Genomic DNA, 72,089 nt, shown 5'->3' on the forward strand with positions numbered 1-72,089 from the left:
TGTGTCTTACTTTCCAGTATCCTTTTTATCCTATGTTTTTAAATTATTTTCATATTCCTTTTTTAATTGATTTAGGTCTTCTCTTTTATCTTTGAAACCTACTATTCTGTCTTCTGCTTGACTAATTCTAGTTGTACAATTTTTCTATGGAGTTTTCTCTCTTGGATACCAGGTCTTTTAATTTCATCTTCAGTTCACCTTTACTCATCTTTGATATGTCTACTGTCTTATGAATTTTGTTCAGAAGTATTGGATTGTCTCTGTCATTCTCACAAATCTTAATTTGTATTATCTTTTTCATCACTATTTTTCTAGAGATTTTTGTCCTTGATTTCACTGAACTTTATTACTGAACTTCATTTTGTGTGTATGTGTGTGTGAGTGCTCAAGCCTGGAAGAGAACAACTTGAAACCACGAATTCAATATGTCATACCTGGCCTTGCAGGTGTTCTGTCCCAAATAAACACTTAGAGGGTCATATTAATTATAAATTATTTGGCAGATGGCATAGACTTCTTACTGGCTACCTCTCTCTTAATTTTAAACCCATAATTATTAATCTATGTATTCCTATATGGTTTTGTTTTACCAGCATCCTATCTTCTTCATAGCTACATGGTGTCTGCATGGCAGCTCCTGTCTGCCTTCCTCTTCCAGAATTCTTCTTAACTTGGCTATACTTCCTACCTGAGTAATAGGCCAAACAGCATTTTTCATCAATCAATCAGAGAAACATATATTCAGGGCATACAGGGGATCCGCCATCTTGTCACATCAGTAATAATGTTTTTCATATGTATCCATATTACACTTGAAAGTTGATTTTCAACTACAATTTTTTCTTCATAAAGTAAATTTTATAAACTATTTGCTTTAAGAACTTAGCGTTATGTATTCCATTCCCCAGCATAGTTTATTTGCAGATCCTTTGAATTTACACCTTTTAGACATCACATGGGCATGTCATTGATGACTCCCAAGAGCCATACAATAGCAGATGGAACCACTCATGAAACTGCCCTTAACTTTTAATCTTGAAAATTAACTTGAGAACACTATGGAAGATTATTTAATTTTCAATTCGTTTATCTGCCTTTAATTATTATTTTTATGAAAAGTTTTATTAATTTATTAAATACATATTAGTTGATATATAGATATGTTAGTATATTTAGTATCAGGAGGTTAAATTTACTTAATTCTTTCTAAGATGTATTTTCTACTCTTAAATTTATTTTTCTGAAATATTTGTTCAACTTTTGCATAATGTAGATGTATTTTTAGGAAATTTTATAATTTGCTCCTCTTCCCTTCTCATCTCCCCTTCTCTTTCTCTAAAATCATTCTCTCGTTCCCCCATGCTCCCATTTTGCTCATGAGATATTGGCCCTTTCCTGTTCTCTGGGGGTCAATATATTTTACTCTTAGGATCCTCCATGTGTCTTAGCATCTCTGGCAGTGTGAATTCTAGACTTAATCCTTTGTTCTATGTCTAAAATGCAATATGAGTGAGTACATACCATGGTTGTCTTTTTGTGACAGAGTTTCCTCATTCAGGATGGTTTCTTCTAATTCTATCCATTTGCTTGTGAACTTCAAGATTCCATTGCTTTGTTCTGCTGAGTAGTACTCCACTGTGTAAATGTACCATATTTTCTTTATCCATTCTTCAGTTAAGGGGCATCTAGGTTGCTTCCAGTTTCTGGCTATTACAAATAAGGCTGTTATGAACATAATTGAATAGATTTTCTTGCTGTATGAACATTTATCTTTTGGATATATGCCTAAAAGTGGAATTGCTGTATCTTGTGGTAGACTGATTTCAATTAACCTGAGGAAAAATGAGGGAGCACTAAGATTGAATCAGAGGAAGATTAGAGGAGAGAAAACAAAGAGATACCAAAATAGAGGGAACAATTATAGGTTTAAAGAGAAATCCGGCACCAGGGAAATGTTCAGAGATCGAAAGTTGACCTCAAATAACAATCTAAGAAATAGCGGAAAGGCTACCTTAAATGCCCTTCCCTGATAATGAGATTGATGACTACCTGGTATGCCATCCTAGAGCCTTAATCTAGTAGTTGATGGAAGTAGAATCAGACACCCTCCAATAAACACTGAGCTGAACTCCTGGAATCCAGTGGCAGAGAGAGAGGTGATGGGTAAAGGGGTCAAGACCAGGCTTGAGAAACTCAAAAAAGCAGCTGATCTGAACAAGGGAGACATCATGATCCCCAGACTGATATCTCTGGAAGCCAATACAGAACTGACCAGACCCCATGAATGTGGATGTCAGTTAGGAGACCTGGGTAATCTATGGAGCCTCTAGTAGTGGAACAGTTTTTATTCTTAATAAAAATTGTCATTGGGAGCCCATTCCACAAAAGATAATAGTCTCTCAGTAACAATGTAGAATTGCTTAGCTAAAGGTAACAGTAATATTCTTCAGATAATTCATCTGCCAGCATTATTACTAAAACTCAATTGTTCTACATTTGCAATCTCAGATGCTTAAGGTGATATTAAAAAGGTTAATTCCTAATTATTTCTGTCAGCAGCTCTAGGACAGTATCAACATCATTTATTGGTAAACATGGGCATTGCCTATTGTTTAAAATGACACCTGTCAAAAAATAGGAAAAACTCATTTGTCCAATATTTTTATTTAAATTAGAAACATGCTTACTTCACATGTCAATTCCAGCTCCCTCTCCCAGTACACACTCCTTCCTTGATGCTCCACTAACCCCCTAGGTCCCAGCCCAATGCCCACACCATTCCCTAGAGAGGGTGAGGCCCTCCATGGTGGATATTTAGAGTCTGTCATTTCATCCGGGGCAGGAACTAGGCCCTCCACCATGTGTCCATTCTGAGAGATCATACATCCATATTGAATGAGCTCCCAAAGTTCAGTCATATGCCATGTAAAAAATAATCTACTACCCAAGGCGCTAGAGATTGCTGAGGCATCCTCACTGACACTACATTGTGGGCTGGATCAGTGCCCTGTTGACTTCTTAGTCATCAGTCTGGGGTCCAAGATCTTCGCCTTGTCAGGGTAGCTGTCTGTGTGCTTCACCAGCATGGTCTTAACACCTTTGCTTATTACCCCTCCCTCTCTGTCACTGGGTTCCTGAGTTCAGTTAAATGTTTAACTGTGGGTATCTGATTCTGCTTTCATCAGTTGCTGGATGAAGGTTCTAGGATGGCATATAAGGTAGTCCTCAATTGTAATATCATGGAGGGGCAATTTAGGTAGTCTCTCCATTACTGCATAGTTTGACAGTTGGTGTCATTCTTTTAGATCTCTGGAAATCGCACTGGTGTCAACTCTCTCCTCAAACCTATAATGACTACCTATATGATGCTATCTCTCATCCTTTTCTCCTCTATTCTTCCCCAGACTCAAACTTCCTGCTCTTCCAAGTCTTCCTCTCTGCTCCTCCTCTTCTCCCCTCTCTTTTTCCGGTTTTCTCTTCCCTCCCACCATGTTCCCAATATGCTCAGGAGATCTTGCCTCATTCCCCTTCTCTGGGGTATCATGCATACATATCTCTCTTGGGAACCTCCATCTTTCCCAGACTCATTGGCAATTGGAATGTAGGCTGACACTCCCCTGATGCATGTCTAAAATTCATATATGACTGAGAACATACCATGTTTGTCTTTTAGTGACTGGGTTAAGTCATTTAGGATGATTTCTTCTAATGCCATCTATTTGCCTGCAAATTTCAAGTTTCCATTGTGATAGAAAGGGAGAAATGATGAACAAAGTATTTAAGACAGGATTGGTTTAACCCACAGAATCAGTTGACAGGAAGAAGGGGTAGCTCTTGGTCCCCAGATTGAGGGATGTGTGGAAAGCATGGGACTGACCCAGCCTCCCTGATTTGTGTATCAATCAGGAGGCCTAGGTAATCTATGGGGACTACGGTAGTATTCATCCCTGATGTAGAAATAGATTTTGAGTGCCCTTCCCACAATAAGGGATGTTTTCTCTGTCTGTACTGTTGGTTGAAGGCCTAGGACCTGACCTGGATGAAATGACAGACTCTGAAGATCTACCAGGGAGGCCTCACTCTCCCTTGGGATCAGAGTACAAAATGGGTGGGGATCTTGGGGGCCTGGTGGGGAAATAGGGGAGGGTAGATAGAGGGAGTAGGGATTGACATATGAAACAAGCTTATTTCTAACATAAAAAACAATATAAAATTACAAATAAATTCTTGATTAACAAAAAAAGAAATGCATGGTGTTACAGTGTGTATGCAGTTTCATCTATTTGTACAGCCCTAAGAAATGAAATGAGGACATGTCCCTAAGTCTTAGCTGGCTTTTGTGAACCTGATGTGGTGTAGCAGTGTTTCAGGAACCTGTTTCCCATACTGGATTACCGTGCTCTGCCTTGACACAAGGGAAGGATTAGAGCCCTGCCAACTTGATTTGTCATGCTTTGTTCAAATCAATGGGAGTTCTTGCCCTTTCTTAATGAAGACAAGGGAAGAGCAGTAGGAAAATAATTGGGAAGGGAGGGGCTCAGAAGAGAGAGAGGATGGATGGAAACTATGTTGGGTATGCAAAATAAGTGAAAAAATGTTATTAAAAAAGAAATAAGGTTTATTAAGATAAAGTATATCAAAACTGGGATCCATGAATTTGTCTGAGAAAGATTTAAAAATAAATAAATACTGCTTTTAAATTTTGGTAAGAGGAGCTAGAGATTCGGTGTAGTGGTTGAAATTACTTTCTGCTCTTGCAGTGGTTGCAGACAGGTTGTTTGCACCCATATGGCCTCAGAACCAGGTAAGACAAAATCCTCTTCTGTCATCCAAAATATGAAAGACTGAAAACCAAATAGGATATATACATAGGTTTAAGTGCTCATAAAATCAAAATAAACAAATCTTTATAAATATAACACAGTCTTAAAGAGAATAATTTGCCTTCATTAGAAACTTAAGGGGAGGGTATGGTGTCGCAAGCCTTTAATCTCATCATTCAGGAGGCAATACATCAAAGGTTAAGAGGATTGGCTGTTCTTCCAGAGGATCCAGGTTTAATTCCCAGCACCGTCATGGAAGTACACAGATCTCTAACTCCACGTGCAGGGCTACTGACACATCCTCCCACAGACTTGCACGCAGGCAAGATGTATGTCAAAAGTGATAAGTTACATATTTCAAAAGATGGTAATTTGTTGTAAAACAAAAATGAACTGGAGAGGAAATTCTCTAAAGGGATAGCTTAAAAGAAGAGTAAGTATAATAAAGAAAACCTACATGAGAGGGGTGGTATATAAGCTGATGTTCAAAGAAAGGAAACTTCATAGAAAAAGTCCAAACTTGATATCAGGGTTTTATGCACTGTGAGTTGTTGAGAGGAAGTTCTAGGTCATATGATTTAAAATAAGATGGAATTTGTGGTAAAGACCACTGAAAGTCAGGTTTGGTCTTAAATTCACTTGGAATTTTAAAACCACAGTATCACATGTACTGTTAATTCTATTCAAGAGGATGTGAGGTATCTCAGTTTTATTTAAAGATGAGCATCAAGCTTCTTAAGACCTGCTTGAAGCTTAAAGTTATAGGTGAAAATTCTTATCCCACCTGATACTGCAACTCAAAAAAAAACAGATTTGAGAAACACTAACATGAAGAAAATCATGATCATTCTTTTTATATCTGTACTGCTAGGACTAAGACAAAATAAAGACAATTCCAAGTAAATGACCCCTACTAAACTTTCCCATCCATGCTTCCTTGTGAACTTCAAAATCTGTGTGTACCATAAAATTCCATTAGATCATAGACATGCTTCAGAATCCTCTGTAACTGCTCAACTGAGTGATTCATATTAAGAGTTCTAGAACATGACTTGTAGTACTATTGACAATGGTAACTTACAATACCATCAGACAATTAGATGCATATGGTGAGTGAAATTTATTTCAAGTCCACTACTATGGATCATCTGTTTAAATACAAATTGTAATTGTATAATTATGCCTGGTCAATAGAAATTTAGGAGATTTTCTGCATGTTTAACACCCTGATTTGCCCCACAATGATGGTGACTCTGTCATGAGGGATGTAGAGAAGCAGGATGAAACTAGATCATATGGAGAGGGTTAAATAAAGAAGTTAAACTGAAAAACTGTAAAGATGACTATAATTTTGGTTGTTTATTTCTTGTTGCATTCATTAATCATCTTCAGACTAATTCAATACTCGGCAAATATTTCTTTATGATGACATATGATAAATAAAGAAACGAATAGATTGTCATGATGCTTATAACAAGTGACTATAGAGTATTCAACCACAGGCAAAACTGCATGTCACCCACTCAAAAACATGGGAAATCTTAAGAATGTTATTCATAAAAATTTAAGAGCCAGACAATACGAAGATAGGCTTTGAAATGCTTTCTTTTTTGTTTGTTTTGTTTTTAAAAACTGTGTTTCTCTGTTTAACAGCCCTAACTGCCCTGGCACTAGCTTTGTGGACGAGGCTGCCCACCAACTCTCAGGGCTCACCTGCTTCTGCCTCCAGAATGCTGGGATTAATGGTGTGTGTCATCACTGCCAAGCATTTTTAAACATTTTTAAAACAATCTTATTTCAAATAGCAATCCTAGTTCCCCCTTCCTCCAGTCCTCCTGTTTATGCCACCTTCTCACAACCCTACCCCAATCCACTCCTCAGAAATTATAAGCCTTCCAAGGGGGAACTAACAATGTTGTCACATCACATTTGGCAGGACCAAGGCTTTCCCCGTGTATCTAAGCTGACTAAGGTGTCCTTACCTGGGGAATAGTATACAAAAAGCAAGTTCATACACTAGGGATAAATACTAGTTTTACTGCTAGTGGTCCCACAAAATGCCCAAGCCACATAACTGTCACCCACTTACAGAGAGCCTACTTTGGTCTTATGCAGGTTCCCCAGCTTGGAGTCCAGGAACAGTGAGCTACCATTTGCTTGAGCCCGCTGTTTCTGCCAGTTTCCCCAACATGGTCTTGACACCTGTGCTCATATTATCACTCCTCCCTCTCCACAACTGGGCTCCAGGTGTTCCACCCAGTTCTTAGTTCTGTGTCTGCTTCCATCACTTACTAAATGAAGGTTCTATGATGAAAAATATGGTAGTCATCAATCTGATTACAGGGTAAGGACAGTTAAGGTACCATCACCACTATTGCTTAGATTATTAGCTGGGGTCATCCTTGTGGATTCCTAGGAATTTCCCTCGTACCAGGTTTCTCACTAACCCCATAATAGCTCCCTCTATCAATATATCTCTTTTCTTGCTCTCACTCTCTCTCTCTCCTTCAGTAACCTAGACATACTGGATCCCTCACATTTTCCTCTCCCTTCTCCTTCTGACCTCCCCACACCAGTACTACTTACACTACAGCATTTGGGTTTCACAGTTTTTGTTTTTCAAGCACACTAATAATTACACTGTAGGTTCTCATGTGGTCTATTACAAATCTCTCCAGCAGAGGGCAATACTAATATGTGTTTCCTTTTTATAGGTCACAACTGAAAAACAAGGACTATAAACAAGAAGTTCTCAGGAACTTGATCAACTTAAGCATCCACCAATGTCTTCAGACCTTTGGTAACATCTGTAAGCTTGGTCAGAGCACATGGCCTCTGAGAGATGATGATCCTGAAAATTCAATGCATTTAGAGGGGTGAAATCTCCCAAATGCTCACTCAAGTTTACAACAATAGCATTGGCTGAGGAAGATCAAATCCCAATGTCCTATTAAAATCAACATGGCAAAATCACTATTTCTGTGTCCTTAAGTTTCAAAAATGAGGGTTTAGCAGTGTGTCACATTTGAGGAAATATATGCAGAACACAAGTTGTCATAACTCACATGTTTTGATAGGTTTTATGTGCTCAGGGACATATGATTAAACTGGAATGTATGAGGAAAGCCTTAGTTGAACAGCTGCAATTAGTTGAAAAAAGGCAATTTAACATCTGAAGACTGAGGTTTTCTGATGTACATTAATGTCATGGTTAGCTGATCTTTATCACAGAAAAATAAAAACCACACACTATAAATTGGATCCTGTCATCCATGTGTGTCAAATTAAGCCTAGCTATGAAGAAACATGTGCAGAATTATCTGAACAGGGAGTATGAAACATTGTAGAGGAAAAAAGTAAATCAAGAGCTTTGTATCTTTACCAACTTATATACTGCAAATAAGTAAAAGGACACTTGTTTATGAGACAAGACCCTCCTAGCATACATTCTAGTTTTTGCATCTCTAGTCAACAGAAAACACAGATGGCTCATATTTGATTTTGAGAGAATGAACTTTAGAAAGAGAATTTTGTGGTTAGAGACAGAAACTAGACAGCAAAATAGGTTTGAAAGCAAGCTGTCAACTTGTTGTTACTTATTGTCATTGGTGGGAAACAGCCAAGGCTCCAGGCCAAAACACAGCATTCTTTTCCTCATTGATGTTTTAGTTTAAATGAAATGCTTTTCCTTAATTCCTTCTTTATTACTTTTCTCCTTCTTCTCTATTATTTCTTCATTGTCTGCTGTCTTTTTGTTTTCTTTTTGTTAGTTTTATTTATTTATTTATTTTTCAGTTTAAATTTAGATTAGAAACAAGTTTGCTTCACAAGTCGGTTCCAGGTCCATCTCCCTTTCCCTCCCTTCCTCCCGTGCCCTCCCCCAAAACCCCCCATTATCATCTCATTTCCCCAGGGAGGTTGAGGCCCTCCATGGGGGTGTCCATAGTCTGTCATTTCATACAGGGCAGGGCCTAGAACCTCCCCCATGAGTTCAGGGTGAGCGTGCATCTCACATTGTTGGGTGGGAGTCCAAGGTCTGTTAGTACACTAGGGATGAGTACTGATCTACTGCCCAAGGCTCCATAGATTTCCTAGGCCTCCTCATTGACACCCACATTCAGGGGGTCTTGATCAGTGCCATGCTGGATACCCAGGCTAATGCCTGAGATTTAAGAGTTAACCTTTGTCAGGTCAGCTGTTTCTGGGGGTTAAACCAGCCCAGTCTAAATCCCTTTGGTCATCAGTCCTCCCTTTCTGTTACTGGCTTTCTTGAATTCAGCTCAGTACTTCACCATGGGAGTCTGCCTCTTCTTCCATCACCCACTGAATGAAGTTTCTGTTTCCCAGAATCTCTGCCCATGGGATTGTAGGCTGGCACGCCCCAGATCTATGTCTAAAATACATATATGATAGAATACATGCCATGTTTCCCTTTTTGTGACTGCGTTACCTCACTCAGGATGGTTTCTTCTAATGTCATCCATTTGCCTGCAGGATTCCATTGTTTTTTCTGCTGATTAGTACTCCATTGTGTAAATGTACCACATTTTCTCTATCCACCCTTCAGTTGAGGGAAATCTAGGTTGCTTCCAAGTTCTGGCTATTACAAATAATGCTGCTATGAACATAGTGGAACAGACATCCTTGTTGTATGAATGGGCATCTTTTGGACATATCCCTAAGAGTGGAGTTGCTGTGTCTTGTGGTAGGTTTATTGCCATGTTTCTGAGGAATCTCCATACTGATTTCCAAAGTGGCTGAACGGGTTGGCACTCCCACCACCAACAGAGGAGTGTTCCCCTTTCACCACATCCTCTCCAGCATAAATTGTCATTGGTGTTTTTGATTTTAGCCATTCTGACAGGAGTAAGATGGTATCTCAGAGTTGTTTTGATTTGCATTTCCCGGATGGCTAAGGATGTTGAGCACTTTCTCAAGTGCCTCTGAGCCATTTTTGTTTTGACTCCTCTATTGAAAATTCTCTATTTGAGTCTGCAGCCCACTTTTTAATTGGATCCTTTGGTGTTTTGGAGACTTGCTTCTTGAGTTCTTTGTAAATTTTGGAGATCAACTGTCTGTCAGATGTGGGATTAGTGACTATTTTTCCCATTCTGTGTACTGCGTTTTTGTCTTGCTGACTGTGTTCTTGGCCTTATAGAAGCTTCTCAGTTTCAGGAGGTCCCATTTACTAATTGTTGATCTCACTGTCTGTGCTAATGTTGTTATGTTCAGGAAGCTCTCTCCTGTACCAATGCGTTCAAGGGTACCACCCAATTTCTCTTCTAAGGGGTTCAGTATGGCTGGATTTATGTTGAGGTCTTTGATCCATTTGGACTTAAGTTTTGTGCATGGTGATAAACATGGATCGATTCACATTCTTCTACATGCCAGCCTCCAGTTATGCCAGCACCATTTGTTGAAGATGCTTTCTTTATTCCATTGTATATTTTTAGCTTCTTTGTCAAAGATCAGATGGTCATACATGTGTGTGTTAATATCGGGGTTTTCAGTTCGATTCCATTGGTCTACCTGTCTATGTTTGTGCCAATACCAAGCTGTTTTCAGGACTATAGCTCTATAATAAAGCTTGAGGTCAGGAATGGTGATGCCACCGGATGTTGCCTTGTTGAACAGGGTTGTTGTGGCTATCCTGGATCTTTTGTTTTTCCATACAAAATTGATTATTGTTCTTTCAAGGTCTGTGAAGAATTGTGCTGGGATTTATAATGGAGATTGCATTGAATCTGTAGATTGCTTTTGGCAGGATTGCCATTTTTACTACATTGATCTTACCTATCCAAGAGCATGGGAGATCTTTCCATTTTCTGAGGGCTTTTTTAATTTCTTTCTTTAAATATTTAAAGTTCTTGTGATACAGGACTTTCACTTGTTTGATTAGAGTTAGCCCAAGGTATTTTATGTTGTTTGTGTCAATTGTAAAGGGTGATGTTTCTCTGATTTCTTTTTCAGCTCTTTTATCATCTGCATGTTGTACGGCTACTGATTTTCTTGAGTTGATCTTATAGCCTGCCACTCTGCTGAAGGTGTTAATCAGATGTAAGAGTTCCCTGGTAGTGTTATTTGGTTCATTGATGTAGACTATCATATCATCTGCAAACAGTGAAAGTTTGACCTCTTCTTTCCCAATTTGTATCTCCTTGATCCCCCTTTGTTGTCGTATGGCAATGGCTAGAACTTCAAGTAACATGTTGAAAAGATATGGAGAGGGTGCACCACCTTGTTTTGTTCCTGACATTAGAGGAATTATATTGAGTTTCTGTCCATTTAGTTTGATGTTGGCTGTTGGTTTACTGTATGTAAGTTTTATTATGTTTAAGTAAGTCCCTGTTATCCCAGATCTCTCCAAGACCTTTATCATTGAAGGGGTGTTGGATTTTGTCAAAGGCTTTTTCAGCATCTAGTGAGATCATCATGTGATTTTTGTTTTTCAGCTTTTTTACATGGTGGTTTACATTGATGGATTTTCATATGTTGAACCATCCCTGCATCCCTGGGATGCAATGTTGATCGTGGTGATTGATTGTTTTGATGTGTTCTAGGATCCGATTTGCCAGGACTTTATTGAGTATTTTTGCATCAATGTTCTTGAGGGATATTGGTCTGAAGTTCTCTTTCTTAGTTGTGTCTTTGTGTGGCTTGGGGATCAAGGTTATTGAAGCCTCATAGAAAGAGTTTGGCAAAAACTCTTCTGCTTCTATTTTGTGGAATACTTTGAGAAGAATTGGTATAAGCTGTTCTTTGAATTTCTGGTAGAATTCTGCAATGAGGTCATCTGGACCTGGACTTTTTTTATTTGGGAGACTTTTGATGACTGCTTCTATTTCCATAGGGGTTATAGGTCTATTTAAATTGCTTATATGTTCTTCATTTAGTTTTGGCAAGTGATAGCTCTCCAGACAGTCATCCATTTCCTTTAAATTTTCGAATTTTGTGGAGTACAGGTTTTCAAAGTATGACCTAATGATTCTCTGGATTTCCTCAGAGTCTGTTGTTATTTCCCCCTTTTCATTTCTGATTTTGTTAATTTGCATATTCACTCTCTGCTATTTGGTAAGTTTGGACTAAGGTTTGTCTATCTTGTTGATTTTCTCAAAGAACCAACTCTTAATTGCATTGATTCTTTGTTTTGTTTTCCTAGTTTGTACTTTATTGTTTTCAGCTCTCAATTTGATTATTTCCTGGCATCTACTCCTCCTTGGGGGTTTGCTTCTTTGTGTTCTAGAGCTTTCAGGTGTGCTGTTAACTCTCTAGTATAACTATTCTCCAGTTTCTTCATGTGGGCACTTAGTGCTATGAACTTCCCTCATAGCACTGCTTCCAAAGTGTCCCATAGGTTTGGGTATGTTGTGTCTTCATTCTCATTGAATTCAAGCAAGTCTTTAATTTCTTTTTTTTTATTTCTTCTTTGACCCAGGAATGGTGCAATTGAGCATTATTCAATTTCCATGATTTTACAGGTTTTCTGCAATTTGTGTTGTTGTTGAATTCTAATTTTAAAGCATGGTGGATTGGTAAATTGCATGGAGTTATTCCAAATTTTTTGTAGCTCCTGAGGTTTTATATGTTGCCAAGTATGTGGTCGATTTTTGAGAAGGTTCCATGTGGTGATGAGAAGAAGGTATATTCTTTTTTATGTGGATTGTTTTTTAATATGAAGGTTTTTAGGGAATGAATCACATTCACATTAGTTCTGATGGTTGCTTTACTTTGTTCTCTTGCATTGCTCTCTATTCTCTCATGCCTTTCCTCTTTTTTGTTTTTCATAGCGATATATACCCAATAGACTCTTTCATGCTAAATATAGAGCTAAATTTTAAGTCCACATTAAATAAATGTCACGTAACAGAGCCATAGTGACAGTTCATTTGCAAAAAGTCTGAATTTCTAATTGGTGGGCTTTAATCTCAAAGCTGTACCTTCAAAGATAGAACCAGTTATTTTTATTTACCTAGAGAAATAGCCTTATAAAACCTAAACACTAAAGAGTCTGAGAAAAATCTAGAATTTGTGCAGATATATCCTATTTTCCTAAAGAAAGTAAGATTTAAAATTAACTTTTTGTGATTAGTTATAAATGATAGTGTCTCTCATACTGGAAGAGTTTAGAGAGAGCTGCGACATAATTACTTTGTCAGATACCAAAGGAACAGATGAACAGCAGAACAGCAGAATAGCAGAAGTATAAAATACTTGTGGAGTCTGTAATCTCAAAAAACTTGTTTTAATGAGACATTTCTATTAGATAATTGAACTTCTGGTATTCTTATTTTAAAAATCTCTCCAACAGGAGAGCCAATGCTACATATCTGTTCAGTCACAATTCCCAGCTTTTGTACTGACAAACATTATACTACTAAGTTCATGACAGGTTTTCAATTTCTAATTCATTTGTTTTGTAGCATTTTTTCACATAAATCCTGCCAACTTATGTGAGAGTGGTGTGAGCACTTTACTTATCCTCTTTTAGTCAGTGGAGGATAGACATGCTGACAATTCCCTGTTGGGTAAAGCCTTCCCACCATCCTGGTTCCAGAGCCGCATCAGTCCCAAATGAACACACAGGAGGCTATATTAATTATGAAGCTTTTGGCCATTTGCTGGGTTTCTTACTGGCTATCTCTGACTTAAATATTTACCTCATAATTGTTAATCTAAGTATTTCTCTTACCGGTAAAAAAGGTACAGACTTCTTACTTCTATGGCAGCTACATGAGGACTCCCTGTGTTTCTGTTTCCCAGAGTCCTCCTCGACTTCTAGTCCCACCTATCTTGTTTCCATATTGGCCAATAGAGCTTTATTGACATATACATTGGACTTCCCCATCAAACATAGTGGCTTCTCTTGGGTCCTATAAATCCATCACCATTTACTACAAGTCAGAAAGGGTACAATCTTAAGACCTGCCATGATAACCTGATAGTTTCCCTGGATTTGAACATCATATATGTTCAGTAAGTACTCAGACACAAATACACTTTTTGTCATTATATGTGATAGAAAAACTATTTTGTAGCTAGTTACCCACTAAGTAGTCCATTTTGAGCCTTTTCTTTGTTCCAGTTCATATGGAAACTGTTGGATAATAGAACAATTATAAAACATGATATTATTTCTGGGGTCAAAGGTGTCTTCTTATATTGCATTGCCAATTAATATTATTATAAATTCATGGTTTCATTATACACTCCAGGAGAGTGAGTAGTGCTTTCTTTGCTATTGTTGCTATGTATGGTACCTCCTGTTTCTCTGTGGGAATACTATAGGGATTTTTTGTTTGGTGTCCACTACAATTCTGCAAGTTTGCCATAACTACTATTCTTTTGTTCACTTCCTGCCATGATCTGTGTGTTATGATAAATGAAAATTTCTGAGTTGTACTAAATTTAATTACAAGATCTAGAAGATTAATGGACAGTAGTCAGAAAATCAGTTAACACCTCCAGGTGCCTCATACACCTGATGGATGCTATTGAAGTCTAAGCAAAGTCAACTTTGTTGTCTGTCTTCTTATCCCTAGTGCCCTCCTTCCACTCTCTTGTCACAGGTTTTCCACTCCTCTCCCTCACCTTCTCCTTGGAAGGGTGTTAGAATGTAGGTGATTAACAAATCAGAGAAAGTACAAATTGTTACAACAAAATCCATTATTTTGTATACTAATTAAAAAATCAATTTTAACACCATGAATTGGACTTTCATAGTGTTGCTTCTTTAATTCCAGTATTTCATATGAAAGAGGCAGGCAGATTCCAGTAAATGTGTGGCAAGCCTTTTCTACAGAGTAAGTTCCATGGCATTCAGTTCAACACAGCAAAATCCTGTCTCAAAACAAGAAAAAAGCAACCAAAAATTGTGTCCTTACTAATTCATTCTTTTTAAAGAGAGTCCTCCTTTTTCAATGATACCAAAGTTTGAGTAAACTTGGTGCTTATCTACATTTAGTGTAAACTAATTCGGACTCTGCTTGTCCTTTTTTCCAGTGGAAAAGACAAACAAACATCTAAGCAAGATGACTCACTGAAGGCCAAAAATCATAAATGACTGATTACTCCCTATTCATGACATAACATATTTCCTTAGCAGGTTTGTGAGTGATGCTTGCACTGGTTTCCATGAAACCCTTTAGCAAATTTGGAAATATCCCAAATCATGCTTTTCTCTCTGAGTATATCACTCAAATGTTGAACCTACCCTGCATTTTCTGTGTTCCAGAAGATTTTAAGTGATACCTGTTAACAGCTTACATTGTTAGCAGCATTATTCTCTTGAAGCATGTATGCATATTCAATGACTTTGGATACATTTATGAAAACATACCAACACTTATGAAGGTAATTTTCATTGATTTCATTTTCATTTTTAAAACAATGCAAATATCACCCCAGGCATTCGGGACAATCTGATACTCAAGCAAACGTTTTTATTTGCTTCTTTGTTTGTGGTGAGTATATGCCCAAACTTGGATGAGGTTTTTGGTGGGGGAGATGATTCACAGGGTCTTTGCTTTCAGAAAAATCTCAAAAACTTTACTTGAGTAAATTTCCCCTTACATTGTGTTAATGTTTTTCTTCCCTGCAATTTATTAGCTGGTTTTACTTGCAAATACTTTTATATATTTCAGTATTTTTTGCATTTTTTTCCATGTGTTAGTTATAAATATTAATACTTTTAGCCAAGTATAGTTTCCACTTATTTGTTTCTTACTTAGATTTATTTTTCTCATAATATTTTGTAACATTCACTAAAATTCTGGTCCATTTTTTACTTTTTCAATTTTAGCCTTAATTTTAATATTAAAAATTTATCACTGATACATTTTAAATAATTTAATCCAATCATCATTATAATTAAATTCCACTTCTTACTGTTATATTTGTTTTGATTTTTCTTTATAGTTTGTAGTTTTTTTGTGTTAACCATTTAAATAAGCATTTACATTACTACTTATTATTAACTACTTCCCAAATGGACTCTTGACATGTCATTAATCACTGTTTTCCACTTAGTTAATATTTTTGGCTGAATATATTTCATATATGATTCAAATTTATTTCTGTTAACTATATGTGATTAATTTTCATTGCTTCTCAATAAACATGTATATGAAAGATGATCCTGGCAATATTTCATACTTTTCTTTCTGAAAAGTACTTTGGTATAAGACTTGTTTTCTTATAAACTCCAAGTAAGCTACTCTTAAATCATTAATTCCAATTTTTACTAATTCAAACTCTTTTAGCTATCTTAATGAAGATTGTATGTTTATATAATTTTATATGCTCTGTCCCTTTGGCAGATTTAATTATATATATATATATATATATATATATATATATACTTTTAAATTTAAATTAGAAACAAGGTTGCTTCACATGTTAATTTCAGGTCTCTCTATGTTTCCCTCCCCTCCTCCTATGCCCTCCTAAGTACCCCCCCAATTTCCCCTCATTTCCCCAGGGAGGGTGACGCCTACATGTGGGTGTCCATAGTCTGTCATTTCTTCCAGGGCAGGGCCCAAGAGTTCAGGGTGAGAATGCATCTCTCATTGTTGGATGGGAGTCTGAAGTCCATTTGTATAACCTGGATAAATACTGATCTACTACACAAGGCTCAAAAGATTACCTAGGCCGCTTCACTGACACCCTCATTCAGGAGGTCTTGATCAGTCCCATGCTGGATTCCCAGACATCAGTATGGGATTCAAGAGCTAACCCTTGTCAGGTCAGCTGTTTCTGGGTGTAAAACCAGCCCAGTCTTAATTCCTTTGGTCATCTGGCCACCCTCTCTATCACTGGATTTCTTGAGTTCAGCTCAGTGCTTAGCCGTGGGAGACTGCCTCTGCTTCCATCAGCCACTGAGTGAAGGTTCCATTTCCCAGACTCTCTGGCCATGGGATTATAGGCTGGCACTCCCAAGATCTATGTCTAAAATCCATATATGAGTGAGTACATGCCATGTTTCTCTTTTTGTGACTGGGTTACCTCGCTCAGGATAGTTTCTTCTAGTGCCATCCATTTGCCTACAAATTTCAGGATTCCATTGTTTTTTTTCTGCTGAATAGTACTCCATTTTGTAAATGTACCACATTTTCTCAATCCACTCTTCGGTTGAGGGGCATCTAGGTTGCTTCTAAGTTCTGGTTATTACAAATAATGCTGCTATGAACATAGTGGAACAGACATCCTTGTTGTATTATTGGGCATCTTTTGGATATATTCCTAAGAGTGGAGTTGCTGGGTCTTGTGGTAGGTTTATTCCCATTTTTCTGAGAAATCTCTATACTGATTTCCAAAGTGGCTCTACAAGTTGACTCTCCCACCAGCAGTGGAGGAGTGTTCCCCTTTCACTACATCCTCTCCAGCATAAACAGTTTTTGGTGTTTTTAATTTTAGCCATTCTGACAGGAGTAAGATGGTATCTCAGTGTTGTTTTCATTTGCATTTCCCGGGTGGCTAAGGATGTTGAGCACTTTCTCAAGTGCCTCTTAGCCATTTTAGATTCCTCTATTGAGAAGTCTCTATTTAGTTCTGAAACTCACTTTTTAATTGGATAATTTGGTGTTTTTGAGACTTGCTTCTTGGCTTCTTTGTGAATTTTTGGAAATCAGCCCTCTGTCAGATGTGGAGTTAGTGAATACCTTTATTAATTTCTTTCTTTAAAGGCTCAAAGTTCTTGTGACACAGGTCTTTCACTTGTTTAGGTATGTTCCTGTTATCCCAGATCTCTCCAAGACCTTTATCATGAAGGGGTGTTGGATTTTATCAAAGCCTTTTTCCTAGGGAGATGATCTTGGTTTCTTAGCAGCCTTCTTTTTAATAAAGAAGAACAGCATAAAAATGTTACTAGCTTTACCTAAAACCCATCTGAATTCTTACAAACCTGATTCAGACAACAGAGGTAGGCACCAAGGTAGAAATAGAACAAAAAAAGCACAGACACAAGAGACTTTGTGTGATTTAAACTGCATCATCAAGCCAAAGAGAGGGACAGAAACTTAGCAAGCTCCTGGGATTCAGAATTGCAACAAAATTTAAATATACTCACAAGCACATAGAGTATATTACAATTTGAGTGGTAATTATTAGAAATCATCTTGTCTGAGCAAACTCTAGTGCAGCACACTGATAATCAAGCCATTCCAGTGGTGGGAAATTGTCTACCCAAATTCAACAGGGTATCCCTTATTTATATCTGTAGAAATAATATTATTTACATTTTATCATGGGAATGTGCATATTAGCAGCCAATTGATAGAAAAGGAAGGTCAGATAACATATGAATAAATGTCAATGAGCTCATACTAAATATTAATAGATCAGCCAATTTCCAGAACTTACTGATGATAAATATCTGAAACATACTATAGACTCTATCTGTGGGAAGCAAAGCAGAAGGTCATATGTTGACTCAAGGAAAACTGTGACAGATTCTTTGTTCTGTGATTTCAGAAACTCCATCTACAAATTTCAGAATATCTTTCACCAGACATGATTATTTTGCTATGTCTCAACAAATAGAAATATGATGAAAATTAATATGAGATGGAGATAGTAGCAAATTTTGAACCAGATAGAAAAATGATGCTGGGCCTGGGGAACACAGTACACTGGCATTCCTTCTTGATGATTAAGGAGAAAGAACAACAGGAGATGGAAGAAAGCTGTCAATCATAGGGACTGATGACAAGGAAGGGGTCCAATTCACAAGATGAAGGCAAAGCATGAGAGATATGTTGTAAGAAACCTCAGGTCATTTTCCATTGATGGAGAAATATTCTCCCCAGGTTGTGACATTTTGTTGTTGACCTTCTATTCCCTAACAAATATTAAATTAAATGGGGCAAAGACGACCGTAAGTCAACATTTAAAAAAAATCCTTGGGAATGTCCTTGGTCTTCTGAGATAGTTATGTGTTGGATGTCCCTATCCTAATGAAACAGTAGCAAATAAAGCATGAAATGAGCCTGGAGTTATTCAAAACTCCATGCTCCGCTTAAGATCCGTGATTAACATTTTGCTTTTTCAGAAAAACATGGGCATTGCATATTTAGTCTGGGTCACCTGCAGACACTAGAATGGAATTATTATTAAGGTGATTGAGTTCTGCAACTGTACTGAGCCCTGACAATCTGCTGATGATTTGCATGATCCATAGAACATCCCTTAGTCATGAGGACATCTTCAAAGTCTGGGCATACATTGAGAGCTGTCAGTTGCAGTGGGAAAATGGACATGAGACCTTTACTCAGTTACATGGTTTCCTGCTGCTCTGCCTAGGTTAAACAAAAGAATAATATAAAATTACTTCTCATTACTGTAGATAATGTGTGGTAGTTCGATTAATTTCTTATTTAACATGTTTTATCCTGTGGGTATTTGATTTGTATCTTTAGAGTCTGTTTTCGTATGTAACATCCACATATCCCTGACTCCACTCTTCTTTTCTGCAAATCTGGAGGAAAAAGCAACCATTGCTTGCTGGTCTATTGCATTCTCAGAGAACCAACTGCAAGGCAGCACACAGGGTTTGCAAAACATCCATGGTGTTGGGAGAAACTTGACTTCTATCTGAGTGGTTAGCAAAAGGAACACTTGTATTCTAATGGTCATTTTCTTTTCTCCTGTGGAATTCAAGTCTATTTTATCTTTATACAACGGTATTTAATTTCTTGTGTAAAGGATCAAAATCACAGCCATCTGGATAACACACACTTTCAGTTTCCTAATTAGTGGGGCAGCCACAGCTGTAAAGTAAGATCAGCCATTCTTTTTTTCTTACTAAGGAGATAGACTATAAAGGATATTAGGGGAATTATAAAGCTAACCTAATGGGGAGTCTAAAAAGTGAGAGACTGTGCAATATATTCTATACAATATAATAATTTTAAATTAACATTTTTATTACCAATCTCAAAAAGTACCACTTTCTATTAGATTGAAATGTTTACAGAGAGACAGAAAGTTGTTCTGTCAGAAACACAGGCTGTAGCCACTGTGCTGCTGTGAGGGTGTAGCCACAGGATCTCTGCTGTGAGACTCCCATTTGTGCAGGGGTTAGAGGTTTGCAGGCAGTACTCATCAGGCTGTAGTCTCCAAACCTCAGTGGCATAAAAAGTGCCCTAAATCTTTAACATATATTCTCCTGTCATATGTGAAACCCTAGATCACAAAACGGAAATTTGCAACTCTTTCTGAGGGCTATGAAGACAGATTGTCCTCTGAAGCCTAGCTAGTTGGAATTTCTTTTGCTACAATATAGCTGGTTGGAAGCTGTTTCTTTCTAGACTTTGGTTAATTGCTTTCCTGTTACCTGTGTACATTTGAGGACCCAATATAAACAGTTTAGTTGGCAGAAATTTGAGTCTTGTAGAATAAAACTGAGAATAGGAGTTGTGAAAATATATAATGCTGAGGAATTTGTTCAGGGTGTTAAATAACGTCCTAGATAACAGCCAAACTTTGCAAGAGAGAAGATGGCACTGCCATAGTTACTTTGTGCCTGTAACTTTGTTCAAAAGATCAGATATCTGGCAACTTTTTCCTTGTAAAACTGGACTGCAGCAGGCTACATATCCTTGCATGCTTACATGCATTTTGGGAGCATTTATTTGCAACCCATTTTCAGGGGTATCTGGTCTAATCTGAACTTACTTTGAGACTGTAATTCGCTAATCATAAAAAGGTTATCTTTGTGACTACAATGGTAAACAGTTTTATAAGTCTTTCAAAGTTTCATGGAAAAAAGTCACAGCTGTGAAAGCATATTTTTTGTCTTCAAAATTACACATGTAAGATGAAATCATCTTCATGTCAGTTGGGCACAGAAATAAATATGCCCCCAAATTGAAATATATACTGATGAGCAAAACATATTACCAACACAGGATGTTACAAAATATAGAAAGAAATGAACTGTATTCATAATTTTTGATTCCACTGTCCATGCCTAATAGGACTCCCCATCAGAGAATGATTTATCTGGTAGACTGACATGTTCAGTATTATTTGCTATCTGCTGTATTTATTGCCATGGCTCCTGTAACTGGCTAACATTGTGTAAGTAGAAACCAGAAAAATCTTCTAAGTTCCTGCTACATGGTGCATTCAAACTGGAATATTTGGTCCCATTAAAGTTCAGTGGCAATGAACTGATATTGGCTTGATTATTAGGAGCCTGGGGTCTGAAACTGTTATAAAGTATTGCTGTCATCACTATTGGAATATCTCCCACTCAGTAGTGCAAGTCAGAATAAAATCCACTGAGAGGCACGGAAGTGAAAGCCAGAATGGCTGCCACTGCTCGTAGACTGTGTGAGCCTACAGCAGTTGAGTATATTTCCAGAAGTAAGCTGGCTTCACAGTATATTACTCACCATTTCATAAGCACAAATTCCTTGTATATTAGGAATTTTGATTGCCTCATTAATTAGGCTGATATATCTAATTGAAGTCACTTGACATATGAAAAGAAACTTTGACACAGAAATGTGGAATCGACATTCTGTGTATTATATGTTTACTGGATTATGTAAGACGAATTAAATGCTCAGCCAAGTTGCTTCTAAATGTAAGATAGTTGCTGGTTAGGAGACCAGATGTGCAAATTCTCATATCAGTGAAAACACAAAGTAGCTGAAAATGTATGTGCTCCAGAAAATTGTTCCCACATTGCAATGGAGTGACAATGTTGATTCTATCATTCTTACATTTATCCTTGTATCTCATGTAGTTGCTGATTGATATTACTTTCTCTTTGATCATAATTTTCATTGAAAGGCCACTAATTGATCAATACTATGGAAAATCATACTAGAGAATCAACTTATTGTCCAAAATAGTCCGTATACCAACAAGTTTCAATCTGATTTAAAGACTGCAATTACATCAATGTTATTCTTCTTTTTCTTCTCACTATGCAAATTACTAAAATCTTTATTTTGTTAAAAAATCACCATATGACAATTCTCTGCACTACAAGTACTTTCAATACTGCACTTTTCCACGCAATGTTTCCTATAATTTCCTCAATTACAGCTCTATTACACAGCTTGAATGTTTTTATCACATGTATGTTTCTCTATGGGTTGATAGGGCAAGATCTGGAAAGTCACCATTGTTCTGTTTCCAGGAACAAACAGTATTGAAAACCCATTCTTGTGCTTTTTGGAGAAAGAATGCTGTGTATCAGTGTACTGTAAATAAACACTAAGAATAACCTAATCCTAATATGTACTTCATGAAATAGTAGACTCCTCATGTTAGTAACCTTTGTAATATCATGATGAAAATTCCTGATAGAATCAATTTAAAAATCACAGATTTTTTTTTCTGTCGGCATTTCAGAGCTTTCAGGACAGAAATAGAGGGAAGGCATTTGGAGTCACTCCATTAGCACCATGGTGGATATGAAAGAAGAGCTCATTTTGAAACTGCAAGAGATAATAAATGCCAAAGTGTCTCTCCATTGAACTACCTCATCCAGTTTGAGCACACACAACTAAGAATTCTAGAAACTACCATAAAATTATACAAAACTGGAGCCAAGTATTTACAATGTAAGCTTTATTAGATATTGCAGCATCAAATCATAGCATGACACAGACCATGAGATTCTGTTATAAAGACAGTAGTTCCATAAATTACAATAGTCTTCCTGGAGGTATAATTAGAAGGAGCTTGTTGCTATATAAGTCACAGCGAGTGAAATATTTGGATCACTTAAACATAAAAGTAACCACTTCTAAGTGATTTATAAGATATACTGTCATGTCTGTGCTCTTGGGCCTGAGAGGAAGAGAGTTAAAAATAAAAGAGCCACACTGGCAGTTCTCTGCAATCCTCCCAAAGACCTACAAAGCCCAGCCAATTCTTGCAACAAAAAGTTTGCAGGTGCAGGCACTACAACAAGCAGCTGAGGCACTCAGTCTTGCTTCAATGCACCCCTAGGAGGTTTGTGTTATGACTTGTATCACTGTGAGAGGAACACTAAGATCCTGTTGACAATAATAAGTGGCAACATCTTCAGCCTGCAAGTTACTAATGGTGAGAGAGTAGTCTGTTCCAGATCCACTGCCACTGAACTTCGGTAGTATGTCTTTATGCAACTTGGAAGTCTTATAGATTAAGAGTTTAGGAGCATCCCCTGGTTTCTGTTGGTGCCATGCTAACCAACTATTAATGTTCTGGCTGGCATGACAAGTGATGGTGACACTTTCTCCCAGAGATGCAGACAAAGTGGATGGAGACTGAGTCATCTGGATATCACATTTTGCACCTGAGTTTGGAAACATACAACAAACATATAGTGTTAACCATATTATGGGATAACTTCCATAAACAGCAAAGCAGTACTCACCACACTGTTCCCCCATGTCTGTCTTCCTTACCTGCAAACCAGAACAGCAGCACTATAAGGAGCTCAGATAGGAGCACCATGTTGATGCTGTATCTTCACTGAGAATGACTTCCACACATGCAGTCCACACCCTCTGAAGAAATACTCATAGTGGTGGGCTGTCATCTGTCCATATGCAAATCAGCAATGATGTGTTAGGGTGGTGAAGATATTTTCAGGATTGGCTGAGCTCATCTTATGGAGTCATCAAAAGCTTGAGAATGATTAGGTATTCAAAACTGCAGGAGAAACAACAGATTGTTCTTCATATAGCATGTTTCTTTCTATGGGTCAAAGAAAAGACTCAGTGTAGGAATATATAAGTGATGTGTTGTATGTATCAGACTTGTTCATCTTCATACTTGTTCTTTGGTAAATTCCTGTTAAGTGAGGTGACTGACCTTGTTATATGATCCTTAAAATTTAAAGAAACCTTATACCATCATGTGCACTTAAAAAGAAAATTGTAAACTTTATCATAGTAGTTTTACTGAAAAATTAGAATGCACATCAAAATTAGTCAGAAACGAATCTGTAAAACTCAATAAACGTCTTCAGAAATAGAATGGAAGTGAGTGGAACTTTTCATTGAATTTTATACTTTCAAATATATTTCATGGATCCTACTCCCAAGTCAAAATATCCATTACATAATTGGAAAAAATTACTTTACATCGTCTTTCATTAGTTGTGTCCATTTAACTCATCATTTTTGATCTGGTACTATTCTTGAAGTGAAGATAAAAACACTTAAATGCCCTCATGAGCAAACTTGTGTTCATTCATTAGTGCTTTGTTAAGTTAGTTTAACCAAAGTCATTGAATATCAAGAATCACTCCAGTTTCATGAACTCATTTCTTAGCTCAGTGTACATTGTACATATTTCATGATATTCTTAGTGCTCTTTAGGATATTATCCTTAACGTTCTGTCTTTTCACCATATAACCTATCCTTACAAAACTAGAGAAAAACATCATAAGCAATGCTCATATTACTCATGAAAATACTTTGTTCATGCTGTCATCACAAAATGTGCCCAGCTCCAAGGAGAATACATATTTCCATAGTTTTATTCATCTCATTGGAGAACAAGTAAGTAGTTCAGAATATTACTCAGGAGTGGTTGTGACAGATGTTCTGTTGGGAGATGCATCCAGAGTAGCATCAATAAGATGTGGATACACTGTCATTTTGATGTTGAATGTTCAAGATAAGTAAACTTGATTTGACATGAGAGAGAATTCTCATGCATAGATGTCCCATCAAAGGAGAATCTTCAGTATGATAGGCTGTCAAGGTCCATCTCTTACCATGTATTTATCCTACTCTCTTCTCAGCCTAGTTAATTTTCCTGTTGCTGTAATAAAACACTCTCTCAAAAGCAATGGAAGGTTTATTATTGCTTTAAGTTTAAGAATACATTTCAAGCCCTGGAGTATAGCTCTTGAGATAACAGTAATGGCTGCTTTTCTAGAGGTCATATATTCAATACTCTGCACTAATATAGAGGCTCTGAACACTCTCTAAAGCAGCACTAACGGACTTGATGCATTCTCAACTTCTAATGCACAAGACATAAATGAGGCACACAGGCATATATGTGAGAAAACCCATCTGTACTCATAAAATAAATATATCTTAAAAAGAACAAATTTCATCATGGGAAGCAAATACATTTGCAGGAGCACACTGAAGTGGTCACAATAAGTGTACATTCAGGGCACAAAGAGAAAAACAAGGAGAGAAGCTAACTCCCAGTTTCTTATCTATTTTATACAGCCTAGGATGTCCTGCCTAAGGAAAATACTCACACACAATTAAATAACTAGGAATAAGGGAATCATAAAGCCCTACCCCTCACTGAGAATGCATGGACAATTTGTGATCATTAAGAATAAGGGAAGTTATCATCATCTCTGGTATAGGTGCTAGTAAAGTACTCCTGCTTAAGTAAATATATCACTTGCCATGTTTGCACAAGCAATCTTAATTAACAGTATTAGATGCTAAATGAAAAAGATGTGGAAATAGAATGAACTGTCAGAAAGAAGAGAAAAAATGCCATTGAGAATAGGGAGAAGAGAATATCTTCTAATTTTGTGTGCGTGTGTGTGCATGTGTGTGTGTGTGTTTTTGTGAGTGAGTGTTTAGTGTCTATGTATGAAGATGAGCATGTGCATATTTTCAAACATGTACAGAATTCAGAGTTTAACTTGTAAACAGACAAGGATCCCATTACTCCTGCTGCCGAACTGGATAGATGTACTCTATGTTAGCTCTCCAGCAAGCTTCCAGTGAAGCTTTATCTTATAGAAACCTAGATTAACACTGCCCAACTCACTTTGTAAGTAGGTTCTATATATCAAAGTTATTAATTTTAGGTGACTTGGAAAACTTGATGCTCAAGTGCTTTAAATAACTGAGCCATCTTCCAATTTTAAAGTCATGTATTTTACCTGAAAATTGTCACTCCTAGTTATATGATATTAATTATCCACAGAGAGGATTGTATACATAATGAGTACAATTATGAGAGACTTTTATAAAACCAGAACTGAACTTATCATAGTTGCAATGAGCCAGATGTTTACAGATAGAACTGTGATGTTTTAATTCCAAGACAGGGTAAAAATGGTCCTAATAATGGACTTTTCACACACACCGAGTCATTAGCATGACATTTATATACATTACTTAATTCAGTATTAAATTAATATCCTGCTAAATTTTCATATTTGAGATTTTGATTGTCTTTTTGGCTTATAAATTAAGTGAATAGACAACTATGCAGGAATGGTGATGGAAACTGTAGGAAGTTGCAGCCACAGGAGAGTTTCAGAGTGATATGAAGGAACATAGCATGAAAGTGCTTAGTGTTACAGATTAATTTTTTGGGACAGAGGACATGTAATGAGAAGGGTACCATTCAAGAAATGCTCAGTTATTATATGCAGAAATCACACTAACAATAGTTGAGAAAATTACCCATTCAAGGTACATAGAGATGATGGTCAAAGTAGATGAAAATCTTTCAGGGGCAGACAAATAGGATTGTATAGAAAAGGCAAAATAATTATCACCCATGCAATGTTAGGCAGAAAAATATTTGCATTCAGAATCAAGGCCTGGATGGAAGTTCATTTTCTTTACATGTGAATGGAGATCATCATGAATATTGTCTGTTGATGATAGAAGTAATGATACAGAACTATCATGATTGAAGAAGTGCAGATGTACTGCTTACCGGAAGATCACATGCCAGTGATCCAGATCCTGCCATTCATTATAAGTCATGAATTTCTGTTCTACTGTACTTAGGCTATTCTATTCACACCAGAAAATCAGAGGATAAGGTGCTTGTTTATTGACAATTATGGCATGCACTAATGAAAGGAGATTATGAACTTTCTTGAAGTAATGGTGATGGATCTTTGTTAAGAAGCTGTGTACTAGACTGAATATTTTCCTTCAATACATGTACTGACACAAAATTAAGCAATCTATCTTGATGTCATAGGAAAAATGATTGATTACTCTTTTCTTTTTTGACTAAAAATTGATTTTCAGAAAATATATTCTGATCATAGTTTCTTCTCATAAAATATTTCCAAGACTCCTTTTCATATGTCCTCCAGTCCAACACTACATCTTCTATTTTTTCTCTTTTGAAAACAAGCAGACAAGAGAATAAGAAATACACAAAGAAAATAACACCACACACACACACACACTCACTCACACACACAAAATCATAAAAAAACAACAATGGATATAGACAAAACACCAGTAAGACTAAAGTGCCTAAAGAAAGCCATGTGAGACAAAATGTATACAAATTGAAAACATTATTGTTACGAATGAGTTTAGTGGCTAAGACCATGCTTCTGAGACCTAGAGTTTGTCTTTGATGCTTTCATTTACATTTGACACAGCAGGGTGTCTGCAGTTAGTGATCAGTAGTGAATTATCGTTGTCTAACTCAGTGTCTCTCAGTGATCACTTATTTATGAAGCCAGAAAAGAAAATAATATTTATGGTTAAACATTAGATCAGAAGTTAACAAATATGTGTAAATAAGAGGAACAATTATTTGAAATTTAAACTAGGAGTCCAACATCTTAAAAATTTGAGCAGTGAGGTAGGTATTTCCATATTAACATAATATAGCTTTAAAGATTTATGCTTACTAACATCAATTAAATTTTGTGATCACTATGTGACTTTATGAGGATCATCAAATATTGTAATATTAACTCCTGCAAGTCCCATCATCAAAAATACCTGCTAATGTGGAGGAGTTTTCCCCTCTCTCTACATCCTCTCCAGCATGAATTGTCTTCAGTGATTTTGATTTTAGCCATTCTGACAGGAGTAAGATGGTATCTCAAAGTTGTTTTGATTTTCATTTGCCTGATTGCTAAGGATGTTGAGCACTTTCTTAAGCGTCTCTTGGCCATTTTAGCCTCCATAGCACAAAGAGGGATGCTCTCTCAGCCTGGACTCTTATGGGAGTGCCTGGCCCCTGCCCTGACTGAAATGACAGACTCTAGATATCCCCTATGTGGAAGGGAGTGGCAATAGGGTGGGAGGCTGGGGGGTTTGTGGGGGGGTGCAGGAGGAGGGGAGTGGTGGGAACAGGGTTTGATTGTAAAACAAGCTATTTAAAATAATATAATAGAAAAATTTAAAAAAGAATCTAAGCAATAGTGGCAAGGTTACCTTAACTGAACTTTTAATTATAATTTCCTCAATGCCTGTAAGCTCAGCAGAATCCTTATTTCAAATTTTAAATGCTCATCCTTGTTGCTGAAGAGTGACAGCAATCCATCACTCAAATCAGGTGTGATTACAGTGCACTATATATAGTCACCTGCATGGGATAGTCAACAGAGTGTTACTAAGTAGTTTTATAGTGGATGATCCTTCCCACTGTATATCAATATAAGTTCCTGAGCATACACCAGCCTAGCTTGATTGGCAGCATGTGTGTGTCAAATGAACTTTTGACCCATAATTCTGATATACATTATTTGTGTATCCCCACTCTAACTCGTAATATCTATGAGTATACACAGAATGTATTAATAGGAATTAACATATTTTCCAGGATTTTTCATCTATGTTTAATGCCTTCTTGTCAATATTTCCTTGTTTTTTGATTGCAAGAATTGGGGTGCATGTTTATGTGTTGGAATAGATATATCTGGCAGTATTTGCACAATTCTTCTTTTATCTCTGATAAAGCAGAGTGAGGAGCACTCCAGTCTTTGCTCTTTGATGCTGTTGTTGTTTTGTTTTGCTTTTCCCTAGCACACTAGGATTTGCACTGATTATCAGCTAATGGGGGAAGTCCCGTGTATATGTCAATAAAGCACTGTTGGCCAATATGGAACCAAGATAGGTGGGACTAGGAGTCCAGGAGGACTCTGGGTAGGAGAAACACAGGAGAAATACAGGAAGTCAAGATGTAACGCCAAGGGGTAGGAAGCCCAGAAACTTCTCCGATAAGTGATATACTTAGATTAACAATTATGGGGTAATTACTTCAGTCAGAGCTAGCCAGTAAGAAACAAGCAAGGGCAACAGCTTCATAATTGATACAGCGTCTTGTGTTTTATTTGGGGACTACAATGTGGCAGAGCCCAGGTGACTGGCTGGTGATAAACCAAAGCGGCTAGCAAGGAAAAGCCTCCCTTTACAACCAGCCTCAATTTTTCCTCTAGGCTCTGCCTGGTCTATCACCGATCTATCCAGCAGATGGCAATACTAACACATTTACCTAGGGGAGGACATCAGTCTAGCTGCTGAAAGCCACTGGAAAAGTACAAATTAGTTTGGTCCAATACTGGTTTCCCTGCTTTAGAACTAAGGTCTACGTGCTTTCATTAGGTCAAGTCAATTGTTTCTGTGGGTATCTCCAGTTCCTTCTTGGTTCATTTGGTCATCTCTCCTCCCTCTTCACAACTGGATTCTGGGAGTATGGCTCAGTGCTCAGCTGTGGGTGTCTGTTTCTACTTTGATCAGATACTGGGACAAGGCTCTAGGAATGATAACCAAGGTTAACCAATCTCATTATAGGGGAATGCATCAAAGGCAGTCTCTACAACTCTGTCAAGATTCTTAGTTGGGTTTATCCCTGTGGAACTCCTAGCATTTCCTCTCTGCCAGATGTCTCTCCAAACATGCACTGGCTCCCATTATCAAGGCATCTCCTTTTTTGCCCTCTTTTATTCCTTCCATGTCTGAGTTGTCCTGTGCTTCCACCCCTCTCTCCCCTTCTCTCCTTTTCCCCTTTCCATCCCCCTCCTCTCTCCACCCCCCCTACCTCATGTTCCCAATTTGCTCAGGGGTTTTTGCCCCCTCCCCTTCTTTGGGGGACCATGAGTTTTTCTCTTGGGTTCAAAACAAACCAAGCACTCTGAATATGAGTACCATCTAGGAGGCCAAAGCAGTCAATGAATACTCTAACAGTGGAGCCAGGTTTTTTTTTCCTAGATCACAAATGGATTTTGGGAGCCCATTCCTTCTGGAGGGATACTACTGTAGCACAGATATGGAAAGGAAGGCCTGGGCCCTCCCTCACATGGTGTAATGGACTTTGATGATCTCCAGTGCAGGGTCTCACTATCCCTGGGGAGTGGTTGGTGCGTGGGTTGTGGGGGCTGGTGGGAAGGGAAGCATGAGAGGATGGGAGGGTGAGGGTATTGAGAAATGGATGTGTAAACAAGAATGTTTGTAAAAAAAGTACAAATTTGGGAAAGAAGTTCCCAGGTCTCTTACCACTTCTTTGAGACTGGTCTCAGCAGTTTTTGCTAACATATCTACTGCAAGATGGTGTCCCTGTGAAGCTTGTTCCAGAAACTTACTCCTGTTTGTAAAAACAGCCATGCCTAAGGAGAGTAGAAGGCCAAGTTCGTCTCAAAATCAGCTTTGGGCAGAATGCTGATGTTACAAAATCATTATTTATGTTTATTTCTGATTAATAAGTGTGTTTAGCAGATTGTGGCTTCTATGGATTTGTCCCTGAAAATACCTGGGTTCCAGATCACAAATTGACACCTCACAGGTTTTCCCAGATATTTTTGGACTCAGGGCCATCAAGTTCAACTGGGAAGGATCAGCAAAGCCTTAGATGAGTACCTGCCTCATCTGGATGAGGCAGCTCTGGGGCCATGGGTTTTCCAAAGTGAATTGCAGTCATCAAAAACTGAACAGCATCTTGAAATAAACAAACAAGCAAACAAATAAATAGCAAACACTTCACAATAGAGCCTGTCATCTAACTAGGTCAATCTAAGTCTATCTATGAGGAACATATGAGAGATATTCTGGGCCAAAAGCATGTAACAATGTAGAGGAGGGATACTGAGAGAGTTGCAACTTTACTGAATTAAATACTGTAAGTAAGTGTCATGCCTCATGTTACGATCCAGGAACATCCTAAACTTCACCCCAATGTTTGTATATTTACTCCTGACACGTGACAGATGGCTTTTAAGAAAATTAATTTACAAAAGGAAAGGTTGTAATCAAAGACTGTGATCACACAACAAGATGGGTTTGCTGGTGCAAACTGTCAACTTCCTGCTTCTTACTTAGTCCAGCAGGAGAAAGATCAGTGGCTCTAACTCAACCCCAACATTGTTTTGCATGTCAGTATTTCTAAATATTTTCAAAATTAGATATTTTTCATGATAATATTCAAGTCTCAAGTAGGCCTTAGTGGAATCCCTACTACCTACTCCCAATATCTGGGACAAAATGTGTGCACCACTACACACATTCAATAATGGGGCTCTACAACATGGTTTGTTTTTCACTGTCACAACAAGTCTATGATTAAGTAGTTTCCCAGACCAATATATCTTACTGATTGGAAGCCAGATGTGGATTGCATTTGTATGTGTTCTGTACATATTTATGTGTGATAACCTACGTAGAATTCTTCCTGATGCTGATAATCATTAACAAGAATAAAAAGCCCCAAGTTTTGAAAATTAGTTTCTCTGAGCAAGTAACAATTTGCCATGAAATATTGTTTGTCTTTTTCTGGGCTCCATTTGGACAAAGAAACAACCTTATCCTCTCTTGAAAAATTATTCCATCAGGAGGAGGTAAAAACACATGTCTATCTAATCAAGATCACCAACCTTTAAACAACCAATACTTGTTGCACTGGGGACAAGTGTCTATTTTCTCATAAAGATGGTTTCCAGGATTTTTTATAGTCATTTCCAATGACTGTGATTGTGATCTGGGCACATTTCTCAAAAACATTTAGTCAGTGGAGAATAAAGAATCCTGACATTTCCTTGTATTACATGTAGAGAAAAGCCTGTGGTAGGGCTGGGGGACTAGACAACCATCTTCCTGGATAGGGTGATCACTGTCACATCTGTTTCCTTTTCTGCTGTCACTCACTGTAGCCAATTACTTAGTTGACAAATCTGCTTGACTGAATAATCCCATAACCTGAAAGTAACATTTCCATTGTTGAGAAATAAATGCCAAAGGAAAAAATTTGCTGCTGGAATGAATAATACTGTAACCTGAGTGGAGAGTACAACTTAGCATCACAAATATTTCCATTGTTAAGAAAATAATTACCAACGGAAAAATTTTGCCAGTGAATCAGAGAGAAATCTTACCTAATGCAGATTATATCAGTTTCTACAGCTTGGATAATTATAGAACGTGAAAAGTCTGGTAAGGTTTGACATTTCATATTAAGAATGCTCTTTTGTCCATTTTTTTCTATCATGAATATTGATATTATGAATCTATGCAAATAAATCCTTTCTCTCTGTGTGCTACTTTTTCCTCTTGGAGAGACTGTCCACAACTTCTTTTTTTTTTTTTTTGGTTTTTACGAGACAGGGTTTCTCTGTATTGTTTTGGAGGCTATCGGTCCAGCCTGGCCTCGAATTTACAGCAATCTGCCTGTCTCTGTCTCCCGAGTTCTGGGATTAAAGGCGTGTGCCACCACCACCCAGCTTGTCCACAACTTCTTACTCATGAGATCCTAGACCATATCACCCCTGTATTTGATGCCATAAAAAATCTGGTTGTGAGATAATATCAGTGTAAACTTCATATCTTTAAAGCCTCTTGTTACTGTTGTGTGAAGGATCTGGGAAGAGCACAGGACTGGTTGTCTATTGTGAAATGGACAGCCCTGAAAATATACATATAAGTAACATTATGTGTCCTCAACAGATTATATTAGGAATATATATGTGTTTACAAATACCTATATGCATGAAATAACAATGAATGAAAAAGTGACCAAGAACTGATATACAGTGACACACATGCATTTAACAAGTCACTGACTTAATAAATCAATGAGTCACTGTTGATTTGCATGTGTCTAGACCACAGTCCACTGACATAAAACCTTTTTTATAGTCAGGTCACATCCTGTGGTTGAGTCAGGCTCACAGAGTTCACAGCACAGTCATGAGGACTGCCACTCAGATCCTGGGGTTGTTGCTATTCTGGCTTACAGGTAAGGAAGATAGCATTGGAAATTTATTCATGTAAATGTGGTCAGATCAGTCTGGTTTCTGGCAAACTCCTCATCTAATGTGATTAATTGTATGGAAGTTATTTTCTTAATTTTCCAATCTCAGGTGCCAGATGTGACATCCAGATGACCCAATCTCCAGGTTCTCTGTCTGTATCTCTGGGAGAAAGTGTCTCCATCACATGCCGGGCAAGTCAGAACATTTACAGTAGTTTAGCATGGTATCAACAAAAACCAGGCAATCCTCCTAACCTCCTGATCTATGGAGCAACCAGCTTGAAAGATGGGGTCCCATCCAGGTTCAGTGGCAGTGGATCTGGCACACAGTATTCTCTCAAGATCAGTGGCATGCATTCTGAAGATGTTGCAACTTACTTCTGCCTACAGGGCAGGAATTTTCCTCCCACAGTGATTCACTTCTTGACATAAACCATTCAAAGAAGCAGAAGTGGTAATCCAGGCTGCCCTGATTCTTCTTTCTGGTATTTCAAGCTGTTCAGATTGTTTCTCTTTGCTAAGAGTTAAAATCCAATGTGATGTTTTTATATAGGGTTCATAGAAAAATGTTCTATGTCTTAAATGTCTGTCCTTTTCTCCAGACCTAGCATTCAAAACAAGCAAATGCTTCTCAGGACTTATCTGAAAAGATAACCTTTCCATAATAACAGATTTATGATAAGAAATGAGATTTATAAAACATGGTTGACAACACAGTAACAAGAGTACACACACACACACACACACACACACACACTTAACTATTGTAGTAAACTTGTTATTAAAATACAGCTTCCAAAATCCCGAATACCTGAAGTCAGATAAAGTATTCCTAGGAACATGCAAACTCCTCACCATCTAGAGTCCACTTTCAAAAGAAAAAAAATATCTGATCCTTTGACCATGTGACCTAAGTAAGTTCAGAAGAACTACAATGTGAGTGTTCATGCTTCCTCATGCTTGTCATCTCCTTTATCCATACTCCTGCTTGAATATGTCAATAATTATATAACAATTATACAACCGTTAATCTCATGGATACTTCATTAATAAGTTGTACAGAACTTAGTAGAAAGAAAATATGTTGTGTGAAATATGCTTTCAGATGTTGTTGTGATGAAGCATTGATGTATGATTTGGTGTGTAGTCTCCTTGGTCCTAATTCTAGCAGCTTTCTTATTAGATTTTTGTTCAGAGAATAAAGTTGATGAATGCATAAATGTGGACTAAAGAAAAAAGTTATTAAATATAATTAATTTAAAAAGTAAGAGAGTAAATTATGTGAAGGAAGGAAAGTAATACTAAATGTCTGATTTGGGCATATTGAGATATGTTTCAGTTTTCCAGGACAAATTTGCTCTATGAATTTAAAAATTGAGCTACTGAAACTTGTGTTTCTCAATGGTATGTTTATGTGACTAATTACACATATTATAAATTGATAACATATAATTTTGTAATACTGATGTTCAATAAATATGACTAATTATTAATTGTGTGGAAAAATTGCTTGACCTATGTGATACCTAACATTGATAAATACTAAATGTTTTTATATTGATAATACCATGGAAATAATATATCTTTCAGTATAAATGCAAATGTATAGCTGGAGTGGTGCTTCAGTGATTAAGAGTACTTGGTGGTTATTCAAGAGGTGTAGTTTCCTTTTCAAGCACTCCTATGGTGGCCAACAACACTAGCCTCAGAGCAAACGATGCCTTCTTTTCATCTATCTGCATTCCTTTACATGAGTGGTGCACATAAATGAATGCAAGCACATGTGTGGGTGCGTTAAAATAAAAATAAAATATATTACAAACTTTTACAAATGTACTTTTGTAAAAAACTAGAGCTGCATGTGTTCCAAGTACATTGTATATTAAAATGCAGTTTTCCTAGTTGGACACTAATTTTTCTTAGCTGAAGATATTATAACTAAACAGTTTTGTAGAGCTCTGAGTCCCAGGCATCTCTTTCAAATGGAGCAAATCATTCAGTAAGTCTAAGACTTTCCATTTGCAACAGCATGCTCCCATTAATACAGATTGCACTGTCAACTGAATGATTTTTAAAACTAATATATTTACATATTGTGGAAATAATTCTTAAATTTATATATTTATTTAATGATTGGCATTTACTCATAGGTTATGATCTGTTAAGAAAGATTTTTTTAGAAGCTGGATTAGTGGTGTGATACTTAGCTTCAGCAAATGAGAGATTGTGTAAGAAGGATCATGGGCTTATGAGCAACAGTTACTACACAGGGAACACACCACCTCAAACAAAATGTTCACCTACATGAAATAAATAAAATAGTTTTTACATTTATGAGTTACTACACTTATACATGGAAATTGGTGTTTTGTGTTTATTTCTGGTTAGTATTATACATACTGTGGCAATTTGGATATGAATGTTCCCCATAGGTTCATATATTTGAATGCTTATAGAGTGACATTATTTGAAAGAATTTGGAGGTGTGGTCTTGTTGGAGGAAGTGTGTCACTGGGGTTGGGCCTTGAGGTTTCTAAAGTCCAGGACAGACCCAGTATCTCTATAATCATATATTCTTGTCTCTTGCTGATCTAGATGTAGAACTTCTAACTAAATGTCTGCCTGTATGCATCCATGCTGCCCAAAATGAGGACAATGAAGTAAACTGTAAGAAAGCCTCACCTAGTTGATTTTCCTTATTAGAATTGTCATGGTCATGTTATCTCTTTACAGCAATAGAATAGAATCAAGAAATCTGCAGATCTATTGTGGAAACCTGTGCCAATATTTATTAATGCTGTTGGTTAACTGGTGAAACTCTGAGTCCTGGGTCAAGAGTGGTACAATAAGTCCCCATCCACTGTCAGAATTTCTAAAAGTTCCCTTGTCAGAGTCTCATTTCTTTCTATAATTTCCTATATACATGATGAATGGACAACCCTATCATCAGTTTCAAAGTTAGAAAAGGAGGAATATATTTTCAGTGATGCCTGTAGGCAGGCATGAACAGACAACAAGACAGAGAAGCACCCATGGAGTTACTGCATACACCTAAGATCATCAACATCCAACCTGCGACATCTGAGGAAATGTGGTGACATTGGATTAGAAATCCCACATTGTCAGTATCAGGCAAGTTCTGGCATCTAGGAAATTACTGGAGAATAAAACAAACATTGACGAATATCTCTGCATAACTTGACCAATCTTTTGGACATCAAAATATAGATTCTAGTATTAACAATTTATAAAATTTCTCCCAGTGATAATTGGATCACATTATATATGTAAAATAAGTATTATCAAAAATCCAATTACTTAGATATATTAAACATTCATCTTAATTTCATGAAGAAAGATAATGCCATGTCTTGGCTATGTAACTGAGGAATGGAGAAGTCTAATTTTCTTTTTTTGATGGCTGAAAAGAGTAACACTTATTTTTTATATTGGTGTGTGATTTTTCTTAATTGGAGTTACAAGGATAGCCAAATTCTCTAAACAGAGACTGGATAATGTTTAATTTTTGTTTTTTAACAAGAAATAATGTTTAAGAAGTGCTGTTTGCATTGTAAAATCTACTAGATTATAATTATACATTTACTCCCCCTTACTCCATGAACCCCATGACACAAAATTATAGAAGTCCCTGAGATGTAGCTATGAGGCAGTAAGATCAAGAGCTCTTCATGATAAATGTCCTGGAGTAATTAATGGCATAAGGAACATACCTAAATACACATCCAATTTTTGAGTATACCTACACCCAACACCATATTAAATGGAGATAAGTTCAAAATAATTTCACTAAAATTAGGAAAAATTCAAGGTTGACTACTTTCTCCATTTCTATTAAAAAGTACTAGAAATTTTATCTAGAATAGTAACTGATGGATATCAAGGGGATACAAATTAGAACAGAAGTCAAAGTATCATAATTTATAGATAATATGCTGATAAGGCAGTATATGTAAGTGACCATAAAATTCTAAAGGGTAACCATTATATCTGACAAACAGTTTCAGAGAAGTGGCTAGATACAATATTATTCCAAGAATATTTTTCTGACGACTCTCCTATATATCATCATTTTCATTCAATGTGTGGGTGTCATTCTCATCCTGTGTCGTGGACCATCCCAGCTGGTATGAGGGTCTCTGGGATAAGGATTTTCAAAGACTAGGTGGATAGGGATTTGGCGGTGACAAAAAGAAACAAACACAGAGGCAGTTTGAATCTGAGTGTATTTTGCAGTTCTTAAGCAAGGCTTTTAATAGTGATAACATATATCATGTCAGGGGTCATGTTCAGTGAAGCAATATTCAAATGACATCATCATTACTAGACACAAACCCACAATTTATCCAACAATAGATCAGAAAATCATTCATGGCTAACCACAGCTAACTGTCTGTTTCTAAGATCAAGTTAACAAATTTTTATGGTCAGTTATTTTCTGACATCTATTACCTAGTTCATAATTGAGATCTGTTACCTACATTTTGTGAGTCTTTGAAATACTGGACTCTTTTTGTTTTACTTTTTCTTATTAAAAAGCTTTCCTTATAAATCATTAAAACTACTCCCAATCACACATGTATAGCCATATGAAACTTTATTTTTAGGGAAGTTTTTATCATTATTACTATTTAATTTTGTGAATGACATGAATGATTCAAAAAATGGTGGTTTTACTGGAGACTAGGTCATGTTCAGTGACCATGTATCAGGGGACAGTTCTTATTTATATCTTTTGTTTGTGATGTCAGCATAGCCTTTCAGGAATATTATGTTAATATGAGAAAACAATAGAAGAACAGAGATTTCCATGAGAACTACAGCTCAATATTTGTCTGCAGCCTAGAGTTTCACAACTGTTTCCAGGAGACCTCTTTCCTTTGAAATTATCACCTCAGTCTTTGAAACTTGTCCCACAGAATCTACTGGATTTGGTGTGGCAATCCTCCCTAATCTCTACCTCCTACATATTACCTGTACATGAAAAACTCTTTCCCTTCAACTCTTCAAAGAAACTCAAACTAAGTCCATCAAACCCTTACTCCCACTATGATTATAAATCCCCATGTGTAGTTTCTGCCTCTACTTTTTTTACATGCTTCTCTCACCACACTCTTTGTGTCCCTCTGCCCTATATCTAAACTTAGAGATATATCCTCTTAGTATCTGGAAGTGCTGTGGTTCCTATAGCATATGTAAAGTTTGAAAACACTGTACATTCAAGACATGGGTGATACTTCTGAAATAAAGAAAGTAACTTTGATAAGGGAGAATGGAAAGCACATCCAATAATCAGAAACCTCACAAGAACATTGGAAATAAATTTAGTCAAAGACAAATCTAAGAAGAAAGCTTCCATGAACAGATGAAATAAAAAAGGACCAGTACCCTTGTTTGGACTAGATGGAAGTAGTTCTTGAGTAGCTGAGCTATCATAAATAGAGTAAAATGTGACTGTTTATCAGGAAAGATTGGTTAGTTAAATGAGATCCTCAAGTTCTTTACAAACATACTTCCCAATGTTATTCTGTTACTATTCTGGTAATCATTGTTAGCATGAATGATTCCTGCTGACATCCATGTTTAGCTACAGAGCTCAATCTCATGGATGCACCTACTAAACACTCCCATATCCTCAAGACTCATGGAATAGTTTGGAAAAAGTGGGTGGAAAGATAGTAAGCTCCATAGGATTAGGGAATTTTCTGTAAGACTGTGTTTCTCCTGATATCAGAATTTATACCTACAAAATCTCATCAACATTACAGACAGCATATGAGTTCAAGAAGTAGAATACGAACAAGCATGGCAAACTGGATAATGGAAAATTCCATGAGGCTTCAATTCTACAGCACTGCAGACAACTGAGTAAAACTGGATGTAGAAGAGGTGTTTTTCCCAGGGAAGGGCACATAATGGATTGCCTAAGGCCAAAATGTCACCATTGAAAACATACATACTGGTATATTACATGTTCTCAACAGTTTATATTTAAAATACATTTGTGTATACAATTACATATATGCACAAAATAACAGTAAAAGAAGTGACCATGAATTTAAAGAGAGTGGGTGGAATATATGAGAGGATTTGGAGATTGGAAAAGGAACTGTGAAAAGATTTAATTACAATTCAGTCTCTCAAATAAGATAAAACAGAATATGCTGCATGGTATCAATAACATTTACTGCTACTTATTAAAGGACCTGTAAATATTTATGTACTCTCTAGAATGTACCATATGTCACATTCCCTGTCAAGGAGGGAAAATAACAAGAAAATTCTACACTGAGTATCACAGAAATAAAAAGAAGGTGCAAATCACAGACTGGTTCTGTCCTTTCTTTTCCATAGAGGCACCCATTTTCTACAAAAAAAAACCTGCACTGCCTGAGATCTGACACATACGTGAAACATAGGCCTTAATGAATAAGTGACTCCTTAAATCAATTATAAACCAATGAGTCATTGCTGATTTGCATGTGCCCAAAGCCAAGCCCACTGCCCTGAGTACTTCTCAAAGTCAGACTGAACCTTGAGCTGGAGTCAGCATCACACAAGTTTCAGGACATACATGAGGACCCCCACTCAGCTCCTAGGGTTGGTGCTGCTCTGTCTTATAGGTAAGAAAGACAGAACTGGAAATTTATGCAGCTGAGTGTGGCCAGATTTGACAGATCTCTGGGAAAGTACTCATTTAAGAGAGTTAATTTTATGAAAATTTGTTCTTAACTTTCCAATCTTAGGTGCCAGATGTGATATCCAGATGACCCAGTCTCCAGGGTTGCTTTCTGCATCTGTGGGAGAAACTGTCACCATCACATGCCAGTCAAGTCAAAACATTAACAGTTATTTAGCATGGCATCAGCAGAAACCAGGGGAACCTCCTAAGCTCCTCATCTATTATGCAAACAGATTGGAAGATGGGGTCCCATCCAGGTTCAGTGGCAGTGGATCTGGCACACAGTATTCTCTCAAGATCAGTGGCATGCAGACTGAAGATGTAGGAACTTATTACTGTCAACAGGGTAATAATTATCCTCCCACAGTGATTCAAGCCATGACATAAACCAGCAAGGGAAACAGAAGTGAGAGCACAGACTGCCCTGACTATTATTATGCTGTCTCCAGCTGTTGACAGTTTGTCTCTTTGCCTGGAGATAAAGGCCAATGTGAAGTTTTTATGTAGGGATCAGAGAAACTGTTTTTTTCCTAAATGTCTTCTCTACCCCATGACTAGCATTACAAAAAGGAATGTGTCTAATGAATTTTCCAGAGAAAGCAAGGTATGGTAACATTCATACAACAGGTTTGTAGCCCTGAACACACTCCAAATTAGAGTTAACTTCAAAAGGAACTTTTTAGCTAATTTTAACTTTAAAATGCTGAGCAAGCAATTTGGTGAGATATCTCAGCTATTAAGATTACTAGCAATTCTTACATAGGACCTAGGTTTGATTTCCAGCATACATAATGCTTGCTATCAATGTTTCCTAACTTCAGGCTCAGGGTATCTTAGATCTTCCCTTCTTCTAGCCCATGAGGCATTGTACTCTGATGGTGTACCAACAAATATGCAGCCAAACCACTATTACACTATCTTACTCCTGTCAGAATGGCTAAAATCCAAAATACCAATGACAGTTTATACTGGAGAAGATGTGGAGAAATGTGAAAACTCCTCCCTGCTGCTGGGAGTGTTAACTCGTACAGCCTCTTTGGAAATCAGTATGGAGATTCCTCGGCAAAATGAGAATCAGTCTACCACAATGCCTAGCAATTCGACTCTTAGCCATATATCCAAAAGATGCACATTCATACAACAAGGATGTCTGTAATAGCCACAACCTGAAGGTAAACTAGATGTCATTCAACTGAAGAGTGGATAGAGAAAATGTAGTACATATACACAATGGAGTACTATTCACAGAAAAAAACAATTAAATCTTGAAATTTGCAGTCAAATGGACAGCACTAGAAGAAACCATCCTGAGTGAGGTAACCTGCTGTGGCTCCCATGCCACAAGCAAGTCCAAGACATCAGGAAAAGAAAGAATAAATGTTCAGCTGTTTGTACTAAGAAAATGCATGTGTTGCCTTTATTGCCAGGAGAATGTCTGTGTATGTCTTTATTTTGTAAGTGTTAAGAGGTCTCTCTCTTGTAGGAGGGAGCAGTATTATATATAGGCTTACAACAATGGAAAAACCCCAGGTGGAAGAGAACGTGTTTTCCTTCTGCTAGATGTTGATGTCAGTGGGGCAATGCAGGGGCAGTAAGCCAGGACTAGAAAACAGGATGCACCTGTGCCTATCAGCTGACAAACAACTAAGAGACTCTGTGGGGGCGAGGCCCCAACATCTCCCCCTTTTTTATTTTTTAAATTTTTGGTTTTATGAGACAGGGTTTCTCTGTACTGTTTTGGAGTCTGTCAGAACAGCCTGGCCTCGAACTCAGAGAGATCCACCTGCCTCTGCCTCCCGCATGCTGGGATTAAAGGCATGTACCACCACTGCCTATATTTTGAAATTTTGTTTGAACTGTTTGTTACTCTATAGAATCTTTTATACTGATTTCTTTGGCTCTCAGTCCATGTTGTAAGCTTTTGCTATTTTTCTCAGGGGCTACAGCCATACCCACTCCTTCTAAAAAGTTTTTATAGGTGACTCACAAAATTGACCTTAAAATTGTAATAATAACCAACCATGTATGAATGATGCAAACAAACATTTATAGTCAATATTTGGGAATGTGGGTGTCATCCTTTCAAAACTACTTTCTGCTGTTAAAGGGCAGTGAAATACCAGGGGGATTATGACAAAAAAAGCAGAAACCTGTTGAAATCCTTGTTTTTGTCATCTGAAAGGCTTCATCATCTCAGCTGTTTTAGATATTGGATCACCTGGGCCACTGCTTCAGGTGGTCTTGCTTTATCAAACCATAACATTCTGGAACTAACCCACAGCTTTTTTTTCTGTGGAAGCAAAAGAAGAAATTCTTTTTCCAAGTAACCTGTCCTTATAGATAAATTTAGAAGTCAAAGCATTTTCAAAATATGTAAGTGGGATTATTTCAGCACCACTGAAAATCCAATATCTTTTAACAGTTTTTGTTCATTTCTTAGCTATTAAACAGTTTAAAGACAACACAACAGCACACAGTGTCCAGATCTCTGTGTATTTTTTACTCCATACTTTTAACTTTTTCTTTTCTTTCACTTAATACCAGTACCTCATTTACTAACTGTTACTGATTTTCAATTTACCTATTTTTATCCATCCTCCACCTGAGAATGATCCCTCAGGCAAAAGCGAAAAGATTTACTCAATCCACCTTCCAACTGACGGCAACCTTTCAGGTTCCCCTTTCTTTCCTGAGCTTTGTATTAGGCAAAGACCTAGAGATTTAATCCAATACACCCTCCAACTGAGGGCGACCAGTCAGGTTCCCCTTTCTTTCCCAACCATGGTGTCAGGTTAAGGCCTGGAGATTTAATCTGGTATCCCCAATTTAGTGCCCTTTTCCCCATACGCCCTCATAGCCTTACTTGCTGGCCAGCTTTTGAGGGTAATCTCTCAGTTTTTCTTACTTTTCTGACCTCAATGGATCAAGCGAAAGGCTGGACATTAATTTAATATACCTCCTTAGAAGGTGATTTCTCAAGCAAAATTCTGGGGATTTTACCATTCAATTTTACTGTTAGAAGTTGAGATGCCTGTTTTTAAATCTTTTCTTTCTTGAGTCTGTCCTCTCCTGAGTGGGACATCCAATTGCGGCAACCACACCACAAGCAAGTCCAAGATATCAGGAAAAGAAAGACCAGATGTCCAGCTGTTTGTACTAAGAAAATGCCTGTGCTGCCTTTATTGCCAAGTGTGTGTGTGTGTGTGTGTGTGTGTATGTGTGTTTGTGTGTCTTTATTTTACAAGTGCTAAGAGGTCTCTCTCTTGTAGGAGGGAGCAGTAGTATATATAGGCTTACAACAGTGGAAAAACCCCAGGTGGAAGAGAGCATGTTTTCCTCCTGCTAGATGTTGATGTCAGTGGGGCAATGCGGGGCTAGTAAGCCACGGCTACAAAACAGGATTCACCCACCTGTGGCTATCAGCTGACAAACAACTCAGATACCATATGGGGGCTAGGCCCCAACAGTAACCCAGTCACATAAAGACAAGCATGATATGTACTCATTCATATATGGATTTTAGAAATAGAACAGGGGAGTGCCAGCCTACAATCCCACTGTCAGAGAGTCTGGTAGACAGGAAGGACCCTCAGAGAGACATGTATGGTACCCCAGAGAAGGGAAATGAGGTAAGATCTCCTGAGCAGTTTGGGAGCATGGGGGAAGGTAAGAAGGAGCTGCAAAAAGAGAGGGGGAGAATAGGAGGTGAGAGAAGCACATGAGGATACAGGAAGTTTGAGATGGGTGAAGAATAGAGGAGAGCAGTATAAGAGACACCGTAATAGAGGGAGTCATTAGAGGTTTGAGGAGAGATCTGCCACTAGTGAGATAGTCAGAGCTCTACAAGGATGACACCAACTGATAAACTAAGCAATATTAAAGAGAATAACTTAAATGTCCCTCCCTGATAATGAGTTTGACTACTTCCTTGCATGCCATCCTAAAACCTTCAACCAATGACTGATAGAATCAGAGATAGACACCCACAGCAAAACACTGAACTTAACTCCTGGAAGTCAGTGACAGAGGGAGGACTGATGAGCAAATGGGTCAAGAATGGGCTTGTTTAACCCGCAGAATCAGCTGACCTGAACAAGTGGGAGTTTTTGGATACCAGATTGATGGCTGAGAAACCAGCATGGGACTGATCCAGGTCCCCTGAATGTGGTGTCAGTGAGCAGGCCCAGGCAATCTATGTGGCCTTGGGTACTAGATCAGTATATACCTGGCATGCAAATGGACTTTGGGTTCCTATCCCACAATGAGGGATGCTGTCTCAGCCTGTACTATTGGGGGAGGGCCTAGCCCCTGCCCTGAATGAAATGACAGACTATGGATATCTTCCATGGAGGTCCACATCCTCCCTGGGAAAGGGAGTGGGTATTGAGTGGGTGTCTAGGAGGTGGTGGGAGGGTGTGGAAGGAGGAAACGGAGAGAGAGAGAGGGAGAGGGAACTGGGAGTGAAATGTGAAGAAACCTTGTTTCTAATTTAAATAAAAAATACAAACTCATTCATGGATTTTAGACATGGAACAGGGGAGGGCCAGCCTACAATCCCACTGCCAGAGAGTTTGGGAACCAGGATGGACCCTAAGAGATGTATGCATGGTACTCCAGAGAACAGGAATGAGGAAAGATCTCCTCAGCAGAGTGGGAGCATGGGAGGGGAGGCAAGAGGGAGCTGGGGAAAAGAGAGGGAGAGAAGAGGAGGAGAGAGGAGGACATGAAGGAGCACCAAGTTTGAGTCAGAGGAAGGATAGAGGAGAACAGCATGAGAGATAACATAATAGAAGGAGTCATTATAGGTTTGAGGAGTGATCTGGAAAAAGTGAGATACTCAGGGATCTACAAGGATGACCCCAACTGGCAAGCGAAGAAATAGTGGAGAGACTACCTTAAATGCCCTTCCCTGATAATGAGTCTCATGACTACCTTATTTGCCATCCTAGAACCTTCATTCAATGTTTGATGGGAGCAGAGGCAGACTCCCATGGCTAACCACTGAACTGAACTCCCAGAACCCAGTGACAAAGAGAGAGGAGCGATGAGCAATGGGGTCAAGACTAGGCTGGTGAAATCCATAGAAACTGCTGAGGTTAACAAAAGGAAGCTCTTTCACCCCAGACTGATGAATGAGAGGCTAGCACGGGATTGATCCAGGCCCCATGAATGTAGGTGTCTGTGAGGAGGCCTAGGCAATCTATGGAGCCTTGGGTAGTAGATCAATATTTATCCCTGATATACAAATGGTCTTTGGGTTCCCATCCCACATTGAGGGATCCTCTCACAGCCTGAACTATTTGGGGGGAGGCTAGGCCCTGACCTCAATGAAATGACAGACTCTGGATATCCCCCAGGGAGGCCCTCATCCTCCCTAGGGAGGTATTTGGTGCGGGCTGAGATGGCTTGCAGGGTGTGGGTTAGGGGACAAGGGATGAGGGTAGGGATAGGGTGCTGGGATTGTCTTGTGAAGGAAGCTTGTTTCTGATTTAAATAAAAAATAAAGACACACCAGTTCACATAAAATAAAATTTAAAACAAATAAGCATCAAAAAATTGAAAAGTTTGGAAGGATAATTATACAGACAAATTGATACCAGGAAGAAATTATTCTCACAATCTAAATAACACTTTTTAACCATATGGTCTTCAGATAGAGTGTCATTTCATGTATCATATTCACAGAAAGGAAGAAGTTTCCTCTACTAACTGTTTATTTGCCATTTTGCTAAAAGGCCAAGTGTCTTAGTTTATTTAGTTTTCTTTTCTCTCTCTCTTTTTTCTCTTATTCTTTCTTTGACAGGGGAGACTTTTCTTGGCTTATACTTTTATATCATAGCCCATCACTAAAAGAAGTCAGATCAGAAATTCATGCAGGCTTGAACATGGAGGCACAAATGGCTACAGGGGGAGGCCACTCTGATGAAGACTGAATAAGGCACCAATCTCTTAGCAGAGCAAACTATCGTTATTAGACATATGTATGAATAATAATCAGTAGTGTTAGGATTTACTTTAGGTCTCAGTGATATCCAGACTGTAATTCTTGTTCATCAAAGGAATGTCAGGTATAGTTCCATGTCATGGATTGGGCCCCCAGTCAAATCAGATATCAGTTGGTTATTCTCACAAATTTTGTGACACCATTGCCCTAGGATATTGTTCAGGCAGGGCAGATTTTAGACGAAATGTTTTATGGTTGGGTTGGTGTTCACTTGGTGGCCTGCAGAGAATCTTTCCATGTTGTAGATATTAGAACACAGGAGTGAAGTTTCTATGGAGGCATCAGCTTGTCCTCACCAAGTTCAATGACCTGAGTAGGTGTTATCTTCATCAATGAAGTCTTCCTGTTAGGTTTGAGACAACAACATATTGTCTTGTCAGCAGCCTGGATTGTTTGCGGATTTTTGTGGAAGCCATTTGGCCAACTACACAATTGGATGACACCCACTCCCAGCACTGGGCTTCATTTGGTGATGAGTAGTAGCCAGTAGGAGTTCTGTCTCCATCCTTATTTTTAGAATTCTTTAGGGTCACTATTGTATATTATAGGAAGTTTCTACTGCAGAAGAGTTCCACACAGTACCAGAAGTGTTCTCCAATTGTTGCTGTCTCTCCTGCCATTCCTTCCCATCATAGCATCTCTCAACCCCTTTCCACCCAATCCTCCCATTCATGACCCCAAATTCCTGTCCACCCATAAAATCTTTTTGTCCCCACATCTCAAGTTCTCCTCAGTCATTTTCTCTATGCCTGACATCTCTGATGATACAGATTAAAGCTTAATTATGATATATTTAGTGAGTTAATAATCTATTGCTATAAGAAACTATTACCAAAATATTTAAAAGGATGTAATTTGGTGATTATAGTTCCAAAGTGTTATTTGGGGATCAATATAGTTGCAGTAAGCATGACCACAGCCAGACATTCATGGTGTTAGTGCAGCATCTCAGAACTTAAATCATTTTCTGCAAGTAGTAGTTAGAGAGAAGAAAAAAAAAACCTATCTGATAATGAATTGAGCTTTTGAAACCTTAAAGACAAAACTCATTGATATACTGGCTCCAAAAACTAATCTTTCCCAAACAGTTCTAGAAACTTGATCCAAGCATTCATATTTGTGAGCCTATGGGGTGCAAGCTATATTCTCCATTTTAAACATTTTTACTCATCATTTTTCCTAAATCCTATGCTGAAAACTCATGATTTATTCTATAAATTTAGTTAATAAACAAGTGGATATGTAAATATTATCTTTTATATTTTACACTTCAAATTGCTTATGATAGCTCACTTTTGTTTCAAGTACATTGTAACATGGGGCTAAATTATATAATTCAAACAGAGTTATGTATCATCCTTTGTATCATCTGGTAAAGTGGTGATCATCCAGTAATTGTGCTTCTAAGCCAAGTGAATTAAACAAAATTATTAAGTATAATTGAGTTCAAAAGTGAAAAAATAGTTTTTATTAAAAAGCAATTAGCATTTTCTCCCCAGCTGATGAAGTATAGCAGCAGATTGACACTGCTGCATACCTGACCCACCATCATAGTCCTCAGTGACATTTCCCAAATAAGACCCAGGGGACTGAGGGTCCGATGCACATATTACCATGGGCATTACAAGAGTGGTTCTAATTTTTATCCACCTAGATGGAATCTTCTGTGAAGATGGACTCTTTTATCGAACCTGAATAACAGAGAAACCTATGAGCAGCAATGGGTGACTAATCAGTGAGTCTTGGGCCTTTTGGTACTATCCTGTCCTTTGCTTAGCTTTATCTGTTGGGTTGACTCATAGGAGCATGAGAGTTTTTTTTCCTATTTAATCTTTGAAGTCAAATTTTTTAGACTTTTATTATTATTATTTCAGTGATAACTTTTTAGCTGAATTTGGAAGGGAAGTTTATATTTACCCTATAGTTTTATACCATTTTCAAAAATATTTTTGTGGTAAACTAATTATTTATTTCTGTAAGGTTAAAATTACAGATTATGGATGTTGCTGGTGTATGAAGACTCCTTCTGCACCCAGGGAAGTTATCTGACTATACCTCTATCCATGCATAAAAAACATATATTCATCTCTCTATTACAAAAGGCATGAGTTTAACCTTACAATTTCTTTTAAAATCACATAATAATGACTTTTTGTTTTTAAGACAGGGATTCTGTGCATAACATTGGCCCTCCTGGAACTCACTGCATTGTCTAGGTTATTCTGCAGCTCAGAGATCTACACGTCTCTGCCTCCCAAGTGCTGTAACTAAAGCTATGTCCCACTACTGCCTAGCTATATTACATTTTTCAACCAGGGAAATTCAGAACTTCTATTTTCATTTATCACATTGCTTATTTCATTAACCCTTCCATAAAATCTAAGATCCTATTTTCAATATTCCCTATGGCTCACTTGTAAATATTTCAAATATGTGTAAACCCTTGGATATAACATCAGAAAGTACTTCTGGCCACCACAATATATCTGTCACTGAATATGTGTCTTCTTTACAAACTTCAATCTGGATTACTGTACAAGTGACTCCTGTCCTTATCAATAGTTTGTTCTGCCAAAATCACTTAACCATAATCCCCTATAAGTTTAATATTTCTATATAATAAAATATTCTGAACTCCACTATAGCAGCATTTCCTTATGGAAAACATCCACTTTACTGTTATGTTCTTCTCTTTTCACCTTGTTTTGGCCCTGTAACCTAGCTGATTTCTCTTAAATGTAGGGAAGAGATTTGATGGTGGCATAGCATGCAAGTTTAGGGAACATAGTGAGTGCAAGGGTATGGACACACACTGTTTGTTTGAAGACCTCTACTCCAAAAGACAATTGTTTTAATTGAGACTAGAAAGGAAGCAGATGAAAACTTTTGGAGCATCTAGTAACCATCAGTGCTAGACGCGAATAAACAGCAGTAGAGGTGACAAGGGATGAAACCCCTATTGATTTATCACTAAGGAGTCAGTGTGACAAAAAATCACAGATGATTTAAGACAAATGACTTAGTTACACACAAAAAAACAAAAACAAAAAGCAAGTGCTGTGATGATGAATACTGCCCTGTCTGTAAAACATGGGTCACTGCTTTTTATGGATCTCAGTATTATTACAGCTTATATTTCTCATCAAGCAAATCAGGAAGGTGGGGTAAAAAGGAAGGTAATGAATGATGAAGAAGAATAACCAATGAATGAAGTCTGTAACTAATTATATTCTGAATTTGTTCCATAAAGAACAGTGGCTATCCTAGATGAAAGAACATGAAACAAGCATACACTGAAGCTCAAATTAATGAAAATAAGATGATATTTACAGAGTTCAGAATGGAGACTGGCAGTACTGATGAAAGACAGCAAAAGAGTCTACATTGAAAATTGTATCTTTCCTTTTGATGAATATACTTGCAGCCCTTGATCAGTTGGTAAGTTATTGAATTGAATCAACCCTGCAGTTGAATCAAATTCTACTGAGTTCCTGAAGATTTGCTTGTGCCTAGAGCATAATACACTACCATGGTGAATTCTTTATAGACTACTCATGCCCTTGAAGTAGTCAGTTAAAAACATGACACATCATGAATAAGAGGGCCCCTGCTCATAACTGAGGCTGCTTTTCCTCCCTATCAGAAGTAGGGATGTAGAGCATTAGGGAGATAATTAGGGCACTGTAGTCAGTAGTGTATTCTCCCTCATATTTTTCCTGTAATATACATAGCATAACATAACATAACATAATATGGCATAACACATTTGTTGTATATTTCTGTTCTGAGATATGAGATGAAATATCCAGATGACCCATTCTTATCTGCATCTCTAGGAGAGTGGGTAAGCATCAACTGAGAAGCCAGTAAGAAAATTAAGGAGTATTTACAATTTTTCAACAGAAAAAAAGTAATGCTTCAAGAATACTATTCAAATATTAATCAAATTTGTTCAGTGAGATACAAGCAAGTTTTAAAGCCCATTGATCTTGAGCAGATTATGCTCTCACTATTAGAAACAAGGCATCTGAAGATATTGCAACACATTATTGTATATAGTAAAATGGGTTTCATCCCACAATAGTACAAGTCATAACCTAAACCTCCAGGGCAGCAGAAGTGAGACAATGACCCCATCTGTTCTCCTGTTCTACTTGCTAAGATGTACTCAGTTTTCAAAGGTTTCTTTAACATTTTGTATGACAAATCTTAGGATTTTCTGAAAAGCAGTACTATCTATAGTTAAGTAAACTGAATCTTGGCATTCATATAAGAGCATTCATATAATCTTGGTATTCACTTAGCAGTAAAAATAATTTAAATATTCTTAGTATTGATTTACTATTAATACTAGTATTTTTTACTATTAAAAAACCCTGGTGTCTAGCTAATAAGTATGCTGACTTGAAATTTAAATTAGAAACAAGGTTGCTTCACATATCAATTCCAGGTCCCTCTCCGTTTCTCTCCTCTCCTCCCTTGTACTCCCACCAAAACCACCCAATATCCCCTCATTTCCCCAGGGAGGGTGAGGCCCTCCATGGGGATGTCCATAGTCTGTCATTTCATCCAGAAAAGGGTTTAGACCCTCCCCCAAGAGTTCAAGGTAAGAGTACATCTCACATTGTTGGATGGGAGTCCAAAGTCCATTTTTATACCTGGGATAAATTGTGATCTACTACTCAAGGCTCAATAGATTACCTAGTCCTCCTCACTGAAACCCATATTCAGGGGGTCTTGATCAGTCCAATGCTGGATTCCCAGGCATCAGTATGGGATTCTAGAGTGAACTCTTGTGAGGTGAGCTGTTTTTAGGGGTTAAACCAGCCCAGTCTTAATGCCTTTGTTCATCAGTCCTCCCTCTCTGTCACTGGATTTCTTGAGTTCAGCTCAGTGTTTAGCTATGGGAGTCTGCCTCTTCGTCCATCAGCCACTGAATAAAGGTTCTGTTTCCCAGACTCTCTAGCCATGGGATTGTAGGCTGGCACTCCCCAGTTATAGGTCTAAAATCCATATATGAGAGAGTGCATGCAATGTTTCTCTTTTGGTGACTGGGTTACCTCGCTCAGGATGGTTTCTTCTAGTGCCATCCATTTGTCTGCAAATTTCCATTGTTTTTGTCCGATGAATAGTACTCCACTGTGTAAATATGCCATATTTCTCTATCCACATGTCAGTTGAGGGGCATCTAGGTTGCTTCCAAGTTCTGGCTATTATAAATAATGCTGCTATGAACATAGTGGAACAGACATCCTTGTGTGAATGGGCATCTTTTGGATATATGCCTAAGAGTGGAGTTGCTGGGACTCGTGGTGGGTTTATTCCCATTTTTCTGAGGAATCTCCAATATGATTATCAAAGTGGCTGAACAAGTTTGCACTCCCACTAGCAGTGGAGGAGAGTTCCCTTCTCACCACATCATCTCCAGCATAAATTGTCATTGTGTCTCAAGTTCCTCTCAGCCATTTTAGACTCCTCTATTGAAAATTATCTATTCAATTCTGTCGCTAACTTTTTAATTAATCCTTTGGTGTTTTGGAGAATTGCTTCTTGAATTCTTTGTAAATTTTGGAGATTAGCCCTCTGTCAGATGTGGGGTTAGTGAATATTTTTCCCATTCTGTGGGCTGCCTTTTTGTCTTGCTGCCTTAAAGTAGTTTCTCACTTTCAGTAGGTCCCATTCATTAATTGTCGATATCAGTGCTTGTGCTACTGGTGTTATGTTCAGGAAGCTGTCTCCGGTACCAATTTGTTCAAGGGTACCACCCACTTTCTCTTCTAAGAGGATCAAGGTGGCTGGGTTTGTGTTGAGGTCTTTGATCCATTTGGACTTAAGTGCATGGCGAAAGTCATGGATCAATCTGCTTTCTTCTACATGCCAGCATCTATTTATGCGAGCACCATTTGTTGAAGATGGTTTCTTTTTTCCATTGTATTTTTTAGCCGCTTTATCAAAGATCAGATGTTGATACATGTGTGGGTTTATATCAGGGTTTTCAATTCGATTCCGTTGGTCTACCTGTCTATTTTTGTGCTAATACCAAGATGTTTTCAGGACTATAGATCTATAATAGAGCTTGAAGTGAGGGATGGTGCTGTCTCCGGATGTTGCCTTGTTGAACAGGGTTGTTTTGGCTATCCTGGGTCTTTTGTTTTTCCATACAAAATTGATTATGATAAAAGGGCTGAGAAAGAAAACAGAGAAATATCACCCTTTACAATTGCCACAAACAATATAAAATACCTTGGGGTAATACTAACCAAAAAAGTGAAAGACCTGTATCACAAGAATTTTGAATCTTTAAAGAAAGAAATTAAAGAAGCCCTCAAAAAATTGAAAGATCTCCCATGCTCTTGGATAGGTAGGATCAATGTATTAAAAATGGCAATCCTGCCAAAAGCAATCTACAGATTCAATGCAACCCCCCTTAAAATACCAGCACTACTCTTCAGAGAGAAGACACTCTTATCTGTGTTACAATTAAGTGGCCTCCAGGACTTAGACACATAAAATATCCTGATATATGTCAATAAGCAAATTCCTCTTAGGTAAACAAACAAAAAACACCTGATTATTTGTTAAATTAGCAGGTATAGGCACCCGGAGAGGTAACTGGGCACACTGGCCTGCCATTACCACTTCCAAGGAATATGTATGATATATGATATATGTTTATGTAACAATGTATGTTTATATCGTAAAAAGCACAATTTTACATATAATGTATTATGTATGATTTTCCTTCCCTTGTCTCCTCTCAATCAGTCCCCACCTCCAAATTTATACCTTCTTTCTTTCATTACAGATAGAAGTCTTAGTCCCTTCTCCACAACCATGTTTGCCTGAAAGTTATCATACTTCTTGCCATGACTATGATGGACTAAAACTCTGATACTGCAAGCAAAGTACAATTGAATGTTTGTCCTTGGAATGGTTGCTGTGGTAATCCTGTCTTTTCACAGAAAGGAAGTCCTAATGAAGACACTCACAAAGAACAGAAAAGATTAATTATGCCCAAACAAGCACAGTGAAACAAAATATCCCAAAATTTTGTTCTGTGTTGACCATATACAGTTTGGGATGAGGCCTATCCTTAATTATGATTTATATACACAGTAAGGCTACATCAAAGAAAACTGAATTTTCTTTATGAGAAGTTTACTGGAAAGAACTTCTGTCTTTATGTCAGGAGCTCATGTCTAGTTCCCTTAGATGGGAGGGATATTGTGATGCAATGTTCTCAGTCATCTGGTTATTGATGGGTAAAATATAGTCTCTTCCCAATGCACTGCCAATGGACCTGGCTTTGACACCAAGTTAGAAAGTTTATTCCGTACAGATAAGAAGATTAGAAGCACTTACTTTCTGTAGAAATCAGTTTAGACATGGAAATTGAGGAGGACTTAGTCTCCAGAGTTGCTGATAAGGAATATTGAGCAAATGATTAAAAAGCATTCATGCCCCTAGACTGTGTCCTTGACACTTGTAAACTTAGCAGAGACTGAGGAAGGCTGAGAACAGCTGCAGAAGGCTGTGCACAGCTATGGGGTTGCCTCTCTCAGTGATTCAGCGCATCCCCAGGTGTCCCACAGGGCCTGGAAAAAAGTTGAATGACACACAAATCACTTTCTGTGACTTAAGGAATGTCTGTGTAACTGACAGTCATGGCACATACCTTTAATTCTATCACTTGGGTGGCAGAAGTAGGCAGATCTCTGAGTTCTAGTCCAGTAAGGTCTACAAAGTGAGTTCTAAGAAACTAGGGCTATGCAGAGAAACCCTGTCTCAAAAAAAAGGAGAATAAAAAAGAATGTCTGTGTAGAATACTGCAAGAATTGTAGTGTGGAATTTTTGACATATATTATGCTTCTGTTCATTCATTTAGGTTACATATTCTATACAGACAATCTCTCCAATAAAATTTTAAAAATAAGATGAACTCTAATTCAAAACTTTCATTGAATGGATTTATTAATGACAGTATTTCTCGCTGTTAGGTTTGAGTCAGTCATACTATTTGGTGTAGCATGCGAAGAAGAAAGGCCTGGGGACTGCCTGGGGACAGCAAGAGAGCTTCCTATCCCAGTGGGAGCCACGCTCCCCTGATCCCAGATCTTAGTTTCCACCAATGGGACCAAGAGACCAGGTAGGAGAATACACATTCCATTCCTGAACCAGGACTAGAACAATGAAGAGGAGAACTACCAGAGTATTGGATTTGCTTGCAACCAATTAAAGGGTACTCTGTTCCCTAACCATCAGAGAAGTAAGTGGCTCTTTCTGTACCCACTAGAATAAGAAATGGGAAGAGACAATACAGAAAAATACACAGCAACAGAAGAACAAATATAACACGAACAGATTCTACACACTCTACACCAGCAAGACTTCAACATTCCAATGCAAATGAAGTAGAAGGGAATGACCTTAACAACAACTTCATGAAAATGATAGAGCCCCTAAAAGAGGATATAGGAAAATCCCTCAAAGAAAAGGAAGACAAAATAAACCAAAAAATGCAAGAAATGAAAGATAAAAAACCCATAAAAGCAAGAAATGCAACAAATGGACAAACAGACAAAGCAATATTTGCAAGAAACAATTCAAACAGTGCAAGGGTTGAAAACTGAAAGAGAGACAATAAATAAATACAATCTAAAGGAAGTCTGGAAATAGAAAAGCTGGGCAAATGGTCAGGTACTACAGATGCAAGCATAACCAATAGAATAAAAGAGATGGAAGAGAGAATTTCAGGTGATGAAAATACACTAGGAGAAATTGATTTATTGACCAAAGAAATCCCTTAAGTCCAAAAAATCCCTAAAACAAAACATCCAGGAAATATGGGACACCACAGAAACACCAAACCAAAGAATAATTGGTATAGAAAAAGGTGAAGAAAACCACCTCAAAGGGTGCAGAAAACATATTCAACAAAATCATAGAAGAAAACTGTCTCAACCTAAAGAAGATATGCCAATGAAGGTACAAGAAGCTTACAGAACACCAAATAGAGAGGACCACAAAAAGTTCCCTGGCCACATAATAATCAAGACCACAAATATACAGAATAAACAAAGAATATTAAGAGCAGGTAAGGAAAAAGGACAAGTAACATATAAATTCAAACCTATAAGTATTACACCTGATTTCTCCATGGAATCTCTGAAAGCCAGAAGGTCCTGTATATTCTACCAACACTAAGAGACCATGGATGCTAGCCCAGACTATTATACCCAGCAAAGCGCTCAATCACTATAAATGGAGAAAATAAGACATTCCATGACAAAACTAGATTCAAGCAATACATATCTGTAGGAGTGAACCCCACAAAGCTATCTGCCCATGAGGGCAGGGACATGTAAACTGACACAGGTAGATATAAAAAGAAGTGAAATGAAAAGGAACCTCCCTTTACTACTGGACGCCAGCCATGCTTCTAACTCCTGATTTGTGCGACTCTCTCTCTCACTCTCTCTGGTAAATAAATATATTGTTTTCCATAGAGCATCGAATATCATTGATACATATCCACTAACCCAGCCCTACCGAAAGATCTGGAAGGAAAACTACAACAGTTTGAATTCTGATCATTTTGCCCAAAATACAAAGGCATTCACATTCATAAAAGAAACATTACTAAAACTTAAATGACATATAAAGCCCCACACACTTACAGTGCGAGACTTCAACACCCTACTCTCACCACTAGACAGGAATACCAGACAGAAACTTTACAAAGTGGCATAAGGTCTAATAGAAGTTATGAACCAATTGTGATTAACAGACATCTATAGAACATTCCATCCACATAAAAAAGAATATATCTTCTTCTCAACAACACATGGAACCTTCTCAAAAATCTACCACATACTTGGCAACATATCAAATCTCAGCAAGTACAAAAAATTGTAATAACTCCATGTATCTTATCAGATGACCAGGTGTTAAAATTAGAATTCAATAACAATACAAATTGTAGAAATTCTACAAACTCATGGAAATTGAATAATGCACTACTGCAACATTCCTGGGTCAAAGAAGTAATAAAAAACGAAATTAAATACTTCCTAGAATTCAATGACAATGAAGACCCAAAACTATAGGATACTTTAAAAGCAGTGCTATGGGGAAGTTCATAGCACTAAGAGCCCACATGAAGAAACTGGAGAATAGTTATACTAGAGAATTATTGGCACAGCTGAAAGCTCTAGAACACAGAGAAACAAACTCCCCCAGGAGGAGTAGACACTAGGAATTAATCAAATTGAGGACTGAAATAAAAAAATTAGAAAGTAGGAAAACAATGCAAAAAAGTTGGTTCTTTGAGAAAATCAGCAAAATAGGCAATCCTTTGTACAAACTTACCAAATATCAGAGTGTGAACATGCAAATTAACAAAATCAGAAATGAAACGGGGGAAATAACAGCGGACTCTGAGGAAATTCAGGGAATCATCAGGTCCTACTTTGAAAACCTGTACTCCAAAAATTCGAAAATTTAAAGGATATGGACAATTTTCTGGATAGCTATCACTTGTCAAAATTAAATAAAGAACAGATAAGCAATTTAAATAGATGTTTAACACCTATGGAAGTAGAAACAGTTATCTAAAGTCTCCCATCCATTTTAGACTCCTCTATTGAAAATTCTCTATTTAGTTCTGAAGCCCACTTTTTAATTGGATCCTTTGGTGTTTTGGAGACTTTCTTCTTGAGTCCTTTGTAAATTTTGGAGATCAACCCTTTGTCAGACATGGATCAATCAGCATTCTTCTACATGCCAGTCTCCAATTATGACAGCACCATTTGTTGAAGATGCTTTATTTATTTCATTGTATATTTTTAGCTTCTTTGTCAAAGATCAGATGTTCATATATGTGTGGATTTTCAATTCGATTCCATTGGTCTACTTGTCTATTGTTGGTAATAAAAATGGCAATCCTGCAAAAACAATCTACAGATTCAATGCTATCAATATTGTATGGAAAAACAAAAGTCTCAGGATAGCCCAAACAACCTTACTCAACAAAGCAACATCTGAAGGCATCATTATCCTTGTTTTCAAGCTCTATTGTAGTCCTGAAAACAACTTTGTATTGGCACAACAATAGACAGGTAGATCAATGGAATCGAATGGAACGCCCTGATATTAACCTATACCTGTATGAACATCTGATCTTAGACAAAGAAGCTAAAAATATATAATGGATAAAGAATGCGTGTTTAAAATTGGTGCTGGCTTAACTGAATTTTGGCATGTAGAAGAATGCAGATCGATCCATGTCTATCGCCATGCACAAAACTTAAATACAAATGGATCAAAGACCTCAACATAAATCCAGCCACACTGAACCTCTTAAAATAATTGGTATGCTTGAATGAATTGGTAGCAGAGACAGTAACATAACAGAGAAGGTGAGGTCAACAATTATTACATGGGACCTACTGAAAATGATAAGCCAAAGGACACACTCAGAAAGACAAAAAGGCAGCCCACATAATTGGAAAAGATATTCACTAACCCCACATCTAACAGAATGCTGATTTCCAAAATTTAGCAAGAAGCCAAGAAGCAAGTCTCAAAAACACCAAATAACCCAATTAAAAAGTGAGCTGCAGAACTAAAAAAAAAGACTTCTCAATAGAGGAGTCTAAAATGGCTGAAAGGCACTTGAGAAAGTGCTCAACATCCTTAGCCATCCAGGAAATGCAAATCAAAACAATGATGAGATACTATCTTACTCCTGTCAGAATGGCTAAAATCAAAAACACCAAGGAGAATTTATGCTGGAGAGGTTGTGGTGAAAGAGGATCACTCCTCCACTCTTGGTGGGAATGCCAACTCATACATCCACTCTGGAAATCACTGTGGAGATTCTTCAGAACAATGGGAATCAACCTACCACAAGACCCAGCAACTCCATTCTTAGGCATGTATCCAAAATTTGAACATTCATACCATAAGGGCATCTGTTGCACTATGCTCATAGCAGCATTATTTGTAATAGCCAGAACTTGGAATAAACCTAGATGACACTCATTGACTGTGTAGATTGCTTTTGGCAGGATTGCCATTTTTAATACATTGATCCTACATATCCAAGAGCATGGGAGATCTTTCCATTTTCTGTTATCCTCTTTGGTTTCTTTCTTTAAGGACTCAAAGTTCTTGATATACAGGTCTTTCACTTCCTTGGTTAACATTATCCTCAGATATTTGATGCTGTTTATGGCTCTTGTAAAGGGTGATATTTCTCTGAATTGTTTCTCAGATACTTCATCACCTGTATATGATAGGGCCTCTGTTTTTTTGAGTTAACCTTGTATCCTGCCGCTTTGCTGAAGGTGTTTATCAGCTCTAGGTGTTACCTTGTGGAGCGATTCTGATAACTTAGATAAACTATCATATCGTCTGCAAATAGTGAAAGCTTGACTTTTCTTTTCCTATTTGTATCCCCTTGATCTCCTTTTGATGTCTTATTGCTCTGGATAAAACTTCAAATACAATATTGAAGAGATATGCAGAGAGTGGACAGCCTTGATTTTTTCCTGATTTTAGAGTAATTGCGTTGAGTTTCTCCACATTAGTTTGATGTTAGCTTTTGGTTTACTGTATATTGCCTTTATTATGTTGAGGTATGTTCCTGTTATCCCTGATCTCTCTAGGACCTTTATCATGAAGTGGTGCTGGATTTTGTCAAAGGCATTATCAGAATCTAGTGAGATGATCACGTGGCTTTTCTTTCACAGTTTGCTTATATGGTGGATTACATTGATAGATTTTCTAATGTTGAACCATCCCTGCATTCCTGGCATGAAGCCTACTTGATGACGGTGAATGATTTTTCTGATGTGTTCTTGAATCCGGTTTGCTAGTATTTTATTGAGAATTTTTGCATCGATATTCATGAGGGAAATTGGTCGATAGTTCTCTTTCTTAGTTGTGTCTTTGTGAGGCTTGGGTAACAATGTAATTGTAGCCTTGTAAAAAGAGTTTGGCAGTGAGCCTCCTGCTTCTATTGTGTGGAATACTATGAGGAGTATTGGAATTAGCTCTTATTTTAATTTCTGGTAGAGTTCTGCACTGAAGCCAACTGGGCCTGGGCTTTTTTGGTTGGGAGACTTTGGATGACTGCTTTTTTTTTTTTTTTTTTTTCATGCAGGTAACTCTGGTTATCAGCCAAAACCAGTTTTTTTTTTTCATTAATATTTTTTTATTATTCCATTTTAAATTTAGATAAGAAACAAGGTTGCTTCACAAGTCAGTACGAGGTCCCTCTCCCTTTCCCTCCCCTCCTCCCGTGCCCTCCCCCATCCCCCCCCGTTATCCCCTCATTCCCCCAGGGAGGGTGAGGCCCTCCATGGGGGTGTCCATAGTCTGTCATTTCATATAGGGCAGGGCCTAGACCCTTCCCCAAGAGTTCAGGGTGAGAGTGCACCTCACATTGTTCTATGGGAGTCCAGAGACCGTGTGTATACTTGGGATGGGTACTGATCTGCTGTCCAAGGCTCAATAGATTACCTAGGCCTCCTCACTGACACCCAGATTCAGGGGGTCTTGATCAGTCCCATGCTGGATTCCCAGGCTGATGCCTGGGATTCAAGAGTTAACCTTTGTCTGGTCAGCTGTTTCTGGGGGTTCAACCAGCCCAGTCTTAATCCCTTTGATCATCAGTCCTCCCTCTCTGATACTGGCTTTCTTGAGTTCAGCTCAGGACTTAACCAGCCAGTAAATGGAGTTTCTGTTTCCCAGACTCTCTGGCAATAGGATTGTAGGCTGGCACTCCCCAGATCTATGTCTAAAATCCATATATGAGAGAGTACATGCCATGTTTCTCTTTTTGTGACTGGGTTACCTCACTCAGGATGGTTGGATGACTGCTTTTATTTCAATAAGGGTTATAGTTCTGTTTGAATTGTTTATCTGTTCTTGATTTATTTTTAGCAACTGATATCTAACCTAGGAAATTGTTCATTTCCTTTAAATTTTCAAATTCTTTGGAGTACAGATTTTCAAAGTATGCCCTGATGATTCTCTGGATTTCCTCAGTGTCTGTTGTTATGTCCACCTTTTCATTTCTGATTTTGTTAATTAGCATACTCTCTGTCTTTTGGTTAGTTTGGACAGAGGTTTGTCTATTTTGTTGATTTTCTCAAAGAACCAACTCTTTGTTTCCTTGATTCTTCTCAATGTTTTCCTGGTTTAAACTTGATTGATTTAAGCCCTCAATTTGATTATTTCCTGGCATCTGCTCCTCCTGGGTGACATTGCTTCTTTTTGTTCGAGAATATTTAGGTGTGCTATTAATTCTCTAGTGTGACTGTTCTCCAGTTTCTTCAAGTGAGCACTTAGTGCTATGAACTTTCCTCTCAGCACTGCTTTCAGAGTGTCCCATAAGTTTGGGTATGTTGTGTCTTCCTTCTCATTGAATTCCAGGAAGTCTAATTTCTCTTTTTATTTCTTCATTTACTCAGGGATGGTGCAATTGTACATTGTTTAATTTCCATGAGTTTGTAGGGTTTCTGTGATTTGTGTTATTGTTGAATTCTAATTTTAATGCAAGGTGGTCTGACAAGACACAGGGGGTTATTCCATTTTTTGTATCTGTGGAGGTTAGCTATGTTTCCTATTATGTGGTCAATATTAGAGAAGGTTCCATGTGGCACTGAGAAGAAGGTATATCCCTTTTTGATTGGGTGGAATGTTCTATAGATGTCTGTTAAACCCATTTGGGTTATAACTTCTATTAGTTCTTTTATTTCTTTGTTAAGTTTCTGTCTGGAGGTCCTGCCTAGAAGTAAGAGTTGAGTGTTGAAGTCTCTTAATACTAGTGTGTGAGATTTTATGTGCAATTTGAGCTTTAGTGATGTTTCTTTCACGGATTTAGGTGCCTTTTTATTTGGTGCATATGTGTTCATAATTCAGACTTCATCTTGATGGACTTTTCCTTTGATGAATATGAAATATCCTTCGCCTCTCTTTTGATTTATTTTAATTTGAAATCTAGTTGTTAGATATTAGGATTGCTACACCTGCTTGTTTCTTGGGTCAGTTTGATTGGAAGATCTTTTCCCAACCCTTTACTCTGAGGTAATGTCTGTCTTTGATGTTGAAATGTGTTTCTTATATGTAGCAGATGAATGGTTTCTGTCTTTGTATCCATTCTGCTAGTCTGTGTCTTTTTATAGGCAAGTTGAGACCATTGACATTGAAGGACATCAATGACCATTGATTGATGATTCTTGTTTGTGCTAGATTTACTGGTAGTGTAGTTATTGTGTGTAGATTCTCCTCCCTTTTTTGGTGTTTAGTAAAGTGGGATTATCTATTGCCTGTGTCTTTGTTAGTGTAGGTATCTTCGTTGGGTCTAGGTTTTCCTTCTAGCACTTTCTGTAGAGCTGGATTCATGGATACTTATTTTTTAAATCTGGCTTTGTTTACTCCATCTATGGAAATTGAAAGCTTTGCTGGATATAGTAGTCTGGGCTGGCATTCTTGTTCCCTTAGCGTTTTTAGGATATCTGTCCAGGATCTTCTGGCTTTCATAGTTTCCATTGAGAAGTCAGGCGTAATGTGGATAGGTCTGCCTTTGGGGTTTTTCTTTAGCTACTTTTAATATTTTCTCTTTATTCTGCAGGTTTGATGTTTTGATTATTATATGGTGAAGTGAATTCTTTTTCTGGTCCAGCCTATTTGGTGTTCTGTAAGATTCTTGTATTTTCGCCCAGTGCCTGCAGATCACCTAGGAACTGCACAGAGCTCCCAATCCCAGCAGGAGCCAAGCACCCCAGGCTCCAGGTCTTCTCTCCCACCAACGAGAACAGGAAACCAGAGGAGGCTGGGAGTCCAGGGAAGCAGCTGTTCCTGCAGCAGCATCAGGTAAACAGGCCGGCTTCCCGACCTGTGTTCCAGTACCTGCGGATCGCCAGGGAACTGCACACAGCTTCCAGTCCCAACGGGAGCCAAGCACCCCAGACTCCAGGTATTTTTCCCCACCAACGAGACCAGGAAACCAGAGGAGCCAGGGAGACCAGGGGAGTAGCTGTTCTGGATCAGGTACAACAGGACCCAGCATAGGGTCGAGGGGAACAGGTAGGAGGCTAAGCACCCCAGATTCCTATTCTTCTCCACCCACAGGACCAGAACGAGGACAAGGAAGAGAAGAACCACCAGATCATTGGACTTGCTACCACCCACCAAAAAGGGAACTCTGGTCCTCAGACCAGTAAAAGGCTCTTTCTGCACCCGCTAGAAGAAGAGATGGGAAAGAGACAATACAAAAACACACTCAGCAACAGAAAAACAAATATGGCACCGACAGATTCTAGAGACTACACACCAGCAAGACTCCAACATTCCATTGCGAACGAAGCAGAAGAGAACGACCTTAAAACCACTTTCATGAAAATGATAGAGGCCCTAAAAGAGGATATAGGAGAATCCCTCAAAGAAATGGAAGACAAAACAAACAAAAAATGCAAGAAATGGAAGAAAAAAGAAACCAAAAAAATGCAAGAATTGGAAGAAAAAACAAACCAAAACGGCAGGAAATGGAAGAAGAAACGAAGCAAAAATGTAAGAAATGGAAGAAAAAACAAAGCAAAAAATGCAAGAATTGGAAAAAGAAACATACCAAAAAAGGCAGGAAATGGAAGAAGAAACATACCAAAAAAGGCAGGAAATGGAAGAAGAAACAAAGCAAAAAATGCAAGAAATGGTAGAAAAAACAAATCAAAAAATAAAAGAAATGGAAGAAGAAACAAACCAAAAAAGGCAGGAAATGGAAGAAGAAACAAAGCACAAAATGCAAGAAATGTAACTAAAAGCAAACCAAAAAATGCAAGAAATGGAAGAATGAACAAACCAAAAAAAACTTATAAAAGGCAACAAGTGGACGAAAAAATAAAAAGGAAATTGCAAGAAGCAATGCCAACACAGCAAGGGTTGAAAACTGAAATAGAGACATTAAAAAAAAACGCAATCTGAAGAAAGGCAGAAAATAGAAAAGCTGGGCAAACAGTCAGGTACTACCGATACAAGCATTACCAACAGAATAGAAGAGATGGAAGAGAGAATCTCAAGTGTTGAAGATACACTAGGAGAAATGGATTTATCAACCAAAGAATACCTTAAGTCCAACAAATCCTTAACACAAAACATCCAGGATATATGCGACACCATGAAATGACCAAACCTAAGAATAATAGGTATAGAAAAAGGAGAAGAAATCCACCTCAAAGGGCAGAAGCCATATTCAACAAAATCATAGAAGAAAACTTTCCCAACCTTAAGAAAGACATGCCAATGAAGGTACAAGAAGCCTACAGAACAACAAATGAGTGGACCACAAAAAAAAAATCCCCTCGCCACATAATAATCAAGACCCCAAACATACAGAATAAAGAAAGAATATTAAGAGCAGCTAAGGAAAAAGGTCAAGTAACATATAAAGGCAGAACTATCAGAATTACACCTGATTTCTCCATGGAATCTCTGAAAGCCAGAAGGTCCTGGATAGATATTCTACCTACACTAAGAGACCATGGATGCCAGCCCAGACTACTATACTCGGCAAAGCTCTCAATCACTATAGATGGAGAAAACAAGATATTCCATGACAAAACTAGATTCAAGCAATATGTTTCCACTAACACAGCCCTACAGAAAAATTTGGAAGGAAAACTCCAACCCAAGGAAGCTAACTACAACCAGAAAACATAGGCATTAGAGAATCCCTCTCTACCAACAGTCAAAAGAACAAAGGGGTGAAATTCCACACATAATTCCACCAACAACAACCATTGCAAATCGAAGAAGGATGAGCAATCAATGGTCATTAATATCCCTCAATATTAATGGCCTTAACTCACCCATAAAAAGACACAGACTAACAGAATGGATTCGAAGACAGAACCCTTCCTTCTGCTGCATGCAAGAAACACACCTCACCCTCAAAGAGAGACATTACCTGAGAGTTAAAGGTTGGGAAAAATTTTTCAATCAAATGGACCCAAGAAACAAGCAGGGGTAGCAATCCTAATATCTAACAAACTAGACTTTAAAATAAAATCAATCAAAAGAGATGAAGGAGGTCATTACATACTCATCACAGGTGAAACCCACCAAGATGAAGTGTCTATCCTGAACATCTATGCCCCAAATACAAAGGCATGCAAATTCATAAAAGAAACATTATTAGAACTTAAATCTCATCTGAAGCCCCACACAGTTATAGTGGGAGATTTCAACACACCACTCTCACCACTAGACAGGAATACCAGACAGAAACTCAACAAAGAAGCAAAGGGTATAATAGAAGTAATGACTCAACTGGGATTAACAGATATCTATAGAACATTTCATCCGTATAAAAAAGAATATACCTTCTTCTCACCACAACATGGAACCTTCTCAAAAATCGACCACATACTTGGCAACTTATCAAACTTCAGCAGATACAAAAAATTGGAATAACTCCATGCATCTTATCAGACCACCATGCTTCAAAATTAGAATTCAACAACAACACAAATTGCATTGCAGAAAACCTACAAACTCATGGAAATTGAATAATGCTCAACTGCACCATCTGTGGGTCAAAGAGGAAATAACGAAAGAAATTAAAGACTTCCTCGAATTCAATGAGAATGAAGACACAACATACCCAAACCTATGGGACACTTTGAAAGCAGTGCTATGGGGAAAGTTCATAGCACTAAGTGCTCACATGAAGAAACAGGAGAACAGTTATACTAGAGAATTGACATCACAGCTGAAAGCTCTAGAACACAAAGAAGCAAACTCCCCCAGGAGGAGTAGACGCCAGGAAATAATCAAATTGAGGGCTGAAATCAATAAAGTAGAAACCAGGAAAACAATACAAAGAATCAATGCAATGAAGAGTTGGTTCTTTGAGAAAATCAACAAGATAGACAAACCTTTGTCCAAACTTACCAAACAGCAGAGAGTGAACATGCAAATTAACAAAATCAGAAATGAAAAAGGGGACATAACAACAGACTCTGAGGAAATCCAGAGAATCATTAGGTCATACTTTGAAAACCTGTACTCCACAAAATTTGAAAATTTAAAGGAAATGGACAACTTCCTGGATAGCTATCACTTGCCAAAACTAAATGAAGAACAGATAAGCAATTTAAATAGACCTATAACCCCTATGGAAATAGAAGCAGTCATCAAAAGTCTCCCAACCAAAAAAAGTACAGGTCCAGATGGCTTCAGTGCAGAATTCTAGCAGAAATTCAAAGAACAGCTTATACCAATTCTTCTCAAAGTATTCCACACAATAGAAGCAGAAGGGTCTTTGCCAAACTCTTTCTACGAGGCTTCAATAACCTTGATCCCCAAGCCACACAAAGATACAACTAAGAAAGAGAACATCAGACCAATATCCCTCATTAACATTGATGAAAAAATACTCAATAAAATACTGGCAAATCGGATCCAAGAACACATCAAAACAATCATTCACCACGATCAATAGGTTTCATCCCAGGGATGCAGGGATGGTTTAACATACTAAAATCCATCAACGTAATCCACCATATAAACAAGCTGAAAAACAAAATCACATGATCATCTCACTAGATGCTGAAAAAGTCTTTGACAAAATCCAACACCCCTTCATGATAAACGACTTGGAGAGATCTGGGATAACAGGGACATACTTAAACATAATAAAAGCTATATACAGTATACCAACAGCCAACATCAAACTAAATGGACAGAAACTCAACGCAATTCCTCTAAAATCAGGAACAAAACAAGGCTGTCCACTCTCTCCATACCTTTTCAACATGGCACTTGACGTTCTAGCTATTGCCATACGACAACAAAGGGGGATCAAGGGGATACAAATTGGGAGGGAAGAGGTCAAACTTTCACTGTTTGCAGACGATATGATAGTTTACATCAATGACCCAAAGAACTCTATCAGGGAACCCTTACAGCTGATTGACACCTTCAGCAAAGTGGCAGGCTACAAGATCAACTGAAGAAAATCAGTAACCCTATTATATACAGATGATAAAAGGGCTGGAAAGAAATCAGAGAAACATCACCCTTTACAATTGCCACAAACAACATAAAATAACTTGGGGTAACGCTAACCAAACAAGTGAAAGGCCTGTATCATAAGAACTTTGAATCTTTAAAGAAAGAAATTAAAGAAGCCCTCAGAAAATGGAAAGATCTCCCATGCTCTTGGATAGATAGGATCAATGTAGTAAAAATGGCAATCCTGCCAAAAGCAATCTACATATTCAATGTAATCCCCATTAAAATCCCAGCACAATTCTTCACAGACCTTAAAAGAACAATAATCAATTTTGTATGGAAAAACAAAAGACCCAGGATAGCCAAAACAACCCTTTTCAACAAGGCAGTGTCCGGAGGCATCACCATCCCTGACCTCAAGCTCTATTATAGAGCTATAGTCCTGAAAACAGCTTGGTATTGGCACAAAAATAGACAGGTAGACCAATGGAATCGAATTGAAAACCTGGGAATTAACCCACACACATAAGAACATCTGATCTTTGACAAAGAAGCTAAAAATATACAATGGAATAAAGAAAGCATCTTCAACAAATGGCACTGGCATAACTGGAGACTGGCATGTAGAAGAATGCTGATTGATCCATGTTTATCGCCATGCACAAAACTTAAGTCCAAATGGATCAAAGACCTCAACATAAATCCAGCCACACTGAACTTCTTAGAAGAGAAATTGGGTGGTGCCCTTGAACGAATTGGTACAGGAGACAGCTTCCTGAACATAACACCAGTAGCACAGACAGTGAGATCAACAATTAATAAATGGGACCTACTGAAACTGAGAAGCTTCTGTAAGGCAAAGGACACAGTCAGCAAGACAAAAAGGAAGGCCACAGAATGGGAAAAAATATTCACTAATCCCACATCTGACAGAGGGTTGATCCCCAAAATTTACAAAGAACTCAAGAAGCAAGTCTCCAAAACATCAAAGGACCCAATTATAAAATTGGGCTGCAGAACTAAATAGAGAGTTTTCAATAGAGGAGTCTAAAATGGCTGAGAGGCCCTTGAAAAAGTGCTCAACATCCTTAACCATCTGGGAAATGCAAATCAAAACAACTCTGAGATACTGTCTCACTCCTGTTAGAATGGCTAAAATCAAAAACACCAATGACAATTTATGCTGGAGAGGATGGGGTGAAAGGGGGATACTCCTCCATTGCTGGTGGGAGTGCCAACTGGTTCAGCCACTTTGCAAATCAGTTTGGAGATTCCTCAGAAAAATGGGAATAAACCTAGCACAAGACCCAGCAACTCCAGTCTTAGGCATATATCCAAATGATGCCCATTCATACAACAAAGATGTCTGTTCCACTACTTTCATAGCAGCTTTATTTGTAATAGCCAGAACTTGGAAGCAACCTAGATGTCCCTCAACCAAAGAGTGGATAGAGAAAATGTGGTACATTTACACAATGGAGTACTATTCAGCAGAAAAAAAACAATGGTAATCTGAGATTCGCAGGCAAATTGATGACACTAGAAGAAACCATCCTGAGTGAGGTAACCCAGTCACAAAAAGAGAAACATGGCATGTACTCTCTCATATATTGATTTTAGACATAGATCTGGGGAGTGCCAGCCTACAATCCTATGGCCAGGGAGTCTGGGAAACAGAAACTTCATTTAGTGGCTGATCGAAGAAGAGACAGACTCCCTCAGTCAAGTACTGAGCTGAACTCAAGAAAGCCAGTAACAGAGAGGGAGGTCTGATGATCAAAGGGATTAAGACTGGGCTGGTTTAACCCCACAGAAACAGCTGACCAGACAAAGGTTAACTCTTGAATCCCAGGCATCAGCCTGGGAATCCAGCATGGGACTGATCAAGACCCCCTGAATGTGGGTGTCAGTGAGGAGGCCTAGGTAATCTATTGAGCCTTGGGCAGCAGATCAGTACCCATCCCAAGTATACACACGGACTTTGGACTCCCATTGAACAATGTGAGGTGCACTCTCACCCTTAACACTTGGGGAAGGATCTAGGCCCTGTACTATATGAAATTACAGACTATGCACACCCCCATGGAGGGCCTCACCCTCCCTGGGGGAATGAGGGGATAATTGGGGCGTTGGGGGGAGGGCATGGGAGAAGGGGAGGGAATAGGAGAGGGACCTGGAACTGACTTGTTTCTTATCTAAATTTAAACTGGAAAATAAAATAAAAAATAAGATTCTTGTATTTTCATAGGCACATCCTTCTTTAGGTTAGGGAAATTTTCTTCTATGATTTTGTTGAATATATTTTCTGTACCTTTGAGCTGTATTTCTTTGCCTTCTTCTATACCTATTATTCTCAGGTTTGGCTTCTTCACAGTGTCCCATATTTCCTGGATATTTTGTGCTAGGGATTTGTTGGTTTTGAGATTTTCTTTGGTTGATGACTGTATATCCTCTGAGTCTTCAACACCTGAGATGCTCTCTTCTATCTCTTGTATTCTATTGGTGATACTTGCATCTGTATTTCCTGATCATTTACCCAGCTTTTCTAATTCCAGTATCCCCTTGTTCTGTGTTTTCTTTATTGTTTCTATTTCAGCTTTCAATCCTTCTACTGTTTGAGTTCTTTCCTTCATTTCTTTGGTTGTTTTTTCTTGGTATGCTTCTGATTCTTTGAGAGACTTGTTTATTTCTTGAATTTTCCCCATTTCATGGAATTTTTGTTTTTTCTTCGTTTTCTTTAAAGATTTCCTTCGTTTCCTCTTTGAGGGTCTCTACTATCTTAATAAAATATTTTATAAGGTCTATCTCCTCTGCTTCATCTATGTAGTGCTTTTCAGGTCTTGCTGGCATTGATTCTCTAGATTCTGATGAATTCATTTTGGTCTTTCTATTGCTGAGTGAGCTCTTATTCTATCTTCTTCCCATCTCTTCTTACAGTGGGTGCATGTGGGGTCTTTCTGTCTCCACTGGTCTCCTTCCTTCCTGAAGCTGAATCTGTGGACACTGCCACTGAAGCTGAAGCTGAAGCTGGAGTCCCTGGAGGTTGGGGCCTGGAAAGGCTGATGCCTTTCTTGTGTTGCTGGGTATTCTGTATGGCAGCAGCAGGCCCAGGATGGGTGTTGGGCAGGGGATGGGGCATGGCCCGCCGGAGACCCAAGCTCCCCTGGAGACACTGGAAGGGCTGATGCCTTTCCTGAAGCTGGTGTCCCTGAAGGTTGGGACCTCAGTTGTAATTCTTTAAGTTTGCCTTTATACTTATTTGACCTTTTCCCTTAGCTGCTCTAAGTATTCTTTCTTTATTTTGTATGCTTGGGGGTTTGATTATTATTTGGTGAGCAGTCTTTTTGTGTTGTCCACTCTATTTGGTGTTTTGCAAGCTTCTTGTACCTTCTTTAGCATGTCTTTACTTTAGGTTGGGAAAGTTTTCTTCTATGATTTTGTTGAATATATTTTCTTTCCCTTTGAGTTTGGTGTCTTCACCTTCTCCTATACCCATTATTCTTAGGTTTGGTCTTTTCAAGCTGTCCAATATTTCTGGGATATTTTGTGTTAGGGGTTTGTTGGACTTCAGATTTTCTTTGATTGATGAATCTATTTCTCCTTGTCTGTCTTCAACACCTGTGATTCTCTCTTCCATCTCTTGTATTCTGTTGGTTATGCATGCATCTGTAGTACCTGTCCATTTCCCCAGTTTTTCGATTTCCAGCATTCCTTCAGAGTGTGTTTTTGTATTGTCTCCATGTCAGTTTTCAATCGTTGCATTGTTTGAATTGTTTCTTATAATTTTTGCTTTTTGTGTTCCTCCCTTTCTTTCATTTTTTGGAATTTTTGTTTTGTTTTTTTCTTATTTTTCTTATATTTTTGTTTGTTTTTTCTTCCATTTCGTTAAGATATTTTCGCACATCCTCTTTGAGAGCCTGTATCATTTTTGTGAAGGTCTTTTTAAGGTCATTCCCTTCAGTTTCATCCCCATTGTGTTGTTCAGGTCTTGCTGGTGTAGGATCTCTAGACTCTGGTGGTGTCATATTTGTTTTTCTGTTGCTGAGCATGTTCTTATATTGGCTTTTCCCCATCACTTCTTCCAGTGGGTGTAGAAAGAGTCTTTTCCTCTCCTGGTGGGTAGGTGACCAGGATTCACTTTCAGTGGGTGCAAGCAAATCCAATACTTTCTGGCCTCTGGCCTCTGCCCTCTGACATGTGTTTGAGTAGAAGCAGAGCAGCTCACTCTGCAGGCTCCTGGTCACTTGTTCTTCCTTCCTGGGGGAGTTTACCTGTTTCTGTCTCCAAGCCAGGGTATCTGAGAGAGGGCAAGCTGGAGGAAATCTGGTCTAAGATGGGGACTCGGTGCTCACCTCTGACCTCTGCCCTGAGTGTGGACAGAAATGGCCCAGCTCTCTCTCTGCAGGCTCCTGTTCACTTGGTTTTCCTTCATGGGGAGTGACCTGGCTACAGTCCACAAGCCAGAGCATCCCAGAGAGGGTGAGTGTGCTCACCTCTGCCCTCTACATTGGGCTTGGGTTGAAGAAGAGCAGTTCTCTCTGCAGGCTCCTGGTGGCTTGGTAGTCCTTCTGGGGGGAGTTTACCTGGCTGCTGTCCCCAAGCCAGGGGATCCCAGAGAGGGTGGGCAGGAGGAAATCGGGTCTAAGATGTGTACCCGGTGCTCACCTCTGAACTCTGCCCTGAGTGTGGGCAGAAGTGGCCCAGCCCTCTCTGCAGGCACCTGGTTGCTTAGTAGTCCTTCTGGGGGGAGTCAACATGGCTGTTGTCCCCAAGCCAGGGAATCCAACAGAGTATGATGTATAGTTTTAACAAAAGAAAACTTCTTCTAAACATTGATGCAATTTATTTAAAATATTTGCTTTCCTATAGTGCAAGATAATGCCATACATGACATTGATATGTTTCTCTTGTTTGTGAATTGCTGGTTTTACTTTTATTTTATGTGTTTGGTCATTTTCTGTGCTTGTATGTCTGTTGCACCCTTACCCTAAATATTTGCTTACAATACCTCTTGAGGTCAGAAAAGCGCATCAAATCCCTTGGAACTGGAATTGCAAAGGATTATGAGACACCATGCAGATGATCTGAATTGAAGTCTGGTCCTCTAGAAAAATACCCTGGACTCTAACCACTCAATGATTTCTCCAGTCCATTCTTTCTCATTTTTTATGTCATTACTTTAATTTTAAATAGCTTGCTTCACATGTCATTCCCAGTTCCCTCTCCCTCCCCACCTCCCCCACCTCCCCACCATCTCCCCTAGCCTCCTACCCTATCCCCACTTCCTTCCATGTAGGGGATATCTAGAGTCTGTCATTTCACTCAGGGAAGGGTCCAGGCACTCCCCTAAGAATCCAAGCTGAGAGAGCAACCCTCTTTGTGTTATGGGCACATGAAGTTTGTATGCCAGGGATAAACACTAATCTACTGCCCAGGGCCCCATAGGATGCCCAGGCCTCCTCACTGACTCTCAAACTCAGGGCCTCTGCATCAGTCCCAAGAGCTCCCCTTTGTTCAGATCAGCTGTCTCTGATGGTTTTGCCAGCCCATTCTTGCCAATTCACTCATGGCTCCTTTCTCTCTGTCACTGATGGAAGCGAGGCAAACACCCACAGTTAAACACTGAACTGAACCCATTCTTTCTCATTTTAAAGAGTTTTTCCTTTCTGGAATATCAGTTGAACATTCTAGCCAAGAGAAGAAATTGTGGGAGGGAATAGAGGTGTTTTCCTAGTAGGTCTTTTTCTGACTGATCCCTTAGAAAAGAATCTAGTAATGGTATCTGACTACTGGATTTATGTTTGTTCCAAGACTGTCTGATCTCACCTCGGAGAAACTGCATTCTGGACCATGTTTGTGACTACATAACTCTAGGATGATATCCAGGGTACAAGGAGAAGAAAAGAAGCAAAAATGCAATCTAGAGACAGGAAGTGTAAACAGGTATATAGAAGTGAGATGTGATATCAGAGGATGATTTGGGAAAGCATTGTAGGCTTTCAGAAGCATTTCTCTGTAGAAATATAACATCTAGAGTCAGACGCAGGATGAGAGAGAGAAGAAACTTGAGACACGTCTCCAGGGTGGGAACATAGCTGACTGAAACAAACAATTATCTGAATGATATATTTGTGGCAACTTTGAGGAGCAATAACTTAATTATTTTTAGCATTGTATCATGGGATAGTAACAAAAAGTCATAACAACAAAAGTCAATCCAAAAGTGAAAGTCCAGAATTACACTTTCTTATCCATACTCATGCTTAGATCATAGAACATCACTGAACCAAAACCTCATTAAATCAACAAAACAGATTAATAACTATGAAAAACAAGAGCTGCATCCCAAGGATCAGATTAATTCAGGGAAGTGAATAGGAATACAGGCATTGCAACTCAGAAAACTGGGCAGCCAACAGCAGAGGGGCTTGTAGAAAGCCTGGATGACAGTCATACCCCAACAGAACATTGTATGGAATCCCAAATATTTGGTACTTGATTCAACCAATTTAACTGAAATATTTAGGGGAAGAAGAACTGTGGTCACATTGCAAAACAGGTTATCCATTTCAGACAAGTAACAACAGGAGTAGGTATGTGAAGTAA

General features: G+C 38.2%; 1 long non-coding RNA gene and 3 gene segments (V, D, J or C); 3 read left to right on the forward strand and 1 right to left on the reverse strand.

Moving 5' to 3' along the window:
* The first annotated feature begins 5,853 nt into the window (after positions 1-5,853).
* Positions 5,854-7,797, forward strand: LOC121136728. Its single transcript, XR_005873814.1, has 3 exons — positions 5,854-5,932; positions 6,477-6,568; positions 7,538-7,797. It is a non-coding gene; the product is annotated as an uncharacterized LOC121136728 (long non-coding RNA).
* Positions 7,798-22,388: 14,591 nt separating this feature from the next.
* On the reverse strand, positions 22,389-23,322 carry LOC106021600. The segment is given in 2 exon segments: positions 22,389-23,115; positions 23,228-23,322. Coding segments are annotated over 2 exon segments (381 nt in total).
* Positions 23,323-32,660: 9,338 nt separating this feature from the next.
* Positions 32,661-33,207, forward strand: LOC106021601. The segment is given in 2 exon segments: positions 32,661-32,745; positions 32,870-33,207. Coding segments are annotated over 2 exon segments (372 nt in total).
* A 6,104-nt stretch (positions 33,208-39,311) lies between these two features.
* On the forward strand, positions 39,312-39,847 carry LOC101838590. The segment is given in 2 exon segments: positions 39,312-39,401; positions 39,525-39,847. Coding segments are annotated over 2 exon segments (372 nt in total).
* The last annotated feature ends 32,242 nt before the right edge of the window (positions 39,848-72,089 follow it).

The sequence above is a fragment of the Mesocricetus auratus genome, unplaced genomic scaffold (assembly GCF_017639785.1).
Source record: "Mesocricetus auratus isolate SY011 unplaced genomic scaffold, BCM_Maur_2.0 Super-Scaffold_100676, whole genome shotgun sequence".
In the NCBI taxonomy this organism is placed as follows: Eukaryota; Metazoa; Chordata; class Mammalia; order Rodentia; family Cricetidae; genus Mesocricetus; species Mesocricetus auratus.